This window comes from Peromyscus eremicus, chromosome 11 (assembly GCF_949786415.1).
Source record: "Peromyscus eremicus chromosome 11, PerEre_H2_v1, whole genome shotgun sequence".
Classification (NCBI taxonomy): Eukaryota; Metazoa; Chordata; class Mammalia; order Rodentia; family Cricetidae; genus Peromyscus; species Peromyscus eremicus.
This window is the reverse complement of record NC_081427.1, coordinates 15432307-15504395: the sequence shown is the minus strand read 5'-3', so window position 1 is coordinate 15504395 and position 72089 is coordinate 15432307. Positions and strand designations below refer to the sequence as shown.

The 72089-nt window shown below is 36.6% G+C and overlaps 1 long non-coding RNA gene across 2 annotated transcripts; it reads right to left on the bottom strand.

The window, feature by feature from the left end:
* Nucleotides 1-31190: 31190 nt before the first annotated feature.
* On the bottom strand, nt 31191-68646 carry LOC131921835 (uncharacterized). Of its 2 annotated transcripts, none has more exons than XR_009382112.1 (4): nt 68535-68646; nt 66906-66984; nt 54186-54275; nt 31191-31291 (listed from the first exon to the last, which is right to left on the bottom strand). It is a non-coding gene; the product is annotated as an uncharacterized LOC131921835 (long non-coding RNA). The 2 variants fall into 2 exon arrangements; XR_009382113.1 differs by lacking the exon at nt 31191-31291 and adding an exon at nt 48275-48465.
* Between the last annotated feature and the right edge of the window lie 3443 nt (nt 68647-72089).

Here is a 72089-nt window from a genome sequence, read left to right as displayed (position 1 = left end):
TCACTTATTGAAAAAAATTATCTTTCATGTTGTATTTTTGTGTTTTTGACCAACACATACACAAAATATTAGAAAAATAAAATTTTAAAATGTTGGTTTTCGCATATGCTTATTATCCCATCACTAACGTAAGCCCCAAGTATATGTTGATGCATCAAATATTGGGCGTACATGTGCTACAGCACAGCATGTACTGTGGGGCCACAGGACTACACAGAGTCACCTTTCTCTTAACATTGCTTTCTGTGTCCCAGGTCTCAAATTCAGGTTTTCTTGGAAATATTTTGACTCACTAAGTCATCTCACCTGTTTTTATATTTTAAAGATTCAAAAAAATGAGTAATTCCATATATTGTTGCATTTTAAGAATATTTTGCATACAAATTAACTAAAAGCAAAACTGAAATCCTAATTTTAAAATGCTTCCTCTATGAACATATCTAACATAGAGCACAGCTTCCAGGGAGTATGAATTTCCTTGAATTTCTTCTCTCATACAGTATATCCTAACTGCAGTTTCCCTCCACTTTTCCCAGTCTGTGTCCCCACCTCCTCCATTCCCCAAACCCACTATTTCCACATTTCCTTAAAAAAACCAGGCCTCGCAGGGATATCAACCAAACATGACATAACATATTACAACAAGCCTGGGCACAAACCCTCATATCAAGGCTGGACAAAGGTAACCCGGTAGGAAGATAAGTGTCTCAAGCACAGGCAAAAGAGACAGAGGTATCTCTAGTCCCATTATTAGGAGTTGCACAAGAACACCAAGTTGCACAACCATAACATATGTAGAGGGCTAAGCTCAGACCCATACACGGTTCATGATTGTCACTTCAGTCTCTGTGAGCTTCTGAGCTGTACTTAGTTGATTCTGTGGGCTGTGTTCTCTTGGTGGCCTCCACCCTTCTGGCTCAGAGTACCCTGAGCTCCACCTAGTGTTTTGGTATGGGTCTTTGCATCTGCTCCTATCAGTTGCTGGATGATGCCTCTCTGTTGAAAATTGGGCTAGGCATCAATTTAAGAGTATAGCAGAATAGTATTGGGCATCGTTACATTGACATTTTTTTTCCAGTTGTGTTTGGTTCTATCCTGGGTCTCTGAGCTGTTGAGCCTCTGATTTCTGGCCCTCCAGACAGGGCCAGACATGGGCTTATTCTCATTGTGTGGGCCTGAAGTTGGAACAGATATTGGTTGGTCATCCCACAAGTTCTGTGTCACCATTATCCCAGCACATTTATCATGTATGACAAATTGCAGGTCTAAGATTTTGGGTCTGGATTGATGTCATAGTCCCTAAGCCCTGCTTGGTTGTAGATGATGGCCAGTGTGGGGGATGTCTTTCTGTGTGCTGTGAATGTGTGTTGCCCTGATCTTGTTGATAAATAAAATGCTGATTGGCCAGTAACTAGGCAGGAATTATAGTATAGGCAGGATAAGCAGAGAGGAGAATTCTGGGAACAGGAAGGTTGAGTCAGGAGTCACCCGCCAGACACAGAGGAAGCAAGATGTGAAGGCAGAACTGAGAAAAGGTACCAAGCCATGTGGCTAAACATAAATAAGAAGTATGGGTTAATTTAAGTGTAAGAGCTAGTAAATAGTTAGCCTGAGCTAATGGCTGAACAGTTTTAATTAATATAAGCCTCTGTGTGTTTACTTGGGTCCAAGTGACCACAGGGCCATGGGAGTTGGGCAGGACCAGGAAAACTTCAGCTACAGGCCAGTTTGGGATTTGTATCTCCCATTGCTAGTAGCCTTCACTAAGGCTACTCTTGTGGATTCAAGGGGGTTTCCACTGTACTAGATTTCTGCATGGCCCTGATATCTATCACCCTGCACAAAACTCAAGTCAAAGTGGATCAAAGACCTCAACATGAATCCACATACACTGAACCTAACAGTAGAAAATGTGGGAAATAGCCTTGAACACATTGGCACAGGAGACAGCTTCTTTTTTTTTTTTTTTTTTTTTTTTTTTTTTTTTTTTTTTTTTTTTTTGAGACAGGGTTTCTCTGTGTAGCTTTGCGCCTTTCCTGGAACTCACTTGGTAGCCCAGGCTGGCCTCGAACTCACAAAGATCTGCCTGGCTCTGCCTCCCGAGTGCTGGGATTAAAGGCGTGCACCACCACCGCCCAGCTTCTTAAATAGAACACCAATCACACAGGCATTAAGAACAGTCAATAAATGAGACATCATAAAACTGAAAACTATTGTAAGGTAAAGGACACCATCAATAGGAAAATGATTTTTATCAACTCCATGTCCGACCAAGGGCTAATATCCAAAATATATAAAGAAATCAAGAAACTAGACATCAACAAACCAAATAATCCAGTCCAAAAATGAGATACTGAGCTGAACAGAGAATTCTCAACAAAGGAATCTCAAATGGCTAAGAAACACTTGAAGTGTTTCAACATCCTTAGCCATCGGGGAACTACAAACCAAAACTCTTTTGAGATTCCACCTTACACCTGGCAGAATGGCTAAGATAAAAAAACACAAGTGACAGCTCATTCTGGCAATGGTATGAAGCAAGGAAAACACTCTTCCTTGCTGATGGGAGTGCAAATTTTTACAGGGTAGGTCCTCAGAAAATTGGAAATTGGTCTATTTCAAGACCCAGCCATACAGCCTTTGGGGATATACCCAAAGGATACTTCATCATTCCACAAGGACACTTTCTCAGCTTTATTTGTAACAGCCAGAAACTGGAAACAACCTAGTTGTCCCTCAACCAAAGAATGGATAAAGAAAATGTAGTACATTTACACAATGGAGTATTACTCAGCTGTTAAAAAACAATGACATCATGAAATTTGCAGGCAAGTTGAAGGAACTAAGAAAAAGTCATCTGAGTGAGGTAACCCAGACCCAGAAAGACAAGTATGATATGACTCACCTAAGTGGAGCTGTTAATCACATGATAATCATGCTAAAAATAAACAGACCAAGAAAGTCTAAATTACAATGGGGGCTCAACTGGGGGATTTGTGGATCTCCTTGGGAAGGGAAAATAAAATAGATATCATGGGTGGAGGAGAGGGTGAGGGTGCTGGAACAGGAGGGTTCAGGCTGGGAGGGAGTACTGGCAAAGACAGCTAGAACTACTTGGATTTTTTTATGTGTGCTTTTTTTTAATGTGACTCTATTCTTTCTATTTTTAAAATATTTGTTTTCTTTTTATTTGTGTGTGTGTGTGTGTGTGTGTGTGTGTGTGTGTGTGTGTAGTTGTGCTCACAGAGGCTTTAAGAGCACTTCTGATCCTTCAGAGCATGAGTCTCAGATAGTTATGAACTGCAGGATGTGAATTCCAGAAAAAGAACCCAAATCCTCTGGAAGATAGGCAAGTGCTTCTAACTGCTGGGCCATCTTTCTATTACTTTCCATTTTCTTAATCGAAGTTTAGGCAGTAAAAGGTTTGAGCATTATCAAGTCATCTGAAGTAACAGAACAACTACATGTTTAAGGCTAGGTTTATAACTCCAAGAAAGTCTCAGAAACTGTGTATAAAGTGCCATTCCCACATTAGTATCTCTGGTTGAACATCCACTATCATCTTGTGGTTATTTATAAGCTGCTAGCTGCTGCTTTTTCTCTCCCTTTCATTTTCTCCATGTTACTTACTTTCTATCACAAGGCTATTTTAGAAATCGTGCCTTAAAATTACAGTCAGCTCTGACATTTCTTCTCTAATTTTTAGATTTTATCTTAATGGTGATGATGTGTCTCCCAATGTGGTACCAAGAATATTCATTCAAGTCATTTAGCAATTTGAAAATAAGTGGCACACTGGAAACTCAAAACCTTTTCATTCAGAAAAAATATCTGATTGGACATCTTCTTTCTTTCCCCTTTAATTCTTTCTTTCTTTCTTTCTTTCTTTCTTTCTTTCTTTCTTTCTTTCTTTCTTTCTTTCTTTCTTTCTTTCTGTCTTTCTTTCTTTCTTTCTTTTCCTTCCTTCCTTCCTTCCTTCCTTCCTTCCTTCCTTTCTTCTTTGATCTGTCTCTCTTTCTCACACCCCTCTTCCTCCTGTCTTTCTTCATTTTTTGCAATCACTTCTGTCTTGAAATATTACTTAGAATTGTAAATGTGGAGGCTCTAGTGCATTGAACTTTAGAAATGAGATAGACATCTAAATATAATTTTGTCTACATATACTAGGCCTAAAAACTATCATCCTTCTATGATTGTTTCCTTCATTACTTTATTTTTGCTTTCCTTCCCTGCGTTCATAAGATGCTTTTGTTGAACTTAATTAGGAATAGGGCATTCCACAGTAGAATAAAATACTTTATTATATTTTAGTGATTATCTTAAGGCTTTGTGAATCTTGTATTTTTAAATGTTACATATAGTCTTTTTCCATACTCTTATAAGTTATATTGGGAAAAGTGAAGAAAAGTTATGTTTATTCTAAGACAAATTAGGTGAGAAATGGAAAAATATGACTTATGATAATAAATTCCATCTGGATGGTTAAATTGTGCTGGATTCTGCAGTGAGGAGAACTTCCTAAGGTTGCAGGGCATTTCCTTTACATATGTCATTTTAATTCACACACTGATTTAGTTGTTATAATGGATCTGATCCAGCTGACAGAAACCATCCCTGAGGCCTCTGAGAGTAATATATTGTATGAGTGATACACGGAATTGGCTTTGAATAAAAAGATATTTATAATTCTGGCACATGAGTTTTTACATAGTGTATTGGCACAAAGAGTAAAACCAACCAGTAGCTTAAACTAACATTTTAAAAATTCCATATTAGAAAATGAAATTAGGAAATTGGTAGATATATGCTAACTCTCATCCTTGCACAGAGAAGCTCTCTCCTTGAGTCTTAGTGAAGAGGCACAATGACCAAGGCAATTTGTAAAAGAAAGTGCTTAACTGAAGGCTTACTTAAGTCTCAGAGGGTAAATTTATGACCATTGTGGTAAAGAGTATGACAGCAGACAGGCAGGCCTGGAATTGAAGCAGTAGCTGAAAGTTAACATCTTAACATCCTCTCTGAAAATTGGAAGGAGAGAGAAGGGAATAAACCTGGCATGGGCTTTCGAAACCTCACATTCTATTCCCATTGACACACCTTCTCCAATAAGGCCACACCTACTCATTGCAAAAGCAGTCCCTTCAACTATGAGTCAAGCTTTAAATGTGTGAGAAAATGTGTGTGTAGGGGAGGGGTTCAGTAGTTCTCATTCAAACTCCCACACTCTGCACTGAATACAGAGGCACATGGATACTCAAGGTGTGAAGAACAGGTTGTGATTGGGTGTTCAGGCTTATGCAGAAGATTTCCATCATCCTTTTAGGTGCTCAAGGAAAATCATGGAAGGGGTAGAAAGAAGGTAGGAGCCAGAAGATAAGAAGAATGTTCACGAAACACTGTCTTCTGGTAAAGCTCAGCTAATTCATTCTTGATCCCACAGCAGATGTGGCTACTGGCAATGGACTCACAGAAGGTAGGACCTGTCTACAGGCAATCATGGCTTACAGATCTCCTACTCCTCATAGTTGAACAATTGGCTAAGAAAAAGATTATGATTTAGGGGAAGACATTCTCTTCAGTTAAGTACCACTGATGAGCCTATCAAGTTCAAATGTGAACTTCGTAGTCTTTGTTCATACCCATGACCCTCGTTAAACTCTAGGGATAATAGAATAAAACAACAACAATAAAAACATTAATAGCATTAGCTTAGGCCCTTATAGAGAAGAGTGGACTTTAAAAGCAGTTGGGGGAAGCACAGAGAGAGTAGGGCAACATTAATAAGAATGAACTATAAACAAGTATAATCTTGTCAAGCAATATTTAATCATAAAAGTTATAAAAAGAAAGCACCATGTTTTAATGTACTAGGAATAAGAATGAATATCATGTTCATCACCACATGGAAATGCTGAATGTTAACTGTGTTTCCAGAGGGCAGAAACCACAAATAATACTTAAGTATAACTATAAAAAAATGCCTTCTTAATTAACTATGCAAATTGTTTATCACTGAATTCTTTTTTAATGTGTTGATAATTTTGACCTTAAAAAAGCCTTCATAGGATAAAAATAGATATATAGTTCTAGAAAGTAAGTTTCTACAGTAACAGAAAATATACAATGTAGGGTAGAAAACTTATAACATTACATTCATATTGAATGATATGTTTATAAATTCAGTGTCATGTTCAGTTGTATAAAATCTAGAATCACCATGGTCATATACTTCTGAGTATGCCTAGGAGACTTTCTAGATAGGTTAAATGAAGTCAAATGATCCACCACAAATGTGGGCCATAGCATCCCATGGGCTGTGTTGCTGAAATAAATCTAAAGCAGTAAGGACACCATTTGTCTATCCTTGATTCCTGACTGTAGAAGTCATGTGAACATGTTCCTCAGGTTGCTGCCAGAATGACATCCACACCAGGAGAGAATTTAGCTTTGAAGTGTGATGCAAAGTAAACTCTTCATTCCTTGAATTGCTTTGGTTAGGTATTTCTCACAATGGTTAGTAAAGTTACTACAGCAACCCTAAATTAAATATCCTGTTGGTATAATGATCAAATTTTATCTACCTTTTTTCAAATGAATATTAGTCTATAAATTTATTTATTTATTTATTGATAGTTTTGATGTCTACTGTAGTCCTAATATTTAGCTATGATTTAGACTGCTTATTCTATTACTAAGACATTAATTTTGTGTTACTATTAAATTCTATCAATAATTTTAGGTGTAGATCTCATCTACATCAATCTTTTGTATTGATGTATTTATCTCTCTGTGTGTGTGTGTGTGTGTGTGTGTGTGTGTGTGTGTGTGTGTGTTCACACGTATGTGACTGGTCACGGAGGCCAGACAGGTTGTAGGAACCCCTGGTGTTAAAGTTACAGGCAGTTGTAAGACACCAGGCAGGGGTGCTGGGAACTGAACTCCAATCCTCACAATGGCAGCAAGACTCACAGCCTCTCAGCTGTTTATCCAGTGTCACTGATCTCATGTCTCATGCCATTGTTAACTGAAGGTAACCTCTGAGGAGCACGTGTAGGGCTTCTATTTTCATCTCTGAAGTGCAGAGCATTTCCATAAACCAGACATTCAGAAAGCATGCATTTGCTTGTGTGGGAGTATTGTCTGACAGACTAATGGATAGATGACATATTTAAACAATTTCACTATATTAAAGGTGTTTGTCTAAAGTGTTTTGAGGTTACTTTATTCCCTACAGGAAATGACATTGTAGAAATTCACAGCTAATGTTCTTTCGTTAACTTGTCAATTTTATTTTTAGAAACTACAATTTTGAAAAGTCAGTTCTATACTCAATCTTTTTTTCCATGTTTTACACATTCTGTTTCCTTGGACTAAGACCATCTTGGAGGATATCATATCAATGTGCATAAATTAAAAATATAACTATTAATATTTCATTTCTCATTAAAGCAACCATTATTGCCAATTCAAGTTAAATACGACCCTTGGTTGGCCTTGATATGAAGATCATCTCTTGCTTTTGGTTTCCCTAATACATAAAATTTTTACTACATATCTTTGCTTCTCTTTTGTTTTTTAAACCATAATTTTCCTGACTGATTTGCTTTGTTTTCTTCTTAAATGTTGGGATGAACAGAGGTTGAGGTAATTGTCGCTATTACTGATTTGCTTCATTCTTCTTGCCTTCAGAAATTACATTTTTGTTCATATAAAACAACCATCTTTACATGGGTAGAAAAAATATTTTGCCAGGATAAGAAAAAAAGAGAGGCTCCTGCTCACATTGGATTATTGCTAAGTGTTCCATATGCCAATATCCTGTGTTCAGAAACTCAGTTTCATTCTCTAGAGACATTTCTTACAGAAACTCCTAGAAAAATAAAATCACCTAAATAGCTACAACATTAACATTTTAACTTCATTATTAAAATTCACTTATAAAGCAGAATTGATGGTATATCCAGAAAATGAACTTTTCTCTCATTTATCATAGATATTTACAAATCCCTTAAATAGCATTGCTCCTAAAAAGTCACAATCTTGTGCATACATATAACACATATGTGCATGCAGGCATCAATATGTTTTCATGTATTGTATTTTACCATTCATAAGGTTCCAATGCTTTTAAATCATGTGCTGTTTTTATGTATTATTAAGATAAACTAAAGTTTTATGAAGTACATAATAATAAGTAATTAATTCAAAACAAAATTCAATGATTAAGAACTATAATATGATAAGAAATCAAAGAAATAACTTTGAGCATGGATATCAAACCAAGGGAATAAACGTTTGTCTTCATCAACTCAGATATTAAAGGTGGGACTTTATGGAGGAATACATAGATCTGTGAGGATAAAATAAGGCCCAGAAATGTGGTAGAATTTTTTCAGGCAGGATTTTATGAACGTGAAATGAAGAACAGGAACAACAAAGGCTGATCCAAACAATAAACAATAGAGCAAGTCAATGTATTAAGAAGCTCTGGTTCATTCTCTGATAAGAGAGGATACACCACAACAATCCATGGACAGAATCTCTTTAAGAGAAAACCAGAACATAAATGAGAGATCTCTCATGCTAGATGAGAGTGAATTTAACACATTCTCCCAGTGAGAAAAATTATATAGCCCATTTAAAACTCAATACAACTCCAAACTTCAGTATAGCCTTTCCTGATTAGAAGGAAGTTTCCAGCTCTCTTACAGAAACTCCTAGAAAAATAAAAACACCTAAATACCTACAACATTAACATTTTAACTTCATTATTAAAACTCACTTATAAAGCAGTATTATAATCTCACTATAATCATTTTCGTTCATCTTAAGGAACTATTTATAGAGTTTCTACTATAAGGTACCTGTACTTTTTTTGCACCATTAGAAAACATGGAGGGGGATTTAAATAAGTAACTGCTATTGTGGGATCCACAAGTTAGATGTTGTGTTCTGACTGCTTAAGGGTATAATAGTTTTCTGATACCTAAATGAGTAAGCACAACAAACTGCTGAGGCGCATATTTCTGTTGAAACAGCAATGTTCTTAACCATCCTTTCTCACATCACTATTAACATCTTTCCTATCTGATCACTTTTGAAAAAATCTCCTTTAACATAAATGGAGAATAGAGATAAAACATTGCTAGTTACAAATTAATTTTCTGATATATCAGCTCATAAGAAAAATTCATTTTATGAACACTGAATGTTAAAAGTCTAATTAAAGAAAAATGTGATACTTTCCCTTAGCTAGTGCTTAAGCTATTAATTACTGATTGCTAGGAGTTACAGGTAAAATTTTTATAATGTAGAGTGTGGATTGTTTTTGGAACTTTGATATCACTCCAGTCAATATCTATATAACACTTTAACTCAGATTTCCACATGTGTCTGGAGGTGATTTTGTCATAAGCCAAAGCACAATATTGCCGGTAAATCTTTTGTAAAAAGGAGTATCAGATAACTTAGATTACCATAAAACATCACATACTAAAAATGGCCAAAAGTCAAGATTGTACATTGGCATAAGTATATACACAAATAATAATGTATCAGGACTACTAACTCATATGTAGATCTATAATATGTGAGCTTGATTAATAAAATAGCTGACACTACAAAACAGTAGAGAGTCTCATCAATGGATGTATAACTGTTGGAGCTGGGGAGAATTTTTCATAGAGCACCTATATGCCTACCATAGACAAGATGTTCACTCCTTAGGAGCTGCCTACTTAGATTTTCTTTTTTGTTTGTTTGCTTTTGTTTTTGTTTTTGTTTTGTTTGGACAGAAATCCTTATTGATCTGGTGCTTGCCAAGTAATAATGTTTCCTAGTTATCCAGTGAGCTTCAAGGATCCACCTACTGCTGTCTCTCCATAGAAGGGAATAAATACCATGGTTGAATACTGTGCTTTGAGTGATAACATTCCTCAAAGTCTGATGTGTTTGAATTCCTAGTCCACAGTTGGTGGCACTGTTGAAGAAGGTAATAGGAACATTAGAAGTGGGACTTTACTAGATGAAATGCAGCATTGTGTCCCATATGCAGAGTGCCTAGTCTTGTCCCATACAGGTTCTACAGCTGTCAATCTAAAGTTCTTGAGTTTCTACCAGCTTGGTTCAGTTGTCTCTGTAGATTCGCTTCATGATCTTGACTCCCCTTGCTCATAGAATCCCTCTTCCCTAGACTCAGACTGGACTGCCTGAGCTCAGCTTGATTGTGAATCTCTGCATCTGCTTCTGTCAGTTACTGGATGAAGGCTCCATGATGACATCTAGGGTATTCACCCATCTGATTGCCAGGGTAGGGCAGTTCAGGGACCCTCTCCACTATTGCTAGTAGTCTAATCTGGGGTGGTCCTTGTGTATTCCTGGGAATTTCTCTAGCACTAGGTTTCTCTCTTACCCCATAACATCTCCCTCTCTTAAGATATCTCCTCCAAAAAAAAAAAAAAAAAGATATCTCCTCCACTGTTGGTGTGAGTGCAAACTTGTATAGCCACTCTGGAAATCAGTGTGGTGGTTTCTCTGAAAATTGGGAATCAATCTTCCTCAAGACTCAGCTATACCACTCTTGGGCGTATACCCAAGGAATTCTCAATCATACCACAAGGACACATGCTCAACTATGTTCATAGCAGCAATATTCATAATAGCCAGAACCTGGAAACAACCTAGATGCCTCTCAACCGAAGAATGGATTAAGAAAATGTGGTGCATATACACAATTGAGTACTACTCAACAGTAAAAACTGACATCATGAAATTTGCAGGCAAATGGATAGAACTAGAAAATATCATCCTGACTGAGGTAACCCAGACTCAAAAGGACAAACATGGTATGTATTCACTCATAAGTGGATACTAGATGTAAAGCAAAGGGTAACCAGACTACAAAGCACAACTCCGGAGAAGCTTTCTAACAAGGAAAACTCAAAGAGGGATGAATGGATATCCCTGAGAAGGAGAAATAGATGAGATCTCCATGAGTAAACCGGGATGAGTGGTGGGAAATGGAGGGTAGGGCATGGGGGATGAGATCATAAGGGAATGGGATAGTTGAGCTGGAACAGGGATGGAGTGGGGAAGCAGTTAAAGAGATACCATGATAGAGGGAGACATCATGGGGATAGGGAGAAACTGGGTGCTAGGGAAGTTCACAGGAATCCACAAGGATGACCTCAACTTAGACTACAGCAATAGTGGAAAGGGTGCCAGAACTGGCCCTGTCATCATAGTGCCTTTCTCTAGTAACTGATAGAAGCAAATGCAGAGATCCACAGCGAAACACCAGGTGGAGCTCTAGCAGTCCAGATGAAGAGAGAAAAGAGGGATTCTATGAGCAGGGGGCATCAAGATCATGATGGGGAAACCTGCAGAGACCACCAAACCGAACTAGTGGGAACTCCAAAAATTTAGACCAACACCCGTGGAACCTCCACTGGACTGGACTAGGCCTTCTGCATAGCGAGACAGTTGTGTAGCTTGATCTGTTTAAGGCCCCCCCTGGAAGTAGGATCAAGATCCATCCCTGGTGCATGAGCTGATTTTTGGAGCCCACTACTTATGGTGGGACAACTCACATAGACTTGAAGCAGGAGGAGAGGTTTGGACCTGCCTCTACTGAGTGAACCAGTAGCTGTGGGCTCCCCGTAGGAGATCTTATGTTCTTATAGGAGGGACTGGGGGTGTGGTTTGGAGGGGGGAATCCTGGAGGGGTTGGAGGAGGGAAGAGAGGGATCTATGATTGGTATGTAAATGAATAAAAAAATTCTTAATAAAAAAGCATATCTCTTTCATTGCTTTTCCACTTTATCCCTACCCCAGCTCAACTATGGCCGTGGGCTCAGAATCTATCCCTGCTGAATGAGCTGGCTTTTTGGAGCCCATTACTTATGGTGGGACACTTTGCTCACCCTTGATGCAGCGGTGGAGGGGCTTGTTCCTGCCTCAACTGAATGTACCAGGCTCTGCTGACTCCCTATGGGAGGTCTTACCCTTTTGGAGGAGGAGATGAGGGGGTGGGTCAGGTGGGGGGAGGCTTGGGGGAAGCAGGAGAAGGAGATGGGAATCTGCAGTTGATAAGTAAAATGAATAAAACTTTTTAAATGATAAAAAATAAAAGAAATACAGCATTACGGTGGACTTTGGGGTTTAATAGACTCTCCCTGCTTCTTGTTCTTTTTCTTCCAGCTCTTGGCACCAAATCTTCCATGAATGTTTTCATGGCTTCCCAATGATGATATCATCTATACTTCAGGCATCATAGTTCCAAACAAACCCTTCTTCCTTCAGGTGCATTTTTGGGTTATTATATCCACCAGTCTGAATTTATATTTCATTATGCATTCTGGTGATCAAACTTTGATCTTTATGCAAGCAAGGGAAACGCTTTACTGTCTGGTCTTCACCCTTAAGCACAAGAGAGATTCTGTGAGCAATAAATCAAAGAAATGAAATTTATATATAATGTGAAAATTATTCATCTCTATTCATTAAATTATACTATTATGGAGAGACATTTTAAGGCAAAGTCAAAGAATATTTAGAATGCATATTGCTGAGTATGATTTATTACTCATTGAAACTATATGTAGCATATCTTCAATTCAGTCTAAAAATTAGAACTATATAATGTCCTCAAGACACTTTTGTTGTCACTACACAAGACAAGGACAACTACAATATCACATAGCAATGTGCGTGTGTGTGTGTGTGTGTGTGTGTGTGTGTGTGTGTGTGTATCTAGATCACTGTCATATGATAATACAATTATATATATATACATATATATATATATATATGTATATATATATATACATATTCCTAAAATTACTACCTGTATTGACTTCCAAAATAGGAAAACTTAGCTAATAAAAGGAATGTGATTCTTTCATATGTGCAACACTTTGTGTGGTAGTGTTATGTAGCCGTTTCCTATAAATTGAAAGATTTCCCCTCAGGTGGAGCCTTGTAAAATTCAGAAAGAAAATGAAATTTTCCAAGCTCAGAAAGCTGAAGATTTTCACAAGAGTCATGAATCTCAGGAGGTTGCAACACTCAGGATCCTCTTTCCTGAGTTTATTCAATCAGTAAACAGTTGTTGGGGGAGACCAGACTCTGCTGGGGAGCTGCCTGCACATCAAAGAGCTGTTTTCTAGAGATGAGGCTGTTATGAGTGAGCACCCACTTTCTGCTGATACTTTTATCTTGGAGTCACCCATAGCCCTGTGTGTAGTAACAATTATCTCATACACTACCCAACTGAAATAGAATCATTTTTGTGGTCTGAGGTGAATAAATGTTAGTTTATATCTCCTAATAATAATCTCCACAAGAATTATATCTTAATTAATTAATTATATCTTAATTAATTATATAATAGTCTCTGTAGAATTATATCTTACAGAGTAGAACTTCAGGCAACTTGTTATATGCAGTTTCTAATTTAGTGATAAAACATGCGACCTTACCAGTAATGAAATATATTGTCCAAATTCTTTTGATTGGTGATGAGCAAAGATTTTTTTCCATGGACAGCACATATCACACTATGCCAAAAGGATCCAAATATAGTATTAAACGAAATCATGCATTCTCATTCTCGTTACTATAAATGTGAAGAATATTTCTAAACAACATAACCGTAGCTCTAACTGGCACAGGCTATAGGAAGACATGGTTTTCCTTGTAAGGAATATGGCAAGAACTGAGCATATCTAGAAATTAGGATCTAAAATATAGGAACATTCTGGCAGAATATGTATAACTGTTCGTAGTTAATCCACAAATGGGAAAAATTTGCACACTGACTTTGTCCCTGGACCTTTTCTTGTGCCAAAGTAACAAAGACTATAATGACAAACTACAACATGACTGGAGAAAATAATAATATACACTTTGTAGTTTCTTAATGTATTTTGTGTATTAACTGTGGGTTCTGTAGAGAACTAAGGTGCACATCACCAACACTTGTAAAGAATTCATCAAGAAATAACAGCCATTTTAATAACTTGCATTAAATTGAGACAGTGGTCTCCCTCCCCTCTTCTATCACTTTCTCCCATTTTTAGAAATACACTAATACTTTTGTTATGGATTCGCATTACGCTGGTGTGTTTCTTTTTCTTTTCCATTGATTAAATACATAACAAAAGCTTCTTGGAGAAGGAGGTGATCATTTCACCGGTACAGGTCACCATGTTAAGGTTGTGACAACAGAGATAAAAGCAGTCCTTTACACCACATCCACAGCTGGGAACCAGGAGGAGTGTGAGTGAACACTCGCACTAAGTTCTGTGTCTACACTTGTACTTTCTAAGGTTTCAGGTAGGGAGTGGTCTACACAGCTCATTGCACTCAACTAAAATGATCTCCCACAAGAATGCCCACCTTCCCAGTGATTCGAGCTTCTCTCAAGTTGACACAAAACATTAAACATCATATCAGCAAGCTCAATCTATATTATTTTCCTTCTACATTGCCCAGAATTTGAGGTCTTATTAAAAACTTTTTGCTTATTTATTATGAGAGATTAGGCTTGTGGGTTGAGGTATCTATGGCTATGTATATCTGGTGGTCTAAAAATTAGAAATGTATTTGTCTGAAGAGTGCAAGGACAACTAAGGGATTAATGGTATCTATACTTAAAAAGAGAGAGTAATGATTTTTCTCCCACAATCTCAATTTTCCCAGGATGAGAAAGGAAATGACACCCACCAGGCAGTAAATACCCTAAGTAGGGCTTGTTCCTGATAATGGTTTTGTAGGTCATCTATGGCTTCCTCCTTGCCTTTGTCATCAAAGTGTATCTGAATGTCAGATAGTAGGGCTGAGTGAGGGTGGAAGTCAGATTATCATTTGACTGCTTTTATACCAAGGCTCTAGAGTGTTGTCCCATTTGAATATGAATCTCAAATTTAAAATCCTAAGGTAAATATATCTTTTACTTATTCATTACTAGAGATTAGGCATGTGGGTTTAGATAATCTACCACTGAGTCTGTTGGCCCAAGGAAATTAATGACTTCCCAAATTAAGTCAGAGCAGTGGGGGATATATTAGATCAGTGGTTCCATGCTCTCTACGCAAGGGGAATGCACTGGCAGCCCTCTGAAATGCAATACCCATCGCCATAACATACCAATTAGAATGTCATCTCTGGGGGCATGTCCTAGACACTATTTCCTAACCCATTCCCCAGTTTATTCAAAATTTCCCAAGACATTTCTTAAATCGAAAGAGAAATGTGTTGTCTTGCTTTAAACCACTGAATTAATACTGGGAAGAATGTTCCTTAATAGAGTTCTTTCTTCTGCTTTACATGTTTTCAGAGTATTTCTCTTTTATATCATTTGAAGGTTTTTTTGTTGTTGTTGTTGTTGTTGTTTTTAAATAGAGACTAGGGCAGAACGATATTCCATTCTATCCTTGGTTCTCTAATGAATCTGAGCATAAATGTCATGTCCAATCCTAGCTTTTTTTCATTTGTGTCAGCTTAGCAGAGATAAAATATGTATCAGTTAGGAAGAGGAAAAACACTTAAATGCTGAACTTGCATTTGCTATAAGGAGAACCAATTACTTTCCTGTCTATTCTACACACATAAAGGTATCTGATGCTCAGGCAAGTTTCAAATTACAGGCACGGGCAGGTCTCACTTGTAAGACTTAATCACTGGTGGCAGTGTCATTTCTGGGTGATAAACGTGCTTTGTCAGTTGATTTTTTTCCATAAGAGTGTCGAGACTGTCATTTACAGAATACTTACATTTCTCCAACTAACTCATGAAGCTATTATAATAACGTAAATAAAAATACTTCTATGCATTCTCAAGCACAATGTGGGAACCCGTTTTCAGGTTCTTCGTGGCTTTACCCAGCAGGTCTGCATAGAGAGGATGACTGGACCACGGGTCTGAGTGCAGGTCTCTAAAATGATCTGCACTTGGCTGTGCTGGGGGGAGGTCTTTTGCTCCACCTCTTGGCGTCTCTATAAATATACCCTGGGGCAGAGACAGTCAGGGCTCCTTGGAATAGGTTCCAGGCCCTCTTGAGGCTACCTTTTATTTTCTGTTTATCTCCACAATCTAAATCCTTCTATCTAATGTTTCCTGCTGCTCAAACTCAAGAAAACTCTGGGGAACTGTGGTGTTGATGGGTAAACACCCCACAGCACAATTAATTTTTTTCCAGAAGTAACTTTCTCTCAAGACTGCCTTATTTCCCCACAAGCTTGGCAAATGATTTCCATTCCCTGAACATTTTTTTTTCCTGAAGACCTTCATAGTTTTCTGTATAAACCTTCTTACTATAAATTGGAGTCTGGAATGCTGTTCACGTTGAAGGCTTGGACCTTATTGTGGTAGTGTTCTCAGGTGACTGGATGATGGTAGCTCTAATCTGGTCAACGCATTGATCCATTGATCCATTTATATCTGATCAAACTATTGGGAGGTGCAGAAACTGTAGTAGGTGAGGCCAACATGGAGAAAGTAGAGCAGTGGAGGCAGGCAGGCTCAAGGCCTAGCTTGTCCCTGATCTCTCTCTCTCTCTCTCTCTCTCTCTCTCTCTCTCTCTCTCTCTCTCTCTCTCTCTCTCTCACACACACACACACACACACACACACACACACACACCCCTTCCCTCCTCTCTCTTTCATTATAAATTCCTTCAGGAGTTTTGTTTCAGGATTTCAAATAAAACCCGCTTCTTAATCTAAATTCCCATGCCCAAAAATGCACACACAAACTCACACAAGCTCCTTTATGAAATAGAGACAAGGACCATCTATCTCACCAGCAGCTCTTTCCCTCATCTAAGTGTGTTTATACACCGTTCCATTTTAATTAAATGATGAGTATAATTACAAGACACTTTCATTGTTGAACAATCAATTCTATTAAAAAATTACAAGATACTTTGAAAGCAAAAAATAAAAACTTGGGCTGAATCATGTTTGACAATGTGTTTATCAAAATATTGAATACACAGTATTTTCTCTATAAATATTCTTTAATAAATAAATAATGTAACTACCATAAATATATCACTGAACTGCAAATATATATTTGAGACTTTTGTGGAGATGTGTAGAACTGATGTCAGGTAAAATGATACCCTCAATTTTTATAAAAATCTAGTGCACTTAAGTTTACCATGTCTAATTATCCACCTACAAATTTAGCATTTGCTGATTTCTACAAATTGAAAATAAAAAATATGAATTAAGATAAAAATTACTGCTCATGTGCATATTTTCTTATCTCATTTCACTTGTACTAGAGCAAATATGATAAACACTATGATAAATAGATTTAATTAATTGAAAGTGAAGTTTTCCTTATATTAATTAAGTCAATATAGTGCATACAGTTCCCTTATCATTGTGTCGTTCAAGGTTCTGGCTCCAAATGTTCTTAAGAATATGAACTGCTATGTAACCAGGTCAGTTCTGAAAGGGACAAGGTGCAAGCCACTATTGCAATGTTGTAGTTGATAGAGTGTCATTGACTCAGGATGGACGGATAGAGCAGAATAATCATTTTCTCAATAGGCAATTTACGGAAATGGCAGAGATTGCTTGTCAGTTCACTGAGGAAAAAAAGGCTAATTGAAAAGTGGATCTACAAAAGAAACATGGAAAAGGAAAAAGGATTTATTTAAAAATGTGACTGTCATATATACAAAGATCAGTTGCAGATGGAAGATATGAAAGCACAAAGGTCTGATTAGATAATCCTTGAAAATTTTTGAACAAGGTATAACAAGACGATTTTGAAGAAAATATCGATACATATATTGGCAATATAAAAAATATGAGTTATCAGATAATATAAAGTGATTGATTATTCTTGGACTATGAATTGTGAAGTTTTAAAAATGCAGCTTTCCTCTAAATATAAAATGATTAATTTGCTCTTAAGTTGTTTATTTAAAATGTAAATCTGTGAGATCAATTTATTTCTAAGTTCATGTCTACATTCTCAGTGTCCAGTACTGCAACTGACACTGAAAACATGCTAGATATTTACTATTGAAGGGCAATTTCAGATGATGAGATTTATGTTTGAGAAAATTCACCTGTAACTCATAGCAATTATAAAACAAATTTATTAAATTGATATCATTGAGAAAATAGCTAGCATTCAAACGAGCAAGGACTCTTCAATAAAATACATAATTAGATTAAGGAAATGTATTTTTAATTAAATCATCAAAGGATGTAATAGTGAGATTTATTGGAAGAATATACCCTGTTTATGATTGATAAATCTCAAACCTGTTTCAAATTAACTTACAATTCAAACCTACTCACTAAAAATAGAAGATGTACAAATCATAATAATTACATCTATAGTTTATTAAGTTATTTAAACACTAATTTTTGTATAAAACATTCAAAGAGAATGAATGGGAAATTTACATTCTATTACTTGGATAATGACTAAATGAGTGTTCTTTATGTATATATTAAACATTTTAAATTGTTATATTTATATAAAATTTAAAATCTCACTACATGTGTGAAACATACTACTTTGTAAATGTCCACTTTCATCTAAATGCCACAAACAATAGAATTTTATTTTACTTACAATGAAATAAGAAGAATACGATTTTTTTCTTTTCGTTTTAGTGCCTTTACATAGCAATTTAATGATGAGAAACTGGTTACTACATTTAAGTAATAAACATAAGTTAATTTAAATAAGGATGCTCAGATATTTGGTGCCTTGTATTTTGATTTCAGATCCAGAATGAATCATACTGGGTAACAGTTAGAACGCTCTGTGATCTTAACTGGCCTTGAATTATCTTTCACAGATGGTCAGGTTGTTAAGCAGATGGAAATTTCCTTGACCTTTAAAATCTTTGTTTTTCTCTTCATAATTACCTATGGCTTAAAATGGATCAAGTTCTGCATTTTATGTAATTGACTTTTATATTTCTAACCTGTGTCCACTGTGCAATATTACTTGTATGATGAAGATACACAGTTATAAATCAGAGTTTTATAAAATAAAATTTCTATTGCACAAAGAATTTTGCATTATTACAGCTTTCAATTAAAGATGTTCATTTCCTAGAACAACATGTGGATGGACAAGACGCTTTTTTTCTTATCAAATTGGACTTTGCATTTTCCTAGAACATGGTGTGTTCTAAGGGTACTATTGCAGAACTAAAATGTTAATCTGCCATAATGAAACAGAGGTTTGTGAATAAGGTTCTCTAATTTGATCTGACTGTTGAAAATAAGCACTGCGTTCCCCAGCCTTAGTGCTTCATGAGATCCTGTGGAATTAATTGGAACTGGTAGGCATGTTGTGCTTATAGACTAGCCATTGTACAGTGTTCACTGACTAATTTCATTCAAGTCCAGGAAATATATACCAACATATGTTGTTAATTTGATAATCTTCATCAACAGCAATGTTTGAAACTTTCTCTTATGTCTTAGGGTGTGCTATTCTCTTTAAACTTATGTTAGAAAATAGCATAAACTGTGTATTTATACACAATGGAAATTTAATTTTTATGGCTTAGGAAGTTGGAAAGTCAATGATCAAAAAGCATTAGCAGACTGATGATGAACACTCACTTCCTGGTTCTTTAGAGTACTTCTTTCTCTGTTGTCACAAGGTAAGGAAAGAACTGGTCTCTTCATCCAATTACTAGAGTATCATTTGAATAATGAGTGGTCAACCTTCACGATGTAGCCACTCAATACCACACCCTTCACTCTATAGTCTAAATTTCACACCTAAAATTCCTACAAAGACATTTATAGCAGACAAGAATTACAAGAAAAGGAGGATTATGAGAATCCTTTATATCTTTACTAAAAGAAACTAGTAAGACAGCAAATGCCTCCTGATCTAAGCACAAATATCTCACAGATATACAAATGTCTTTGTTACACAGATGTCTAGTTCATTTTTTAAGTAATAGTGACTCTACAATTCCCATAGTGTTCCCATAGACTAAAAGTACCATGGAGAAATGGTCCATCGCATACTAAGTTATGGTGAATATAGGGAATGATGCAAAACAAGCCAGATAGAGCATTACCAGTACACATGAAACAATTCATTTAGATTGCATTTCATACTTGCAGTGTTTAATTACATAATCTATCAATCATCTACCTATCATCTATCTATCAGCTATATCCTCAGGCATACATACAAATTGGATTGTTTTGTTTAGTTCTTTATTTTATGTATTCATGTTTTTCTTGACAGGCTTATGTAGCCCAGGAAGGCCTTGAACTGGCTATGTATGTGAGGCAAACCTTGAACTTCTGATGCTCCTACCTCTATTTACTCTGTGTAGAGATTACAGGGATGTGCCAAAATATCTGTTTTACGACAGTGGCAACTGAACCAAAGATTTCATGTTTTCTGTACAAGCATGATGCCAACAGAGCTATAGCCTCAACCTTTGTATAATCTTAAAATATATCATACTTATTAAGAAGGCATAGTAAAGACTAATTATAAGTACATTCATTCTCAGCATATGTATTCTAAATCATTACATGTTTGTTCACTCACTGTTTTATTATTTTCTTTTGTTCATTTACTCTAATACTGTATTCCACAAAAGTGCATGTTTTGGAGCATGATATAGACTTCAAACTCACCTTTTAAAACGTACTCTCTACTCATTTATTTGTATGGCTTTGAAAGTTAGCATACGACAATGACTTCCAAATTAAGATAAAATAAATTACATTCAATTATATGTGCATATTTTTCTAAACATTTCTTCCTTAGCATAAGCATCAAAATGCCTAATCAATATGCCTATTTTACTTCTTCAAAAATGCAAAAATCTTTTATCCAGAAGTTAACTCCCCTTAACCATGTTATAATATAAATTCTCATTCAAAATGATAAAACAATATCACAATCTCCTTAACATCAATCAAAATGATGGTTTGTCCCCTTCTCTCATTTCAAATGCAAATAATCAGAGGATGATTTTTCTCAAAGCCTCTTAGCCCCAATTTTATTTTAAATTAAATCTATCCCACCCAAGGTCCATGGCAACTGTCTTTGACCTGAAAGTCGCATTCCCTTTGCCTGATTCCAATACCAACTTCTCTGCAGGATGACCAAAGTCACTTACTGAATTGTGTATTTTCTGCAACAAATTTCCCAACTCCTGCTTTAAATTGAAATGTCTGGAAATCCCTCCTAGTCTGTCTGCACAGTGCTCCTTCACCAGCCTCCTTTATCAAAAACCCGTCTTCGTTCCTCTCATTTGTGATGTCCACTGGGACTTGTCTTCTTTCCTGTGTTTTACAACAGCAGACCGTGCCTCTAGGTCTCTGTCAGTGTCACGTTCCTGTCATGAAAAGCTGTGACTCAAAAGCTGTGACTGTCTACCTGTTCTTGCACGTTTAGTTAGCTCTTTTTCCAGCCCATATTCCATTTTACCCCTTTATCTGAGATTAAGAGATTAACTCATTTGGATCATTGCTTATTTGGGTATTGTATTTTTTCTATCAGAGAATCCTTCCATAGATACCAGGGATTTTACCACTCAGAATATTATTTCATTTCTTCAGCATCCTCACTAATCTTGTAAAGAAATGCACTTGGAAATATTTATTTTTATGAATGGAATATAAGCCAATATTTCTTAGTATTTAAAAATCATCATTCATCTCTTTCACAGAGGAATGTTTTAACTTAGAGTTATCTGAATATCTTTTTGACATTGCTTATTTATTAAATTTTTATCTTCATGTTATATCAAAACTGTTATTTCAGTATAGTATTTGCACAAATATAATTTTTGTATTTATGAGACTAATGCTTGATTTGTATCTTATTGTGTAAACATTTTAACAATAAAATTATGAGAACAATACTTATTGATAATTGTCTTTTATTTATTATTTTCTGTGTATGTGCCCAGAATGATTTTTCTTTATTTCAAGTGACTTTTGCCTAAGTGAGTAAACCAAGCTAAAAAAAAATGTATCATTACCAACAGATTACAGAATATTCACACAACAATTATAAAATATAAACTTATTTATGTAATTGTAAAAACTACTTTATTAATTTGCCCTTTGCTCTTTATACATAAAAATAAGACAAAGATATAAATATACTGCCTCTTAAAAAACAAAAAGCTAGTGTAGTGTTTTTGTTTAGTTTATATTTATTGTGTTTAGGGTGACTATACCATTTTATGTATTTGTACTTTCACATTTGAATCCCCTAAATTGAGGACTGTGAAAAGAGTATTGATTATGAGGTTTGTTTTTATATGACTAGAGGCTTCTTATTATTCACTCATCATAAAATTGTTTAGATAAAGCTTGCATGAAATAAAATAAAATGAAACACTAAGTATAGGATAACACTGTATTTGGATGTGAAAAAAAATATATTTTTTGAAAAAAAATATACTTACCAAATCTTTCAAGTGTGACTGTGTAAAAGTGTATGTAAGCTTTTCGTGTAGCTAAACGGTGGCCACACACATTATAACATCCTAGTGAGAAATTGGATTTACTGAATATGATCCTCTACTCTTACTGGATATGAAGCTGAGACTCTGCTTGTAATTATCTGTTGCAGTTAGTTCATCTTCGATTCCTCTACTATTATATGTGTAGTGCAACCTGCGCAAATGGCTAAATCGATTCTACAGGAACGGGCCTGGACTTTCTTCTGCTCAGTAGTCCTCAAAGCCATGTGTTATAAAAAATATACATTTATACGTTCAGAAAGTACGTTTCATTTTGGTACATAAGAATGGCTATGAAAAAGAGTACACCTGAATAAACTAATAAAACTAAAAATATATTCATGTTACTAACTCTCCATTTGGCTTGTTTTATTTTTAACCCATGAAGTTTTATATTGCAATTAAAAAAATTAAGTTTATTGTCTTGGCCATGCTTTTCACATAAAAAAAATCTTAAGATAGGTGAAAGCCAACTGAACCATCTGTTATAGAAACTGAACAAGGGTGGATAATCCCTTGTCTTTGGCAACACAAAACCTGAACCCATTGGTCATGCCTTCTTTCCCTCCCAATATCGAGACACTAAACCTTGAGTAAATGAAGCAAAAACATCATGACATTTAGAGTTTGGATAACAGAATCAACAATAAGGGGTATAATGTCCAATTCAGCAAGACACAAGCACATACTTAGGCATGGCTCCAACTGGAGAAGGCACTGGACATCTTGATAGCTAGCGAGGATGTTAAGGTGCTACTCTTGGCATTTCTGTGCCTATATTTTTATTTAATATTTCTCATGCTACATTTTCAGCAGTATTTGTCAGTTTTAAAGACAATACATTTCACTTTTAACTAAGATAACAAGGATAATAACAATACCCACAAGTAGTGTTATGACAACTTTATAATTATATCAGAATAATAGTAATGGAAATAGAAAATGTAAAACTCTAATTGATTTTAATTGGCAAAAATCTGGCACTCCTTGATAGGCAGTTTGCAAGAACTAACGGACATCAACGGAAATAATATTCTAATTGTGGTCATTCCTTTGAGATCAATAACTTCCAAGTCATTATAGCCCATGAACCTTAGGCATGGAGAACACTAGAAGATATTTTAACAATTACTTTTTCCAATGCTATTTCTAATGCAGTACAGAACAGCTAAAGGGCTACTTAACAAAACAAAGAAAAGAAAAAAGAAAAAAGACATTTGTTTTGGCTCATGTTTCTATAGTTGAGGGCTGGCAACTTGTGATGGTATTCTTGATGGTTTCTCAAGGCGGTATAGTACAGTAAAGGAAAACAAAGCATCTGAGAGAATTAAAAAAACAAAAGCAAACAAAACCCCCCACTAATTTCAATATCCCATCCATTATAAAGGTATCACAGTACTCCTTCATGTCATTAAAATGTTAACTGTAGCAAACTAATGTAACAGGTGTTCTCAAACTGCCAGTCCTGAAATCATAACACAGACTCTTAGTATTAGTTATGATTGCTCAGCCTTATCTTAATCTTATGCTTGTCCTACTAGCTCTCAAACCTTAATTTAACCTGCTTCTCTTCATCTAAATTTTTACCTGTCTTTCATTCTGCATGTACTACTTTCATACTCCCTCCCTATCTGTTTGGCTGGTAACTGCCTGGCTGGCCCCTGGCACCTCCCTTTCTTTCTCCCTCATTCTCTCTTTCCTCCCTAGCCTAGATTCCTCCTCCTACTGTGGTACAATATTTTCTTCGTGTTCCGACAAATAAATCTTGCTTGGATTTCAGAGGGCAGAGCTAGTCTCTAGTTAACCATAAAGGCCAGGCAGTGGTGGCACACACCTTTAATCCCAGCACTTGAAAGGAGGAAGCAGGAAGATCAGGAGTTCAATGCCACCCTGGACTACATGAGACTGAATCAGTCTAAAAGAGGAACAGAGCCAAGCACCTTTGATCCCAGTTCTTGTGATTTCATGCCCTTGATCCCAGATCCCAGCACTTAGGAGGCTAGTGTCTTTAATCGAAGCACAATCAGAAAGTAGAGACAGGAATACAAGGCAGGTGGAGACAGAATGTTGGCCTTGTTTAGTCTGAGGAGTTGTAGAGACAGAATCCCTCATTCAGTCTGAGGATTCATACAGGCAGGATCCCCCTTTTGGACTGAGATTTTGTAGACATAAGAAATCTCTAGTGGCTTACTGCTCTGCTTCTCTGATCCCCAGGAAAGTTTTATTTGTCAGAATACAGACAAAATATCATACAACATCCTACTTATTCTCTCTGCCTACCAGCCCTGCCTATCCCTGTTCTGCCATGCTATTATCTGTTCAGCTTTAGGTTAGACCAATCAGGTGCCTTAGGCAGGCAAGGTAAAACAGCAACACATCTTCACATAATTAACCAAATGTAGCAAAAACAAATGCAATACATATTTACACAGTTAAATTAATATTCTGCAACATAAACAAATGTAACACATCTTCACATAGTTAAAGTTAAAGTTATATCCCACAATTAAACTACTGAACCCATTCATGAGGAAATGGAAAAAATTAATCAACTTTAATGGTTGTGTTTGGTGGTTTTGTGTGTCAACTTGACACAAACTGTAGAGTCATCAGAGGAAGGAGCCTCAGCTAAGGAAAAGCTTCCTCAAGATCCAGATGTAAGGCATTTTCTCATTTAGTGATCAATGGGGAAGGGCCCAACCCACAGTGGGTGGTGCCATCCCTAAGCTGCTAGTCCTGGGTTCTTTAAGAAGGTAGACTAAGCAAGCCAGGGGAAGCAAGCCAGCATGCAGCTCCCCTCCATGACCTCTGCATCAACTCCTGTATCTGGCATCCTGCCCTGTTTGAGTTCCTGTCCTAACTTCCTTCAGTGATGAACAGCAATGCTGAAGTATAAGCCAAATCAATCTTTTCCTCCTCATCTTGCTTTTTGATCATGGTGTTTCATCACAACAACAGAAATCCTAAGACAAACTGGAACGAGTGAATTGGGGTATTGTTGTGACATACCTGACTATACTTTGGGAAAGATTGTAGAGGACTTTGGAACCTTGGACTAGAAGAGTCATTGAGTGTTGTGAGACCTCAGTGAGATGTTCTGTGGGAATGTTGAAGAGAAGAATATTGAGAGAAGTACAGAAGATGGACACCTGGCTTGTGAAATTTCAGAGGGAAGTTTAAAGGTTCTATTAGGACCATTTGTTTTTTGTTTTTTTTTTTTTTCCGAATTAAGATCCTGTGGTTCTGGTTAGCTGTAGCTGAAGAATCAGCTGTGATCAACAAGACAGCTGAACTACCGAAGTGAAACCTTTACATCACTGGAAAAATTTATGCCAGTCAGCTGGAGCTAAAAAATTAGGAGTGATTAAGAAGAGATCAGCATTACTGAGGTGAATCTTCTGGGAAATATTTCCCGAGGGCACATAGAAGCTGTGTTCCAGAGGCAACCAAGGTTGTACCTCATGCTTGTGGCTGGGCTTGGTAATGTGTGAGCATCACCAAGGTGGTAATGACTTTGAAAGCATGAAGGAATCATGGGGAGCAGCTGAGGCTTAGCACCATAGAGAGAGTGTATGAGAGGCTCTCTGTGAAAGTGCATCCAGTTGCAGCAGAAGACCCCAGAGTTTTGGAGATGCCAGGACCACGGGATGACCACCAAGAGCAGCAGCAGCAGTAGAGTGGAGCCAGCTAGAGCCTAGAAGATAAGCTCCATATACTGCAGAAGACAGAGCCAGAGAAGTGACCCAAGTCCTTTGGAGGGAGTCTGGAAGATGGTGAATGTATCCCAGATATTAGATGTTTTGGAATTTTGTTTTGCTTTGATTTGATTCTGACTGCGCCCTAATGTTTTCCCTCTTGAAGTTAGAAAGTATTTTATTGGAGCCCACAGTTGAGAGAAACTGAATTTTAAAAGGCTTGGGATTTTTAAAGACACTAGGTATTTCAAAGAAACTGAAATTTTAATGTATTTGAATTTGTAAAGACTGTGGGACTTTTAAAGTTATTTAGGATCAGGGCAATAATTAAGAATGGAAGGGTTGTGGCTCAATAGTGATGTGTTTGTGTGTCAAGTTGACAAGAGCTCAATTGTACTTGGTGGTTTGTATGTCAACTTGACACAAGCTAGAGTTATCAGAGGAAGGAGCCTCAGCTAAGGAAATGCCTTGATGAGATCCAGCAGTAAAGCATTTTCTCAATTTGTGATTAATGAGAGAGGGTCCAGCACACAGTGGGTGGTGCCATCCCTGGGCTGCTGGTCCTCGGTTCTATAAGAAGTTGGACTAAGCAAGCCATAAAAAACAAGCCTGTTAGCAGCACCCCCCCCCCATGGCCTCTACATCAACTCCCGCCTCCAGGATCCTGCCCTGTTTGAGTTCATGTCCTGACTTCCTTAAGTGATGAGCAGCCATGTGGAAAGTTTAAGCCAAATGAACCCTTGCCTCCCAACTTGCTTTTTGGTCATGGTGTTTTGTCATAGCCTAAGAAACCTAAACTTAACTAAGACAAGGCCATGTCTAATCTCATCTCTAGTTGTTCTCTTTTGTTACTTTTGAGAGGTACCCTATGTTTTACACGCTGTGTTGTATGATAATTTGTTTTTGTTCTGACCAATAAAGCTTGCCTGGAGATCAGAGGGCAGAGCTAGCCACTAATTAACCATAGAGGGGTGGTGGTAGTGCACATCTTTGATCCCAGCACTTGGGAGGCTCACACTTTTAATCCCAGCACTGGGGAGGTGGAGACAGGAATATAAAGTGGGTAGAGGTAGAATCTCGGCCCTCATGTGGTCAAAGGATCTGGAGAGGTCAAAGAAGCCACTAGTGGCTGATCCTTTGTTTCTTTGATCTTTCAGCTCTTTCACCAATATCTGATTCCTGGTTTTATTTGATAAGACTAATTAGGATCACCCTTCATGGCTGTCCTTTAATTAGGGGATTATGTGATCCTCCTGCCTCAGCTTTATAAGCAGCTAGGACTGTAAAAATGCACCACTGAGTCTAATCCCACCTCTTGAGGTTTCACAATGGTAATTAAATTATAACACAAGTTTGGGAAGCAACAAAACATACCCAAGCTATTTCCCAACTGGGGCATGATTTGGAAGTGGTCAACAGTCTTATTCCATGGTGTTTCTGGTTTGTTTCTCTTTCCTGAGACAAATTAATGCTGGGATCCTGAAGATGTGATATGATACAACAAAATGGGATTTTATAAACCAGTAAGTAGCGAACACAGTATGTAATTAATTTTATAAACCAGTAAGTAGCGAACACAGTATGTAATTAATCAGGCTAACATACTTTTGATCCCTGAACTGTTTATATCACTCTGCTGTAAGTACTGACACATATTGATACTCTATTAAGCAGATCTGTGAGTCTACTTTATGAAAGGCATCTGAAGAATCATGGTTAAAAATATAAGATACTTCAGTGGCATTACTTGCTAATGTACCTGGGAGATAAAGATTATACACTCTAAAATTCTGTGAGCCTCAACAATAAAGTCTGAAATGATTTTTCAGTTAGTAAACTAAATTAAAACATGGTGCCATGTTTTACACTCTCAAAGCCCTATCTGAAAAATAAGGAAAAAAGAATAATTAGGATCCAGAGACGCAGGAATACCCTTATACTGCTACGAATGCAAGTAAGCTGCTGTATCTCTTCCTGCCTACAACAGCTAGTGCTGCAGGCCACAGGAAAGTACTGTAAGAACTCAGCTGGCTATGGCAAAGTCACTACCTGAAGGGATCAAGTAATTCCTTCAGAGAAAGCCAAATTCCAAGGAGCTTTGGGTGTTACTTGGCTTGTTATATATCAGCTATCTTCTGTTATGAAAATCATGTGTGCGTTCATAGTTTTCCTAATTGATTTTTCCCTAAAAAGGGCTAACAGTGTGGACTGATCACTCTCTGGACATACACATTCAAGGTATTTGGAGAACAGCCTCAGGAAAGGCTTCCTTCCTCCAGATCATCTGTTTCTCCCCTTTGAGCATTGGAATCAGATATCCCCCTTAGCCACTTTCAAGAACTAACAGAAATCACAGTCCACATGCTAGTCTCCTGATTTAAGGTAACTTCCACAAGGAGGCACCGCCTAGGTCAGGTGGACCTTAAATAATAGCTTTATACAATGTAGTTTTGATCCTTTCTTATAGCCTTACTAACTTTATAGACCCCTAACTTCTTACCTAACCACTTCTTGGAATGTAGACTGAGCACACAGATCCCCTTTTGTATATACTAACCAGTCATTAGAACTCAGTTGACCTCCTCTTTTACCACTCCCATTTTGGATTGTAAAAGAAAGTCTGACAATCACTGCCTGAGGAAACTCTTACCTGCCTTTATGATCTTGCAGGAATTCAGGCCTGTTGACCTGGCTGGAGGGGAGGATTGTGATTGTTTGGGTATATAACTGTAATCCTAGAGACTGAATGAGGAATTAAAGTGAATGGGAATTAAAGTGAATGGACTAAAGAGCTCGGTGTGCTGAGATTCTATTTTCCTGAAAATAGTCCTCACCATCCGTAGTTTCTCTCCCGAGCCCCTGAGATGTATAATATTAAGGGTAGTCCCTCTAATATTATACATGAAGCTAGATGCAATTTAACTTGTGTCATAGGAGGCAAATGGGATGTGGTGGAGAACTCTGGTGAATACATTTCTTTGGGGGAATAGCTGGTTTTTTTTGGTGCTTTTCATAAACAGAAGGGAAAATCATTTATTTTTAGACACTGCTTTTGCCTGTTTGTATAGGAATAGCCCCCATAGGCTCAAATATTTGAATGCTTGGTCATTAGGTAGCCACATTATCTGATAGGAATTAGGAAGTGTGGCCTTGTTGGAGGAAGTGTGTCACTGCATGTAGGTTTTAAGGTTTGAAATTCTAAAGTCAGGACCACTGTGTCTTTCTCTCTTTATGCTGCCTGCCAGTCTGGATGTAGAACTGTTAGCTTCTTCTCCAGCACCCTGTCTGCCTATATGCTACCATGCTTCCCACCGCAATGATAGTGGACTAAACCTCTGGATATAAGCAAACCCCAGTTAGATGCTTTCTTTTATGAATGTTGCCATGGTCCTGGTGTCTCTTCATAACAATAAAACAGTGACTAAGCACTACTTTGGGGTTGATCATGATCTCTGGCCATAAAAAACAAATCGAACAGAGAAACACGTCACAAAACCTTTATCTGTTCATTAGGAACTCTAGTTAGCTGCCATGCAAAATCAAAAATTCAAGTATGCCTTGAACAACTTCATCACTTTTCACTTGCCAGTTATCTAGTGGCCATTTGACACATCCCCAGTGGACTCATGAGCAGAGTCCACAGTGCGAAGGACCCCAGCATTAGAGAAGTCCCTCTGCTCACTGACTCTATGATGGATCCCTCTGCAGTTGGCTTCCCTTTATCCTGGCAATGGGAACACAAACTATACACGGTATGTCAATGACATGAAGATTAAATTTAAATATTTATTGGAAAGACAAGACATACACATAAAGCACCAGGATTCCAGATATTGGCTGCATTGGTATTTCACCTTTGGACATGCTCAAAATCCAGACCATTTGAGATATCAAAATTTGGAGCTATTTGAATTAGAAGTCAGTGATGAATCATAACTGCAAAGATGAATTTACAACTGACAGCTCGTGACCTAACTTTGAAACAAAGTAAAGAAGTAAAAACAAGTTAAAGGCTGAATCTTACTTACACAGGTGGAAGGAATTACAGAGTAGTCACACTCAACTCTAGGTAATTGAGGACATTTCAAATTGGGTTATTGTTCTCTTTGGGAAGGAAGTTTGATTTCATATTTTAAAAGAACAACTTCTCATTTTTTAAGTTATTCCAGGATATAATTACTTGTGTGTGAAACTGTGTAACCATAATGGTTAGGGAATGGTTATTCATAAGGCTAGAATGGTTAAAAGAGATTGTCGCATTCACATTTGGAGTTATCATTAGTGCTGTGACCTGAGTCAAAGTACTTTACTCCTTTGTGACATTTTTCTTTCCGTGTCACAGAAAAGAACAGTGCTTAGTAAATTAGTGTCAATTTTGTAAATGAAAATTGCTAAGATATCTCTCATACACAATACATCCTTAGTATTTTGTCTGCCCTTTGCATACTTCCCTATATGTGCCATAGTGTTCTTTTTCCTCGTAGTGAGCAATCTATGGAATTTATTTGGTATCTTCTATTAGAATGACTTGATTTATAATTTTAAAGTTTATTTTAAAGTGTTAAAATATATGATACAATAGAGCTTGTGTTTGAAGAAATTTGTCATGTTTCACTCATTGCATTATAAATGTAAAAGTACCTTTATTTTCAATCATCACCTTTAACTCTAGATTTTATTTCAATATCAGAGAACCATGGACTTACGTTGACACCCCTGTTGCAAATGAACACAAGGAGAATTCCCTAAAACTTCCTTATCTTCCCTTCAAGTTCAGTACCATGTGGTATGTTGACTGTCTAGGTTTTTCTATATAACCAACAGAAATTATATCAGGTGCATCCAATTTTGACATAACTTAAGCCTACTCTTTATGCCTGTGAAATCTTTGAGGCATCTTGTCTCTCAGAACTTTTTCCTCTCCCATGATAGTCCTTGACCTGTAGATGAAGAAGCTGTGATGTAGATGCATCCAGTGGGGCGGGATACTCAACAATCTGTTAACCTCTTGAATTGCTGTGTCCAATGTTGATTGATAGTTTTGCTTCATCTTATATTTTATTTTGTCATGTTCAGTTATCTCTTAGAAGAGTGTTCATTTCTAATGAGAGAGACAGAAGGGGAGTGGATCAGGAAGGAGGGGAGACTGGGAGGAGTAGAAGGAAGGAAACTATATTCAGGAATCACTGCGTGAAAATCTTACACAGTGAGAAAATAATCTATTATTAGTAAAAGAAAATGTAACTAGTGTAAAATGTAACTAATAATGGGTATCATCCCTGGAAAACGCTAATATGTCCTCTCTTGGCAGTCATCAGGTACTAGTCAATTTCCTGTGTCTATGAGGTCATAGACCTTAGAAAATAATCTACTAATACCATGTTACTAGCACAGGTGCTGAAAGCAACAATAAGTGAGAACTCATGACATTGTGTGCTTCTGTAAGGCAAAGAATACCTTCAATTGGACAAAGTGGCAGCCTACATAAGAGGAAAAGATTTTTACCAATGCCACATCCAATAGAGGACTGATATCCAAAATATATGAATAACTCAATACACTAGATATCAGAAAACCAAATTATACTACTAAAAATGGGTTACAGATGTAAACAGACAACTCTCAAGAGAGGAAACTCAAGTGGCTGCTTATACTTCTACAAGTGTTCCTTTTAAAATTGGAAAAAATAACTTTTATACTGGTGTTTGAGGTGTGCTTTTTTTTTCATAGACTTCTCTGATACAAGCACCAACTTATATATGCCTACACTACGATAGATTTACTTATTTCTCATCAGTGTTTCAAACTTAAATTTGTCTTATGTCTAGTGAAATGATATTATATATCAATATATTGATGTACTGGACAAAAGGAACCATTGCATTTATACATAATATCTTGCATACCATTTTATTTTAGCAAGTTAATAGAAACAAGATTTAGAATTATACATATAATATTCTTTTGTTACACACTTTGGTAACTAAATGATATTTCTAGAAGCCTTAATCTGTAGATTTTAGACTATATGCTAAATTTTCTACAAAAAAATGTATACTACGTAATCAAGGGTGCTATAAACAATGTTTAGCAAAACATCAGAGAGATAGCAAAATAGGAACTGATTAAAAAAAAGAAAAAGAAAACAATAGCAAGGCAGAAATATTCTTGCTTTTGTTTTGAAGCACATGGAAAACCTTTTTACTCTAAACAGTTCAAAGGAAACTAAGATCCACAAGGCATTCTTGATTACTCATTCAAATTCATGTGACTTTTAAAACTAGGCCCATGCTTATAATTGGAATGGGATCAAGTTCCCTGCAACAATTGATAGTTTATTTTTATTCTAAGATGTACTCCTGGGCTTATGCTTGTAGAGTTATATAAAAATAAGGGAAATGAATTTTACAAAATGGATTTATTAATCAAAGGTGAGACATTCCATTTATTGCAAACTAAATTTATTTATCTGTTAGTTACCCAATGAAAACATTTGTCTCTTAATTTTACCTTGTTTTTGTTTGTTCAAAAACATGAAGGAATAAATAGAAAGTTGAAAATGGCATAATAAATATTTGTAGATGAATTTCTAAACCATTTTATTTTTTATTTTATTTTTTCATTTTTCTTTATTAAGAAATTTTCTACTCACTCCACATACCATCCACAGATCCCCCTCTTCCCTGCTCCCACCCCCCAGCCCTCTTTCCCAAGCTACCACGCATCCCCACATCCCCCAAATCCAGGTCTCCCATGGGGGGAGTCAGCAGAGCCCAGCACACTGAGCCTAGGCAGGTCCAAGCTCCTTTCTACTGCACCAAGGCTGTGCAAGGCATCACACCACAGGCACTGGATTCCCAGAAGCCTGCCCATAGACCAGGGACAAATCCCAATCCCCCTGCCTGAGTGCCCCCCAAACAGTTCGAGCCAAACAACCGTCTTCCATATCCAGAGGGCCTAGTCCAGTCCCATGGGGGCTCCACAGCCACCAGTCCACAGTTCATGGGCTTTCACAAGTGTGGCTGGTCATCTCTGCATGTCCTCCCATCATGATCTCAATGTCCCTCACCTGCAGAATCCCTTCTCACTCTCATCAACTGGACTCCCAGAGCTCAGCCTGGTGCCTGACCATGGATCTCTGCATCTGCCTCCATCAGTCACTGGACAAAGGCTCTATTATGACAGCTAGGCTATTTGCTAGACCGGTCTCCAGAGTAGATCAGTCCAGGCACCCTTTTCTAGTTCCATCTATTTGCCTGCAAATTTCATGATATCGTTGTTTTTTTTACTGCTGAGTAGTACTCCATTATGTATATGTGCCACATTTTCTTTATCCATCCTTCAGTTGAGGGGCATCTAGGTCATTTCAGGTTCTGGCTATTACGAATAATGCTGATATGAACATAGTTGAGTTCAGTAAGGTGGCAGAATACAAGATTAACTCAAAAAAATCAGTACCCCTCCTATATACAAATGATAAATGGGCTGAGAAAGAAATCAAAGAAACATCACCCTTTACAATATCCACAAATAATATAAAATACCTTGTGGTAACTCTAACTAAGCAAGTGAAAGACCTGTATGATAATAACTTTAAGTATCTGAAGAAAGAAATCAAAGAAGATATCAGAAAATGGAAAGATCTCCTATGCTCATGGATAGGTAGAATCAACATAGACAAAATGACAATCTTACCAAAAGCAATCTACAGATTCAATGCAATCCCCATCAAAATGCTAACACAATTCTTCACAGACTTGGAAAGAACAATACTTAACTTTATATGTTAAAACAAAAAAACCTAGGATAGCTAAAAGAATCCTGTATAATAAAGCAACCTCTGGAGGTATCATGATCCCTGAGCTCAAGCCCTACTATAGAGCAATAGTAATAAAAACAGCTTGGTACTGGCATAAAAACCAATACGTGGACAAATGGAATCGAATTGAAGACCCTGACATGAATCCGCACACCAATGAACATATGATTTTCGACAAAGATGCCAAAATTGTACCATGGAAAAAAGAAAGCATCTTCAACAAATGGTGCTGGCATAACTGGATATCAACATGCAGAAGATTGCAAATAGATCCATATCTGTCACCATACACAAAACTCAAGTCCAAGTGGATCAAAGACCTCAACATAAATCCAGTTACACTGAACTTGATAGAAGAGAAAGTAGGAAGTAGTCTGGAACGAATTGGCACAGGAGACCACTTCCTAAATATAACACCAGAAGCACAGACACTGAGAGTGACAATTAATAAATGGGACCTCCTGAAACTGAGAAGCTTTTGAAGAGCAAAGGACACAGTCAATAAAACAAAATGACAGCCTACAGAATGGGAAACGATCTTCACCAACCCCACATCTGACAGAGGGCTGATCTCCAAAATATATAAAGAGCTCAAAAGGCTAGACTTCAAAATACTGAACAATCCATTTTAAAAATGTGCTACAGAGCTTAACAGAGACTTCTCAACAAAAGAATCTAAACAGTTTTATTAATAAAAAACCTTGGATCCAGAATATAGAGGTGAAAACCTGAGAGATCATGGAAATAGGGAAAGCTACAGCTAACTTCACCTCACCAAGTTGGCAACTTCCAAATGTGAGATACTTCCTGTCTACCCATACCTATATGCCTTACAGTTCTGCCATCTGATTTGTTCCCTGTCCAACTACATCACTTCTTCTTCCTGCTCAGCTCTGTCACTTCTGTCTGTACAGACCTCCAAACCTCCATGGTTAACTAGTGTTGGAATTTAAGGCATGTGCCACCACACCTGGTTTTGTTTCCAGTGTGGCCTTGAACACACAGAGATCCAGACAGATTCCTGCCTGCCAAGTGATAGGATTAAAGGCGTGTGCTACAGTTGGCTGGCTTCTTTGTTTACTTATAATGCATATTCTTTTTTTCTTTCTTTCTTTCTTTCTTTCTTTCTTTCTTTCTTTCTTTCTTTCTTTCTTTTTTTCTTTCTTTTTTTTTTTTTTTTTTGGCTTTTCAAGACAGGTTTTCTCTGTGTAGCTTTGCGCCTGTCCTGAAACTCACTCTGTAGCCCAGGCTGGCCTCGAACTCACACAGATCTGCCTCCTGAATACTGGGATTAAAGGTGTGTGTCACCACTGCCCTGCTTAATGGCTGTTTTTTTTTTTTTTTTTGCTCTGATCTCCAGGCAAGCTTCATTTATTAAAGCACAAATAATAAAATATCACCACTGATGTTCCCCAATTTCTCTCTTCCTTCTAGTCTCTTATATTTTAAAAATAGAAATTGGTGTACTAAAACAGCATTATTGAATATGTTTTCAAACATAGGTGCTATTGTTTTACTTACTACTTCGTTAGCCATCTACCCAGTCTCTGGCTGATATTTTTAAGACAAAATACAATATTTCAAAATATTTTTCTTGCAATTTTACCATAGGCAACTGCATGAAAGACTAAAGACTAAATATTTATAATTTTCTTATGTAACAAGTGTATTGGTGACTTTAAAAACAGTGTAACTATGGAATGCTACTTTTAATTTTTTTTAAAAATATTTAACATTTATTGTTTGAGAATTTTACATATGCATATAATGACTAAGTGGCATCCCCCCACTACCACTACTTCATGTGCTCTTTTATAAATTAATTATTTTCACTTACTGCTGTCATCGCATACAGAGGAGGAGGCCATTTGCTAAAGCTTGGGTAACCTATCAGGGTTCTATCCATGAAGAAAATTGCCTCTCTCTGTCGTCCTCCAACACTGATCAATTACTGTAGGATGACTCATCCCTAACGGGCTTGAGGGCCAGAAGGCCCAAAAAGTAAAAAAGATACTTTCTGAGAGCCAGCCTGGGTCTGCCAAGGGTCTTAGCAACAGCAGCTGAAACATGATCCAGAGATTACCTGGACCAATGAGAGGCAGCTATGTCACACCAGCAGATGCATATTCATCAGACCTCCCCCAGGGTGGGGTGGAGGGTATATAAGGCTTGCCTCTTCCTGAATAAACAGATCTTGTTTGGACATACTCCCGGAGTCTGTGTGGTTTGACTCTGCGCCTACTTGGCCCCCGCCCCCAAAGGGAACAACAGCAAGGACCCTGCTACAAATTACCAATACCTCCACACCTAAGGGAGAGACTCTGTAAGTGTCCCCTGTAGCATGAATCTTAAAAAGTCTTATTAATAAGAACAAACCTGGAGCCAGGTATTGGGGTGAATTCTGGAAGATCAGAGAAGAAAAACAAGCCACAGCCAACTCACCTTGCCAATTCCTCAGCTGATCCTCTTTCCTCAGACTGGAAGCCTCTGAGTCCTCATCCAAATGGGTCTCAGCTGAACTGCTGCTCAAAAGCCTAAAAGCTTAATGATCTCTAGTTCCTGGTCCTCAGGCCTTAAATACCTTTCTGCTTCCTGCTATCACTTCCTAGGATTAAAGGCTCTTGTTACCACACCTGGCTGTTTCCAGGCTTTGAACTCACAAAAATCTAGACAATCTCTGCCTCTGGAATGCTAGGATTAAAGCCGTGTACTTCCACTGCCTAACCTCTATGTTTAATATTATGGCTGTTCTGTTCTCTGACCTTTAGATAAGTTTATTGGGGTGTACAATATATCAACTACAGTCCCCCATCACCTGTATCATTCTAGGAATTCGGTATCTTGATCTTGTCTGTGTCTTGTGGATGAAGTCACATCCCATGTGGGTTCATGTGTGCAATGGCACCTTCATTTCCAGCAAACACTATTTTGTTGCAGATGTCCACTATCCCTGGCTCTTTCTATTTCGGCCTCCCTTTCCATGATGATCCATTAGCCTTGTGGGTGGAAATGTGATGTAGATGTCCCATTTAGAGTATCTAGCATTCCACAATCTCTTAATTTCTGAATATTCACCAGGTGTAAATTTCTGCATTAATCATCACCTATGCAAAAAGAAATTTCTTTGATGGTGGATGAGAGACATAATAATAAGTGGGCACAAAGGTAAAAAAATTAGGGGCAGTTTATTATTATATATGTTTAGCAGAGTAACAGTATTAGATTTTCCCCTAGGGCATATGACAGTCAACAACCAGTGTTTGGCTCAGTTAATGATAATAAATTTAAGTTCCTTATTGTGGAGAAGGCTTTACATAAATTCTCTGAATGTCTACAGAGCGGGAGGTACCAGCTGGATCAGGAGCAGAGTGGGAGAACAGGGAGGGAGATACCATGATGAATGAAGACCCCAGGGGAATAGGAAGAAGCAGAATGCTAAAGAGGTCCCCAGAAATCCACGAAGGTATCTCCACTGCAGACTACTGACAATGGTTGAGAGAGTGCCTGAGCTGACCTACTCTGGTGATCAGATGGCCAAACACCTTGGCTATCATGATAGAACTCTCATCCAGTGTCTAATGGAAGCAGATGCAGAGATCCACCACTGAGCCCCAGGTGGAGCTCCGGGAGTCCAATCGGTGAGAGAGAGGAGGGATTATATGAGCAAGATTTATTGAGACCATGATTGGAAAAAGCACAAGGACAAATAGCCAAACTAGTGGAAACACATGAACTGTGAAACAATGGCTGAGGAGCCCCGATGGAACTGGACCAGGCCCTCTGGATAAGTGGGACAGTTGATGAGCTTGAACTGTTTGGGAGGCCCCCAGGCAGTGGAGCCTGGACCTGTTCTTGGTGCATGGGCTAGCTTTTTGCAGCCTGGGGCCTATGCTGGGACATTTTGTTCAGCCTTGGTGTAGGGAGGAGGGGACTGGACCTGCCTTGGTTGAGTCTGCCAGGTTGGGCTGACTCCCTAGGGGAGACCTTGTCTTGGAGGAGGTGGGAATGGAGGGTGGATTGGGGGGAAGGGCTGGGGGTGGGAGAAGGGAGGACAGGGGAATCTGTGGCTGATATGTGAAATTAAGTTAATTATAAAATAATATATACATACATATATATAATTGAGAATAAGCATTTAGAAAAGAAAGGTAGGCACACCTGTACCCCCATAGTGTAGAAGGTTGATGCAGAGGATCAAGATTTCCATGTCTAAATGATCTACTTAGTCACAGGTTGGGACTGGAATAGTAGATTTTGCTTTCCATGAGCAATGGACTTAAAAACATACCAACCTCACTTATAACTATTATTTTCTGCTAGGGGAAGCTAATTTTTGAGACATTATTTAATGTGAAAGAATTGAAATTAATCTAAATTTCATAGGATTGATGGTACAAATTTAATTATCTACTGGAATATGCCCTTGATGACATTTAATTTTATATATTCAGACAAAAAAGTTCTCAAAAACAATATACAAAAAGAAAAACTCCCCAACAAACATCTTAATTACTTTAGATTCAATTTATATAGTTTTTTTCATTAGTATTTCATTTACTTATTCCATTGCTGCAAAAAATTGTATGGAATTAAAATAAATTGAGTGATTTTTTTTTTTTTAGTAGTTACAATCTCACAATTTTACATTCATTCTTGTTTATTGAGTATCTTGTTGGTTTCCAGGAATAAGAGAAATGTAACTTCTGAAACTTTATTTTGAATTTTAAAAGAAGTATTAATATTCTTCTTCTTAAGTTTGCTATAGTTTGTAGACAGGCCTATTTTTAGAGAGATTCCTACCAATTACCTTTCTTGTATTTCAGAATAAGCAATTTAGGAGTAAATGTATTCTAAACGGCATCTTCAGAGGGCATACCTGAAATTACTGTTGATAGAATGTGCCCTGTGCAATTATTTTATTAACTTAGAAAACTGCTGTGCTTTACAAAAGAAGCACAAGATTTTTAAAAATCCAACTTTAAACATAGGAGACTAGCTTTGCCGGGATCCTAGGATGATCATTATACTGCTTCCTGTGCATAGTGTACAGGTTTTATATTGTAGTTCTCACACCTTCTGACTTATTTTTTTAATCAATTTTCAGGTTTAAAAATATTTGTATTAGCCTGGCAGTGGTGGCACATGCCTTTAATCCCAGCACTTGGGAGGCAGAGGCAGGTGGATCTCTGTGAGTGTCAAGGATAGGCTCCAAAGCTACAGAGAAACAGTGTCTCGAAACACAAACAACAACAACAACAAAATTTGTATTAACATTGCAATAGTCTTATACAATTTGGTTTTATCTTCACAAGTAATTGCTTTTCTGTTTATGGTATTTTCACTGTTGAATCTGGAACTTAAAGTGAGTGAGCATTTGTGCTTATTTTTCCTTCAAAGTACAAAAAATAATATATATCAATTATATTTGAATTAAGCATCTACATTAATTCAAATGACTCAAATAAATGTTATAGATAATTTGTTGTTTACTACTCTTACATGTGAACCCATTTGCATGTCATTAGTGAATTTAAAATTATACACACACACACACACACACACACACACACACACACACACACACACCCCTACATGTATATCCTTGTATTTTATAGTTTGGGAACAACTTTTTAAACTGTTCTATATGATTTAATTAAAAATTCAGCTATGTATCTAGGGAGAGACAGTAAACTGAAATAATTTACTACTTTGTGAATACAATCACTTGAAAAACAATTCTGATATTTGGATTTGGCCATATTAGTAACAAGCGTACTACATATTTCAGATGAATTTTCTCATCTGGCTCTTACATTTTTCTGCCTTCTTTTCTAATATGTTCTCTCAGTCTTTTACTGTTGGAATTAATATTGATCAATATCCTACGTAGGGCTGAGTACTCAGTCACTTATTCTTAGATCTTTGCTAAGTTCTGTGTCTTTCCATTGATTATTGTCTACTACCAAAAGAGTCCTCCTCAACAAAGCTTGTGATGAATCCAGATCTAGACACACAATATTTAGAAAGTAAATTGACATTATGACCATTTAGTAAAATGACAATACTAAGTTTAACATCAGGACCTGTGACCTCTCCAGCCATGAGCTCTATTGACAATACCAGACAAAAAGTCTACACCTGTGGATCAGCCCTCAACTCCAATAAAAAAAATCTCTAAGATAACCCTGCAATTGCCATGTCACTATTATAAAAGTAACCACAACATGTCTGGCAGCTGGGAACTGCAGCATCCAGTGTTCAGTGCTGGGCAAGACAATTGATTTATTTTCTCTCTCAGGGTCTTCATAGGACCTTTTTGTACCATGAAAGCTTGCTGGTTGAGAGAACGTGTTCTTGTTTGGTTTGAGATATATTGTTCTATGTCCTATGGTCAAATTGTGTTGTGTCTTTATTAATAAGGTCTTACCATATATTATGGTGGGTAGCCAAGGGCAATACCAACATGGAACAATGGTGCTATCATGACCAATACATAGTAGTGAGGTAGTCTATGCTTTGTACTGAAGTTGCCATTTAGTAACCCATGTCTATAATATCATAATTTTTACATTGAAGTTACAAATGAGGAAAGAAGAGATTTCTGTTAATTTGAAGTATATTAAAGGTAAGTTGGTTCAAGCATATAGTCTTTGAAATCTCTCAGTACTGTATCCGTTTCATCCTTTGAGTAAGACCTTTGCCCCAATCCACTCTAGGTGGTTCTTTTTCTCTTTACCTCTAATCAAACTAGCTTTTAAGAATATCAGCTGTGCTTTCATGTCCCTATTTTTAGCATTAATTGTACAGAGAATAACATGACTTGAATTTATATCTCTGGGCTTCATTAATAATGATATGGTATGATTTTATAAACATGATGATATATTACTAATTTTCTAACAATCTCAGCTGTAATCTTTAAATCACCTTCAAACGTTTTGTAACTTTATTGGTAAACATTTATCTAATAACAGTCATTGAATTTTTGTCTAATTAGGTAAATTAGACAAATTACCTCATAATTTCCTCAAAGGTCATTTGTGTGAAAATAATGCTCTTTTATTCTTTATAATTGGACCAATTCATTTATAGTTTTCATCCCTGGGATTGCAAAAAGAGTAAAGAAGCAGTAAACTTACTCAAAATCACCCATGTTCATCCTGAGAAGTATTTCTAAGTATCATCTCTTTTCTCTTTGTACCACACAGGGGATCATCTTTGTAGTTGCATGAATCTGCAGTTAAAACATACTGAAAATATGGCATAAATGTGTAAGTGGTGCTGTGCTTTGCAATCCATTCCTGTATTCTGTGTAGAATAAAGAAGATGAAGAATATATTGGACACCAGACTGGACAACATAAAGAGTTTCAGGTCAGCAGAGCTAAGTAATAAGACACTGTCTTAACAAAATATAAAAACCAAAAAAAAAGTGCATTCTACATATCTTTTTCCTATTGCTATGTGACTGAATCCTTCAATTCAGACCTCAGAGTCCTTACTCATAGAAGATAGCTGTTTCATCCCAACTCTAATCCCTGACACAGACACTGAATTTCTTAGCATTTGCATTTCTCATTGTAGTCCTCTACCAGGAATTTCTTCTCCACTGTGCTTAAACCAAGAAAGCAACAAACCCAGGACATAGCCCCAAGTGTGCAATGCTACCACATGCTCCTCAAAGAGGGGTTGGTGTCAGTTAAAAATTTGTATCAACCATACTAATTTCTAATTATTTAGATCAGGTTTTTTTCTAACATATAACAGCATTTTTTTCTACATATATTGTCATGATGATACCAAAAAATCCATTTGCATTTCTTGCCTCCAAAGTCCATAAAAACTTCCCATTAGACAGAAGCCTTAACAGGAATCTGGACACCTCACATGCTGCCTTAGTTACTTCTATATTGCTGTCCTATAACACCATGATTAAGGTAACTGCATGGAAAAGAGCTTTTTTGTGGCTTATACTTTCAGTAGGCTAGAGTCATTGACCATCATGGAAGGGAACATGCCGGCAGGTAGATTGTCATAGCACAGGAGCAGTATCTGAGAGCTTAAATCCTATGACATAACCATGAAGCTTAGAGAGCTCATTGGTGTGGAATTTGAAACCTCAAAATTTGCTCTCAGTGATGAACTTCCTCCTACAAGAACACACCTAATAATCCTTCCCAAAGAGTTCCACCACCTGGTGACCAAATATTCAATCACATGTTTGTTTTAGTAAAACAAACATGTGGTTGAATATTTAATTGCTATGATAAGACACCATAATCAAGACAACTTAGAGTAGAGTTTACTTGATACTTAAATTTTCAGATGGTTAAAATCTATGAACCAAAATAACAGGAAACACAGTAACAGGCAAATAAGAATACCATTGGAGCAATATCTGAGAGCTTTCATCTTTAGACAAAATCATGAAGTAGAGAGAGAACTGAGAATAATGTGGGCTTTTGAAACCTCAAAGATGCATCCAGCGACATTACTCCTTCAAGTCCAGACATCTTCATCCTTCCCAAACAATTCTACAAACTGGGTCCAAGTGTTCAAATAGATGAGCAAATAGGGACCATTTTCATTCAAACCATTATGGATATTTTCTTTCTCTTTTCCTTTTTTTGCTATAAAGTCACACAACTGTAGCTAGTAGTTTTTCATCATTTCCAAATGCATAAAATACCATTTCATCAGGTAATAATATGCTTATTGTCAATGAAAAAACAATACATCTTAATAATATTTCTGTTACATCTTCAGTTAAAATCATATTTTTAAAACCTTGATAGATTTACATTACTGTTATATTTCTTTGGATGCATAATCCTCAACAGGTGTGATTTAATTTTCAACAAATTAACTGATCAACACACCACAAATGGATTTCATGTGTCTGATTTCATGGGTATTTGAAATATCCATATACATAACCTACACACATGCACACACACACACACACACACACACACACACACACACACACACCTATATATGTAATTTTTTATAGCCTGTTATTTGAATATAATGAAGATGTCAAGTCTGATTCTGAATGTAAAATAATCCCTTAGGATGCAATTAGTACTTGGAAGTATTTATCTACAGTCTCTTCTAATTATGCACACATTTTATTTAGTTATGGTCATTCTAGGGCAAAAAAGAATCCCATGGGGAAGATTTATTTAAGGTGTTTAAAAAAATAATTTCCATCATGGTAAAGTCTTGATAAGTTAGTTCAAGAATGTGCTAATGAAGAAGATATGTCTGTATTTGTCTCAAAAACAACCTACATTCATTTTTACATACCCAAAATGGAAAAAAGAGATCAACATGTAACATATTATGCTGTTCTATTTAAATTTAACTCATTGGTTATGTCTTAATATGTGTTTGTAGCATTATTTTGAAATGTAAAACTATATACATGACATATTCACTTGATTATTTTAACATTGTTTATAAAGATAACTATTTTATGCCATTAAGTGCTTGCTACCAAGGCTGAAATTCTGATTTCATTCTCTGGGACATACTAAGCAGAAAGAGAACCAGTTCTTGCTAATTGTCCTTTGACTGCCACATTCACGCAGTGAAACCCTTGCTGTGGTAAGAGAATGCAGACATGTGAAACACAGAAACAAAGGTAATATAACAATAAAGCTAATAAAATAATGTCAATTTTATTATGTAAAATATTTTTATTATGTGCTAATTACTTCTGTTCAATACATACTCTAGTAAGTCCTAAAGTTGACAATCGATACAACTTATTATTTTGAAAAGATTCTCTTAAAACAGATTAGCCAATTTTGGTTAGAATATTCTGTCAAATAATTCTGTAATGATCTACCAAATGATAAATATTGTGGGAGTGTTAACTTAAATTTTGAAAAAAAAAACTATGATATTTTGCCACAGTCAGTAATAAAATACTGAATAACTTAACAATAAAATAATGTAATTGCAATTAAATATGAAAATCAAAAATTAAATTGTAATGTTAAATAGAGGTGACATTATTTCATTGAGAATCAAAGAAAATCGTGTAGTCACTGTAATCTTAATGTATCCTTTTAGTCAATATTAAGTCATTAAGTCATGTAATAAAATAGTAAAACATATTTTGATAAAATTTCTGTTACATGATTTTATACAATAAACATTTTTACTTATAAAAATAAATATAATTCTTCTACAAGTTCTATTTTACCTGACAACTGTAGTGAGAACCAATAATATTGTTTAGTGATCACTTTCACTGATTTATTCTCTTAAATGTAACACTTTTTTTTATTATCTATGACATTCTCTAGCTTTTCCTTTGGTTATTTTCTGCTTCTCCTTGATTGCAAAAATAGATATTTTTTAACTTTCTTTTTTTTTTTTACTTTGTGTCTTTCACATCATGCATCTGCATCCCATTTATTTCCCAGTATCTTCATATCTGTCCTCTGCGCTTGAAACCTCCCCCAACAAAAAAATAAAATAAAATTAAGAGAAAAAAAATGAACAAAAAGAAAGAAAAGTCAATCTCATCATGGAAGCTACTGTATGACATGGTGAATCACATAGTAAACCCTCTTGTCCATGCACCTTTACTTGCAAGGGTTCACAGTCTTTGGTCTGGTTTGAGGCCTCTGGTTTCTGCTATACTGTAGATGCTGGACCCTCGCTGGAACTCCTCTTGGTTATCCTGTTGTTGCCATGTGTCCTGGAGGTCCTGCAGCTTTGGGTCTGCAAGACCAATCCCATCACTTGTTCTAGCAGATCATAGATGGGGAGGATGTTCGGGTGGGCCCACTCACAACCCTGATTCTGGGCCTGGGTAGTTGGAGTATTAGTCAGCCCACTAGCTCTCCCTTATCCTCACCACCAGGATGAGCTCTCTTGCATTGCCCTGGCTAGTTCACCCCCTGCAGCAAGGAGCAAGGGGCGGGGCCAGTTCCCCTGCTTTTGCATCCTTAGGGTTGCTCATCTCACACCTTCATCTTCAGGGCCAGCTCTACTGTGTTGCTCAGGCATGGCTTAGGGGCCACTCTCCTGAGTGCCGCAGCTGATGTGGGCCAGGAAGGAGAGCTCGTCCACTCTTATATCCTCATGCCCAGTTCTCCCACCTCTCTCAGGCATTGATGGATGGGGGTGGGGTAGAGGAAGGGGTTGTGGGGAAGGCATCTCTTTCCTATCCATACTGCCACATGATAGATGAGTAATGGGGACGGCTCTCCCATCTCCCATACTCACAACTTCAGAGCTTGGCTCAGGCACACCTCCACCAACGCAATCGGCTCTATTGTGCTGCCCAGATGAGGTGCAGGGCTTACTCTTCCAAGTGTTTCAGCTGGCGGGGGTGGGGGCAGCTCTCTGCCTCCTATGATGTCAGGGACAGCTCTCCCATATGTCTCAGGCATTGATCGAGGGAGATTGGGGGAGGTCATCTCTCCAGCCCATGCTGCCACATGACCGATGAGGGGCGGAGCCAGGTCTCCCGTGTTCACATTCCCAGGGCTGGCTTACCTGTGCCCCTTCAACAGGGTGAGCTCAACTATGCTGTCCAGACAAGGGGCAGGGCCTGCTTCCCAAATATTGCATCTGGTTAAGGGGTCAGCCTCCTCGATAGCTGAAGGCAGTAGAGGTATCTTTCCCTTGTTCACACTATCACACTGCAGAGGAGGGAGGTGGTACCAACTATGACCCTCTTATGCTCTGAAGACTGGCTCACCCCCACCCCTGTCTACAGGATCAACTCCACTGTGCTTCCTAGGTGAAGATCAACTCTACTGTCTGCCTAGGTGAGATGAAGTGTCCTTTCTCTCGATTGCTACAACTTGTAAGGGTTTGTGTCAAGTCCCCCACCTGTTGCAGGTGGTGAGGGGCAAGGGAAGGCATCTTTCCCATACCACACAGCAGACAGGACCTGCTCTCCCCTTTTCCCACAACCCTCATGGTCAACTTGCCCTTGCCCCTGCATCTCTATTGTGCTGCCCAAGTGAGGTGCAGGACCTTCTGTTCTGAGTGCTTCAGCCTGTGAGGAGCAGAACCAGTTCCCCCTTGTCTTGTAGCCAGTGAGGGGACAGGGCCAGCTCAGTAAAGCCCGGTCTTCTCGGCCTTTGGTGGTATTAGGAGCCGTAGACATCAAAACAGACTGCTGTTGCATCAGAGCCACTGACCCAGATATGCAGCCCAGGCCCAGATATAGCACCACCCAGGTCCCCCCCATTCCTCACGACTTTCAATTGTATCTTCTCCCCTCTTCCTCACATTGAAAAGCTGTTGTCTTCTTTCTATCCACATTGGAAAATGGCAGTTTCTTGGAGAGCAATGCCAAGTAGGAGAAGGAAAGAAGCTTTCATTTTCCGTTCTTTCTGTACTACAAACACTACTCGAGAATGTTGCTGGATTATAAAAGTATAAAAGAGATATATACAGGTAAAAGGCAAGGTATTTAAGTCCTCAAATTTAACTCTATAAAACTGAAAATGAAATCATATTGTCAAAAGTAATATCCATGTATTTTATGAACAAAGTATACAAAACACAATTTTCCCTTTCTCTTTCAGCATATTATAGAAATAAACAAATACATAAAGTAAAACAAGAGAAAAACTTCAGCCAGAAAACTTAGACTTATATATTAGGATTTTGAAATTAAATTGTGTCTAGCAAATTAGTAAAGACTTAAATTCTACTTAAGAAAAATACTCATATTAATCATTGCATTCAATTATGTAATCAGCAAAACCAAACCAATGAGTGAATATGATTGCCTTATATTCATCTATAAGCATTCTGGTAGTACATGAATATACCTTTATAAAAAATAGTTTGCAAATGAAATTCAGGACACTGACACAAGGACATTATGGGGGCTAGCTGCAGCTGTATATTTTATAGTTACAAAGAGAAGGTAGAATTTAATTGTGGCAGCTTTATTTCATAGCAAACGTATCTAATGTCTTAATATATACTCTTTTCCAAGGCTGATATTCAGGTTCACAACTATGATTTAAATGGAGATTTTAAAAGAATAAATATTCATATCAATTGAATAAATAAATCACCACAAAGTGTTCAGTGGAATATACTTAGATAGCTGTTCACAACAGTGAAGTAGTTTTAGGTCTTGAAAATGATTAACTGTCCAAATAGATAGTACCTACAAACTAAGTCATATAACATCATTCATTGCACTGCATGTGGAATATGCATATACATATTTAAATGATTTGTTTTTAGGATTGTTAAATATTGAAAGGGCTCAGATGAGCTTCTGTATAGGCAAGCAGTAGAATCACCAGTAGTTGGAGCACATGTGCCCTTAACCAAGGCTCCAACCTCTCCAACATACACATACACATATTTCTATATGTAAAATCTGTATAGGCCTTTAATTTTTTAACTTAAGTTTGAGGACAACATATTTTGATCATATTATTTTCCCTTCCCCAAGTTCTGTCATATCTCCACTGCCTATCAACCCAATTTCCTGTCCTTTATGTACTAAAAACAAAACAAAAAGCACAAACACACAGACACACACACACACACACACACACACACACACACACTCTTCCACACACAGTTTTGGAGGCCATTTTGTATTGATCAACTACTGCAGAGCATGAGGACTGCCTAAGAGTATGAGTGATACATCTAGTGTCACTCCTTTGAAGAAAACTGATTTTCACTTGCTCCACACATATTAATTGCAAATAGCCTCTTAATCAGAGGTTGGAATTTGTGCCACTTCTTCTCAGAGCTTGGAGTTTGTCTGACTCGGAGTTCCGTTGGCCTTGGGCACACTGTCATGGTCTATAGATCTTCATGTGTGTATCCATCCAGTTGTGTATGAAGATGCTATTTCCTTGGAGTCACTCACTACCTCAGTCTCTTTTAATCTTTCTGCCTCCTTTTCTACGTAGTTCCCTGAGCCTTAATGGGAAAGGTATGGCAGACATCCCACTTGGGGATGAGTGCTCCAAAGTCTCTCATACTTTGTACTTTGTCCATTTGTGAGTGTTAATTTCCACCTACTGGAAGAATAGTTTTCTCTGATGAGTATAGAGAGATGCATTAAACCTGTGTCATCCAATATAGATTAAAAGAGATTGATAGCCATAATTTTTATGAACTAGTCAGTGTAGTTTTCAAATGAAAGCAATTGCAATAGTAGTTTTCATTTTTTGTAAGTTATGAAATGTTTTAAAATGCACTTTTATTTATTGTTTGAGAATTTCAACTTGTTTTGAGCAAACCATACCTTATTCCATCCTCTCCATCCCTTTATATACTGCCACAGCTTCTCCCTCTTGAGCTTGGCTCAGGGATCATCACGACAGAGGGTACATATTGGAAGAGTTATCAGTTGCAAAGGACTGCTATGAAAGTTGTTTTCAGACATAACAGCCCTTCATTGCACATAAGGACTCACAGTGGCCGTGGCTACACACAGTAGACCTGTCATTCCAAGTAATATTCAGAAATTAATGGGGAGTAGTGGACAAAATTTTTATTTTGTACCTAATAAAGTATTAGCACTTTAATGTACTTTACTTTTTACAACAAGTTTTGCACATATAAATGAGACTTCATATTACAGGGGGGAATAAACTTAACTTCCTATAAAGAAAGGCCAAGTATCTAGCATTGACTAGTGAATTCTGTCAAAAATTAAGCAAAATCAGCACCAATGCCTCATGAATATTTTAAGACACACAAAAGAAGTAGTTTTCAAGCTGTGCATTTTGACCGTTGGAAAACACATATTTCTGATGGTCTTAGATACTGCTCTGTAGCAAAATTACAATTATAAAACAGCAACAAAAATAATTTTATGGTTGGGGGTTCACCAGAACATGAGGAACTATATTAAAGGGTCACAACATTATGAATGCTGAGAAACACTGTACTGAAGGAAGGCAATTTTCAACAGTTTTTAGGGGAGGTGGGATTCTTGTTCTACAAGAAAATTGTAATGAGAACACTGAAGGACAGCATTAAGAAAAATAATATTTAGAAAAATAGTCCTGGATACGCAAAGATTTAAGTTAGCAAACCGTGTTCAGCGTCATATAAAGGAAATTTCTGTAAACCTGTCAGAAGCTTGTCATTTGAAAAGTGGGAACCTCAACTAAGAATATGCCCCCAACAGACTGGCCTGCAGGCAAACCTGGAGTTCATTTTCTTCCTAGTGATTGAAGAGAGAGGGCCTAGCTCATTGTCTATGGAGTCACCCATGGGCTGGTAATCCTGGGGCTATAGGAAAGCAAGCTGAGAAAGCCACATAAAGCAAGACTGTCAGCAACACACCTCCTGCCTTGATTTGTGACCTGATTTTCCTCACTGACAGAGTATGACCTTAGCGTTGTAAATTGAAATAAATCCTTCCTGTCCAAGTTGCTTTTGGTCATGTTTATCATAGCTGTAGAAACCCTATGACAAGGATGTTCCTGTACAGTATATGGCAACTGATTTTAACTGAGAAATTCTCAGGCTGTGCTCCAAAGTGGCTCTCACATCTATTTGTATTCCCAGCAGTAAAAGTATATGACTGTCCTAATTCATGAAAATAAAAAAAATAAAGAACAAAGAAATTTCAGATTATGGCTTGCTTAGTGGGGTTCATTCTTTGGATGCAAATTACTTTAACAATCAAACCAATGAAAGCCATTGTGTCTATAAACTAAAGAAGAACACCCATAAACACGAACAAAAAAAGCTTCAACAAAATATTAGGAAGTCATATCCTGTAATGTATAGTAAAATTATATTCCCATAAAGGAACAAAAGGCAATAAATACACTTGAATTTAACAAAATATATTTAAGAAAATTCAATGTGTAATAGCACTAAACCCATATAACACTTGGTATAAATTTAACAAAAAGTCTAAGATATACACACCAGAAACTTTGAGACAGCACTCAAAGAAATTAAGAAGATTTAAGTTGATGAAAAACTCTCCTGTGTTCATGGACTGATGAGCTTAATGTGGTGAAAATCCCAATTTACTCCAAGCAAGCAAATTGATTTGGCAAGTTGCCATCCACATCATACATATCTTTTTGTAGAAATGAGAATGACAGAATGTGCAAAACAATCTTGAAATATTGTAGCATTCATATTCTTCCCAATTTTCAAACGTGTGAGGAAGCCAAATTGACAAACGTGTGATATTGTCATAAGCATAGACATAAGGTTATTGAAAATGTCCAGAAATAAACCCACATAAAGAATAATTAATTTTTGTCAAAGATACCAAAAGAATCAAACATCAAATGAGTACTTTTTTTCCTAAAAATTCATGAAGAACTGGATATGCAATGCAATCCCATGACTATGCATTGGATCTTTAAGTGATACGTAGCTATTAAATATGGACTACTAACCTAAATTAAAGAGTTAAGCTATATGACTATTAGAAACAAAATATCAACTCTTTGTGATTAAGACTTAGAAACTGCATTCTTACCAATACCATTAAAACAATTAACAAAGTAAAATGAGGATTTGTTGTCCTTTTTTTGTATTTGTGTATTTTTTGTCCAGTATTGCCTTTCGTAAAGCCAAGGATGACCACAGAATAAAAGAACATACCTGTAAATGATATGTGTAAGTAGGACCTTGTATATCCCATATCTTTGTTGTCAAGATGACATTTTTCCCAACTTACCATCGAGAACCCAGTGCAACACAAATGCATTCCCACTCAAGTGGTGCTGAATGAAGAAAGATATCACCAAACTGTCTAAATTTACATGGAGAAGCTGGGTGCTCAGAATAGCCATCACAGTATTGGGAACAAAAACCAGAGAAATAGCAACTGATTTCCACATTTATTATAAATCTACTGCACAAAAAATATGTGGGCAGACTGGAAAACAGCCAAACAAGGAAACCAGACACCACATTTACAAATGGAGTCAAAAGATCTGTGACAAAGGTGGAAAGGAAATCTAAGCCAGAAAAAAGAATCCTTTCAACAGTGAAGACAGAGCAACTGATCATTCAGAGAAAAGCAAAAGGAATCTAGGTGCAGCCTTCAAAACCTTTCCCCAAACGGAACAAAAAAATGATCGACAGACCGGAAGATATAAAGGGAAATTGTATAACTCCTTACAGATATAACTGCAGAGAGTCTAGATATCATCTTTGTCGATAACCTTTAAAACAAAATACCAGAGACATGATGTTCCAGAGAGTGACTGACAAATTAGACTCAAGTTTCACACACGTAAAGGACAGTTTACAATGAAAGGTGAGCCAAATTTAGTGGGGAATGTAATATCTGGTAAAAAGCCAATTGCCTCTTTCTTTTTTAAAGTTTAATTTAATTATTATTTTGATATTATTGAAAATAGATATTTTTCTCACATAACACATCCATATTGCAGTTTTTCCCTCCCTCTACTCATTCCAGTTCCTCTCCACCTCTCCTACTATCCAGATCCATCCCTCTCAACCTCACCTCAAATGATCCTATTTGTACATATTCAAATGTTTGACTGATGCCTTGTTTTGGCTTTCAAGATCATTTTTATCCATAACAGAGAGTTTGAAGCCAGACTGGGTGGTGATATGAGAATGCCTCAAACAATAAAAAAATAAATAAATAAACAAGACAAAGCAAACAGCAGAGGAGATGCTGATTAGGAGAGAGGAAAGTGGAGCTGCCAAGCCATCAAACTGAAATGGATTTAGTTTAATCAGATCATCTGGTTCTATTATGTTTATATAAAAAGCTGAATTCTCAGTTATTAACTAAATGAAATAGAAAGAGACACTTTGTGTGTTTGCTCAATTTGTTTACAATATTTCTTAGGCCTTAAGTGACAACATTTGTTTCTTAGCTTTAAATTTGTTTTCATCTAGACATTGAGGAAAGCATTTAGCAACTGGAAATTGGTATCTGAGCAGAGCTTTGGGAAAATAAAGTATTAACAGGAATCTAAATGGGCAGAGATACAAAATTTGATTAAAAGAGGAATAGAGGTATGAAGAGAAATAAATTCAGGATAGTATTAATTTGGATATTTTTGGTTTATGTTAAATAGCCTAGCAGAAAATAAATTAGTAAAAATATAAACTGGAAAGAAAACTGGGGATAGAGAATAAGGATCTAAGAGATGACAAGAAAAGAGGAAAAGGAGTTTTTGGCAGGGGGAGAAGTGGGAAGAAGTAGAGGAAGAGAATGAATGATACCTAGAGGAATGTATGGGAATGTATCTATAATTTGCCAATCAGGGATGCTTGACAGCTGTCTAAAATACCACTTAGTGACACTTCTACACGTGTAAACCATAAGAAACATACATCCTCAGACATTAGACATTACTGCTTTGTGATAGTTGTACTTATCTCTGACAAACTGTGTGGTCTTGATTGTTAAGTAGAAGTTATTTCACTAATACCTGGATCATATACTATTTCGAATTAACTGGGAAGCTTAATATGAGTTAAATTTATTGTTAATTTATATGTTTTAATAGTAACACATCAAGTGAATCTTGCTAGAAGTTAATTTCAAATAACAGTAAAATAAGACAGTAAAATAAGATTTCTATTGAATGTTCTCTAAACAAATGCAATCCCACTTTGTTAAATCAATCACTAAGATGCTAAAAATCCTAGTAAAGTCCTTGATAAAACAATTTGCTTTTATTTTACAGAACCTTATTATCTTAGGATAACAATGTGTGTACGTCAGAGGAGGCGTAATGATGTCGAGCCTAAACACAATATTATCCTACAGAGCAGCTAGCTGGTTAATAGAAACATTTCTAGGAGTTACAGCCGTACAGTATTTTCCCTTAGGCCATAAATAATGCATTCCTTTGGTGTTTAATCCAATGCTGACAAGAAGAGTAATGAGTTGACATCCATATGGAGAATATTAACTATATTTCTAGCTATTGTTGCATCTAGATCTTTAGGGCTTTATTTATAGATGGCAATAAAATGAACAAAGAAATTAATATATTGAATCTTAAGCTATAAACAAAATCATGTGTGGTAAAGGCATCAAAATATTTTATCTGTGCAAATGAGGCCTGGTCTGATTAATAGGCCTGGTCTGAAAGAAGTAGGGTTTAATTATGGAGAAGGTAGCCATAATTTCCTGTTCGTGAATTTATCACATTGCAAGTAATTGAGATCCTGATGTTGAGTATTATTTAGGCAAGAAAGCATGGCACAGTGTTTAAAGTCTCAGTGTAAAAAAAAATATGTGTTCTGTTCTGAGCTGAGCTCTGCTGTTCTGTTTTCTGATCACCCATTTTGTAAGAATATTAGTTTTTTTTTTGGTTTTTTTTTTGTTTTTTTTGTTTTTTTTGTTTTTTTTTTGTTTTTTTGTTTTTTTGAGACAGGGTTTCTCTGTGTAGCTTTGCGCCTTTCCTGGATCTCACTTGGTAGACCAGGTTGGCCTCGAACTCACAAAGATCCACCTGGCTCTGCCTCCCGAGTGCTGGGATTAAAGGCGTGCGCCACCACCGCCCGGCGAATATTAGTTATTTTTATATTTCATAGGAGGAACCCTTAGTGTCCTGCTTTGGTAGTGCTGTTCTAAAAATAAAATTATACATCTTTCTAGAGGAATCCTCTGTCTTAAACCATTTTAGATTTAATAGTGTTTCCTCTTTCCATTTGCATCAGGTCTCAAGCTAACAAATGATCTTTTGCACTCTTGACCTTCACAAGCCTTTCAGGATTGTCATAGGTGAGAAAAACTTATTCAGTCCTTACAAACGAATAGTTTAAAGCATTCATAAGTAAATGAGCATAGAGGTTTGATCAATATCGTATGCTTTATAAGCACAAGAGAAAAGTTTCACTATTGCCAAAAACTCATTGCAAAGTTTATTCTGTTACTGAGGTAGACATTCCAGTAGAGGCAGTTATCCCCCTGCAGTCTGAATTGCATTTTAGTTTCAGGGTAACATTTGGCTACAATCGTACTTCATGGCTTATGAGATATTGTGACACTATGTAAGGATCTGGGATAGTCTTCACAACTTTATTCAGTTTCTCACAGAAATGCTAGTTCAATCTCCTGCAGAGATAAATCTATGTGGACTGTGCTATGGCAGAAAGTGAACTTAGTTTTGGTACTGCACTTGTAAGATAGCTTTGACACCATGACCAAGACAAATTATAGGAAAAACAATTTACTCATGGCTTACCATTTGAGAGGGTGAGTACAAGACTACCAGGGCCAGGAGAGTGGCAGCAGGCAGGCAGGCGTGGTGCTGGAGGAGTAGCTGAAAGCTTACCTATCAACAAACAGGAAAGAGAGAGAGAGAGAAACACTGGGAACCCATGTGCTTTTGAAAACTCAAAGCCCACCTTTGGTGACATATCTTCTTCAGGAAGAACATACCCCTAATCATTACCAAACAGTTCCACAAACTATGGACCAAGCATTCTAATATGTAAGCCCATAAGATTTTTTCTCATTCAAATCACAGCATGCCACTCTCTCACCCCCGGATGCGTATGGCCATGTTGTAATGCAAAATGTATTTAGTTGGAATCAAAAGTCCCCATAGTCTTTCACAGTCTCATCATAATTTACAAGCCCAAAGTCTCTTCTGAGACTCAAGGGGAATTCTTAATTGTAATTTCCAGAAAAATTAAAATGAGAAAACAACTTATATATTTTCAACATACAATGGCACAGGATATCTATTACCATTTCAAAAGAGAGGAATAGGAACCATAATGAGGAAATACTGTATGAACACAAGACTGAAACCCAGCAGGACAGTCTCCAAATCCTGTTGCTCTGTGTCCAATATAAAAGGGCTGAGTCAGCTCTTCCCTTAAAGCTTTTTTGTCTGCAAAACACTTCTCTTCCTTAGGTTGGTCACCCTTCCTGTCTTCAGTTCTCCCATGCAGGTATAACATGGATCTGGAAAATCCAGCATTCTGGGGCAGTCAATGTTCCACTTTCACAGTTTCACACAATGCCCACATCCCCCGCCTCCCCAACCTCCATGCATGGACTGACTAACTTGACTCTAACTTTTGCTTGTGCTAACGATGGTTTTCTGCCTCCCTCCTGAGTTACATTTGAACAAGCTTTACTTTGTTATTGCTCTTTAAGAACCAATAATTTCTTATATCTTTCAGCACAAACTTTGGCTCCAACATTAAATTTTCTGGCATTCTTTTTCTCCTTAAACTGTTTTATAATTCTTTTGCCCTGTTTCTCTCTCTCTTTTTCTTTCTTTCTTTCTTTCTTTCTTTCTTTCTTTCTTTCTTTCTTTCTTTCTTCCTTCCTTCCTTCCTTCCTTCCTTCCTTCCTTCCTTTCTTTCTTTCTTTCTTTCTTTCTTTCTTTTTTTTCTTTCTTTCTTTCATTGCAAACTTCTAACAACGGTGCAGTCGAGTTTATATTAAGCAATCTTGAAATATTCTGTGCCAATGAAATTACTCCAAACCTCTTCAGTTTAGTATCTGGTAGATTCTTACGACAAAGTTAAAAAGTAGCCAAATTCGTTGCCAAATTATCACAAGAATGATTTTTAGCCTTAGTTGACAATATTATTCCAATCAGAAAATTCTTGAACTGGGCCTCAGTAGTACAAATTGCTCTCAGCACTACTGATTTCCAAGCTCCTAGTTAGATGGCCCACTAAGCCCTGCTTATAGTATTCAACCACTTTCTTAATCTAAAATCCAAAAGTCTTCCACATTCCTCCAGAGACCCTGTGTGATCTGGCTCGACACAGCAGTAGCTCACTTGCTGATACCAACTTCTCTCTTAGTTACATTTCTACTGCTACGAAGGGACAACATGAGCAACTCAACTTATAGAAGAAACCGTTTACTGGGGGTTTCAGTTTCAAAAGATGAAACCATGGCCATCATGACAGAGAGTGTTGCAGCAGGCAGGCAGGTAGCACTGGAGCAATTACTAAAAAGCTTATTTCCTGATCCGCAAACAGGAAACAGGTTGGATGGGAAAGTCAATCTAAAGGTTTATGAAGCTAATTTAAAAAAATGAAAAGAGAGAGAAAGACAGAGTAAGAGACAGAAAGACAGAGACAGAGAGGAGAATGAACGGGCTATTGGAACCTCAAAGATGACACCTAGTTACATACCTCCTAATCCTTCTCAAACAGCTCCACCAGCAAGGGATCAATCATTCAAATGAATTAAATAATGAGGAATATTTTCATTCAAAGCACTCTAGGCTCTTAACAAGGAGTTATAAATAAAACAGATAGATAAAAGAATGACTTAAGAAATATCTCAGAAAATAGTTAGCACTCTTAGTAATTGGGGAAACACAAATTCACACTACTAAGATTTCACCTTACCCTAGTCAAAATGGCTGAAATTAAGAAAATAACTCATAAAGGGTGGTGTGGATTGGAGATTGGTAAAGGTGCAAACTACTGCAGTCACTATGGTACTCAAAGTAAAGAATTCTCAAAAAGCTAAGAACTAATCTAACATGATCCACTTATCACACCCCATGGCATATGCACAAAGAACTTGATGTCCTACTGTAGGGATACTTGCTCACTTTGCTCATTGCCAGTCTAGTAACAAAAGCTAGGAAATTAAAAAAGCCTAAAAGTGCTTTAATTGATGAATGGATAAAAATAAAATTAAATTAAAAATGTACACTTCATGTACAAATTCTCAAAGTTGGTGGGTAACATTGGTATTATCCTGTGTCATTATTCTATGTGACCTTTACATATGATATTATCTCTACGTGAAACCAATGGTCAAATAGATCACTTTGCTGGAAGAAATTGGAAAATATCAAAGTATGCAAAACAAGGCAGATATTACATAACAACCATAATATATATTTGGAACAATGAAAAGAAGAAAAAAAGACCTAAATTAGAACTATGAGTGACTGTGATAGGGGTCAGAAGGAAAATAAAATTATCTGAATATAGAAAACAGTAGATTAATCATAGATGTGTGGATAGTCATGATTCATATATTAAATGTGCATATATGCAAATATCATTGTGAATATGTACAATTAGAATGTGCTTTTTAAAAGCATAATATCAGACTGTTTTGCATTTCACTTCCCATTTGTAACTTGAATAGGCATTAAATGAAACAAGAATAAGTTAATGAGAAAATCAATTAAAAAGGGAATTACATTTACATGAGGTTTAATTTCAGATTTCATCTTATGAAGCAATAATTAACAACTACTATAGAATATATCATGAACAAATGCCACTTTGAAGTCAATGAAAGTTAACTATCCATCTAGCTTTTTGGGACATTCTGCTGGATTTTTCTTTCTCTTACGTGTGTGTGTGTGTGTGTGTGTGTGTGTGTGTGTGTGTGTGTGTGTATGTTTTTGTGTGTGTATCTGTGTGTGTATATATCTGTATGTCTGTGTATGTGTGCCTGAGAAGCAAATGATTTTGTGAGGTGTAATCATTGTGTGGAAGAAAAAGTAACGGAAATAATAAAATCATGCCATTATAATCTATATATTTTATCCAGTAAAAAATGCAGGCAAAGGTAAGATTGCCTTAACACTGCTAGTTGCGGAGTCTTACCTCACTCTCACACAAATATAGCCCAATCTTACACATTCAAGGTTTAAAGGAATTCCTTGCTTATTCTTCTTTCCCTCTCTACATGACCATTTTCCCATCCGTTATCCAGAGTTTCAGGACTGCTTCCTCCCTAATTAAAATTCTGTTCATAAATACCGTCAGGATTTTTAAGAAGATATAATCTTTTAACTTTTGCCTTCATGTATATTTGATTCCACTTTAACAGGAGTACTTGCTCTCCTTGGGGTTTAAAGACTTAATTCACTTAATAGGAATCAATCTGTGATTTGGGAAAGTGGGAAAACAAAGGAGAAAATTAGTCCATCAATGACAGAATCCGAAAGGAAGTTATGCCAAGGGGTAAAGTAATTAGTGCCATTGTGTTGTCAGACTTCCCAGTATTAGGCTCACACATAAGAAAGGGTTTTGAAATTAAGGAGTCCTTCTGGAACAAATTCTGACAGAACATACAGATTGGACTACCTTTTAAGATATTAATAGAAAGTGTGGAATGAGCATAAAATAAGAACAAAATCTTATTTGGTTCATTTCATGACTTAGAGAAACTTTCCAGATGATTATTGTTTGTTTAGCTATGGAAAGTATACAACAGCTATTTATTGAAGTACTACAAAATAATTGGTCCTTTTCCAACGCTGTCATTAAATTCAACCACAGTTCAAAGGGTACAAATAGAGTCTATGTATTAAGGAAGACTAACATATTCTTAGATGAGGGAATATCTCTGGTCTTTCCTTGTTTATTTTCTGCTATCTTACTTAATACGGACCAATATAATAATAAGTGGAAAACTCCCAAAAAAATTTACACATTGTAGATTGTGTACCATGGTGATATCCAGACTTGCCTCATTCTTTCTGCTCAGATAGGACGGAATAATCCCTTGTTGTCCTTTCTATGCTAAGAACTCAACCACTTATCAGACAATTATTAGGCACCTTGGTTACCAGTTTTACTGTCATTACTTTACATGGATTATGTACAAGATCCCTTTGGAGTCAGGTATACTGAGAATGTGAAAAATAATCTTCCCCAGGGAAGAGCACACCAAATCATTGTCTAATACAAAATAGTCAGCCTTAAAAATGTACATACATGAAACACTACACACATACTCATACTGCATAAGTTGTATCTTGTATTTAGAATATATATGTAAACATACATTTACATACATATGTGTGTATGTGTGTGTGTGTATGTATGTATGTATGTATGTAGAAATGATAAAATAACCATGAAATTGAACTATAGCAAAGGGAGTATATGGGAAGGTTTGGAGGAAGGAAAGAAAAGGAGGAAATGATATAATTATAATCTGAAAAAATACACATATTTGTAAGTCTCAAAACTGTTAGTAGTATTGCTTGCTAGCCAGATATGTCAAAAAGGGCCAAGGCTTATGACTCGTACATGGAATTTGAGAATGTGGAAGACCAATGCAAGCAGACTGCAGTCAGTTCTAGACCAACACGTACTGCAGAAATCCAGTAATAACAGCTTCCCCAACAACAACAACAAATAAAAAGCCAGAAAAAAATACTTCCCTTGAGTACAAAGTTAAATGTAAACTATTATATCATGACAGATACAGAGATTATGTTCCAATGATATTTACAACCATGAGCTGTTTTAACTGTCTCACTCTAGCAATGCTGTGATTAAACTGTCTGTGTAATCTACTAATAAGACCCTATTCTAGGTATGTAAGTACATTTGGAAACAGCACGGGGTACTTAGTACTACGCAACGTTGATAGGCTCACTCAGTGTCTCTGAACTTACTTCTTACAGCTCGTGGACCTAGAGATGTTGTTCTGGAGTGGTCAGAACTAAGTGCCTCAGTCAACATTTCAAGCAGAATCTCTGTGCTCCAGTTGTTGCAGCGATGTGTCTGACCATGCAGATCAGTCCACTGTGGGTACTTCATACCAGTACAGCCACAGAGAAGATGAACTCATAAACACAGAGACTACGTACAAAATGACATCCTCATCCTTTACCATGTCCAAAAATGACTTCTTTCAATTACCATTTTATTCTGAAAAAGTATTTCAAATTTGCCTCTTCACTAAAAGCCGAACATGTAAGAGGATTGTTGTGTGTGTCACCTTCCTGATTTCTTCCTGAAAGAATGTAAACATTTTAACTTTTCATGGGACTCTAGAGAGAAGACTGATGAGTATCATACATTAACCACTTTAGCTGAAACATCTTCATGCTTATCAGCTTAATTATACATTTCTTGGAAAAGGTCTATCTTATATGCAACACATGAGCCAATTCCCACTTAATCCAGTTTATCTGACTAAGGAAAATTAAACAAGGTTCAATATAAATAATACGTTGTCACATACATTAAATCATAGTAAGGAGTTGCATGGTATTGTATGACCAGTGACCAGTGAAAAGGTTTTCAGATAAAACACAAGTAGTGTATTGATCTCAGCAGTTCACAAATGCTTAAAAATAAGTAATCAACTGCATATGTTTGATATAGAGAATAGATCAATCGATAAGAAATTTACATGTTCAAATGATTTAAGAAGATGGTTGGAGTTGTGCTAGAGGTGAGGAAGGTTGGGATTTCTTTGAACATTTGTACTTGAAGAAGAAATGGTTCAGAAAATTTAGTTAAGATTTGGGTTGGGATGTAAAAAAATGAATAATATTTCTTGACTTAATGTTCATATAAGGCTACATTTAGTTGTGGAAAATACTAAGGAGAATAAGATACAAGTTCAATAGGTTGTAATCTGAAGGTAATGATGTGAGCTATGTTTATCTACAGTGTTGTTATTCTATGGGAAACAATGTATGTTTAAACAAATAAATGAACATTTTTATCTTCATAGAATTACTCAAGGTAGCTTCATTGCTAACCATAAGACATGAAGCATTATCATGTAAGCATTTAGATATGTTTATATATTTAATTATATAAAGGTAAATTTAAGATTGAATTTCTTGATCTGTATAGATAGCTTGGTCGTTAACAGCGATTGCTGGTCTTGCAGAAGATCTGGATTTGTTTCTCAGCACCTGCATAGTGGCTCACAACTATTTGTATTTCCAGTTCCATGGAATCTGGCACATTCTTCTGGCCTCAGGTGATACTAGGCTAGTCATGCATTTTGTTCATAGAATATGTGAAGAAGAAGTACATATATAAATGAATATAACTAAATATTTAAAACAATATATTCCATGAAACAATTAGCATTATCAATTTTATAAATTCACTATCAAATTGACTTTTTAAATATTTGAATATGTAGGACAGAAAAGTAAAAGTCTTATACAGTCAGGTAAATTATTTTAATAGAAGAAGCAAGCTAAGCTCTCATTCTTTGTTTTTCTTGATCTTTTTCTATACTATTTTGCAACCTGAATTGCTACAGTTACTTTGTTAAATCATCTATCTTGCATCAAAAGGAGTATATTCTTAAGCAAAGTGAATTCTCTTGTACTTTTCTGAATATTGAAGTCTTACATTACCATTTATTCATGAATAAACGTAAAATAGCATACATCTGACACATTCATAGCAGGTCATATTGAAAAAAAATTACATATAAAGGGGAAGGATCATAAGAAGTAGTGAAGGAATGGAGAAGTATCAGAGAAGTATAAAGGGAGAGTACATTTTGTTATATCGGTCTTTAATGTTGTCTTAACAATTATATTTCATCATGACTCTATGAGCACTGATTATACCCCAGGATGCAGTTAAACATTTCACAGAGTAATGTAAGAAAAGATGAAAAAAATCTCCCTGTAAAATTAAAATCAGAAATATCAGTGGAAATGGTTTCTTCTTGCAAATCCCTTGCTTTGTACACCCTGATTTCATTTTGTTTTAAATTATAGTAGCCGTTGAGAATCCAGTAACATTCATGCTCAGCCTCTCAATTATCCTTGATTTTAAATATCACTAACCCCAGTTTCTCCTTCTTTTATGTTGCACATTATAATATTTCTACTCTCTATAAATTCGGTATGTAGAAAGTTATACATATACTTATGTTTCTCTGATACCATCTACATTTCTTTTTCCTGAGTAAAGCAAAAAATAAATTTGCTTCCTGTTTATTTCAACAATGACTACTTTTTGAGATTGTTTAAAATACCAATGGAGGCAAAAGAAGATTCATTTCATTGTAATTATTTTTGTTCTTTTCACACTGATTACTTTTGGAAAACTCTGGGACAGAGGGGATTACGTGACTTTATAGTGGATTTCATTTTTAATAGATTATAATTTATGTGTTTCAATATTATATTTCATGCTTCATAATATGTCATGCTCACAGATAACTGTTAAATGTTTTTGACAAGCAGAGCTTCTCAAAGGTGACTGTGGAGAAGAATCTGTCGTGCCTGGACAATGAGCCAAGTGATGCTTAGAACAGCTCCTTTCTCCAGCTAAAGAGGCTAGCCTCGATTGCATTTTCTATGAGGGTAGTGGCCTTTTCTCATCTCAAGGTAGTGCACCTAAATCTAATTCACCACAGGCTCCAATATCCAGAGAAGGAGGACAGCTGCTACCTAAATTTAACTTCAAATTTCCTTGCTAACATAATATCCAGGCTGACAAACGTGTTCTCTTTTTGATGACAAGAAGGAAAGCACCGTGAGGAAATGCATGCTGCTCTCCAGCAGAGTGCCATGGCTGGCTTTACGTGACTCTCATCACACTGAGAGGGGGTGACACAGCCTCCCCACCTTTCTTCGCACGGTTCTTTAACATGTATGCTTCTCCAAAAGAAGTTTTTTTTTTTTCTTTGTAAGACAGTATGTACAAAACCAATATCACATCCCAGCATGGAAAATAGAGGTGGGCATACAATCCTATTTCAAGATGTGGAGCTATTGAAAATTATTAACTGCAGGAAAGTTGAGAACCAGTTTCCTTCTCCAAGAGTGACCACTGGTAAACCAACCTCTCTCCAATGGAAGATCCCACATTGAAGAATATTTGACAAATAGGTCTTGAAGGAGGTTTGTTTTTTTTTTTTGTTGTTGTTGTTTTGGTTTGTTTGTTGTGGCACAAAATTGAGTGGAAGGAAAAAGGATGGATTGAGGAAGATTTAGAGATGAGTATGCGCATCAAAATATATTCTATGAAACTCTCAAATAATAATATTTTTAAAAGTTTAATTTTCCTTAATGTGTACTATTAAAAAATTTTCTTCTTTCATTTTTCATCTCTTTATTTTTCATTGGTGAAAATAACAAGGATTTTCCTTATAAACGTTAGAAGCATGTTTTAAATATGTCAACTGATTTAGTAAAAATGCATGAACATTGATGGTAAGGAGATAAGTCAATGACTTAAGTTCTTGCTGAACATGTGTGAAGGTCTGAGTTTAGAAATAATGTAAAGCCAGACAAGCAGCACAAGTCTATAGTCCCATTGTTCCTCAGTCAGTAGTGAGGGGGGCTAACACGGGTTACCGTGACAACGAAGTTTCTGTATTGCCCCTAGCTTAAATGCAATGGATACAGTCAACCACAGACTTAGACCTGTTTCCCGAGATTTTGTCTGTGTTGTGATCTGATGTACAATGGAGTGGGGCATTGGTTCAGAGGCAGGGTTCACATTCAACTGGTAAGAATGGATCATGGAGGTTCCTGGCCGACTCCTGAGGAGAGAAAGGGAGGCCCTCAGAAGAGGAAGAGGCAGGCCCGGGAGTTGCATGGCTCTGTTGAGCAGGGAAGTGAACAGTGGTGTGTTGTGGTTGCTTGAGGCTCTCTCAGGTTTATATCCTTAATATGTATCCCCGAATTTTATTTTTTTTAACAAACAATGAAAGAAAGCCCAATACAGACCTCTAATCCTGCAGCAAAAATAAGTCTTCCCTTGCTTAAAAGTTGTTCATCTGATGTATTTTGCCATATAGGAGGAATCAGGAGCAGTTAAGAATAGACATTACTGAATGATAACCTTTCTCTTCTCTAGATGTGTTTCAGTGCCACATTTTGCATCTACATAAAAAGAATATGGCAAGACTTCCTTTGAAGAAGAACTTATTTTGTTATGAATATTTATCATCTGTAAAAGTAGCAGAGTATTACAGCTGTTAACAAAAACAAACGACATTCACACAGAAGGAAAGTAGCAAAATATCTCTTCCCTGGGCTTGGTTCCATGAGTCATATTATGATGCTTGTCCACAGGCATGTTAATGATGTTTTTAGAAGAGTACCTTTCTTCTCTAAGGCTAAGGCCCACATAGTCACTGTGGAATCTGTTCGTAGGCAAAGGTTACTTGTTCAGTTAACAATGAAATTAAATGCAGTTTTGTACTTGTACCAAATGAACATTCGCAGATAACTGCTGTTTGTGCTATTCATGTTTGGAAGTAGCATAAAGTATTTTATCATTTATGTTTCTGTTACAAAATTATATACAAGATCATATGGAGAGCATTGTTTGAACTCTTTTAAATGTGTCTTAAATAAAAGGACATACAATAATAATAAAAAGGCATCATTGGGTCTGGGTACTATTTCAGCCATTAGAGCACTTGTTGTTCTTGCAAGGGACCTGGGTTCAACTCCAGAAACCACCATGATGGCACACAACTGTCTGTAATTTCATTTCCAAGAAATCTGATTCCCTCTTCCAGCTTCTGCAGGTATCAAGTATGCACATGGGACATTTATGAGCATTCTGGCAAATCACTCATACACAGGAAATAAAAATAAACATTCTTTTAAAAAAAGACATAACTTACCTAGTATATTCCTGATATTTTCATACCTTTAATTATTTCTTAATTGGGTGGACAGGGGGAAAAACACAATTTGTCTTCATGTTCTTTTATTTTTCTGACTTTGACTCAGAAGGTTGAGAGGGACTTAGTTAATAACAAACTGTGATGAATTTTAGAGCTTCTAATCTTGTTGTGTCACTTCCAATTAAAATTAAATCCCATGTTCAACTGTTTTGGATTGTCTCAATAATTAAGTATAATGAAGTCGTTGAATGTTTAACATATTTATACAAGTGCCATTTGTGTCCAATAAAGTGGAATGGGTAAATATGACCTACAGTCTTCGATATTTATTTAGTGAAGTATCTCATTAATCACTAATTGTTGGGAAGGAAGAGCACAAAAAACATGTAATAGTAAATATTGTCTGGAGTAGTTTGAATAAGAGTGGTCCCCACAGGCTTGTAGATTTGAATACTTTCTCTCCAGTTGCTGTAAGTGTTTGAAAAAGTTTAAGAGATATGGTCTGATTAGAAGGGGTCACTAGGGGGTGTGCTTTCAGGTTTCAAAAGCCCACTCCATTTCCAGTCAGCGCTCTCTCTCTCTGTCTCTCTCTGTCTCTGTCTGTCTGTCTGTCTGTCTCTCTCGTCTCTCTCTGTCTCTCTCTGTCTCTCTCTCTGTCTCTCTCTCTCCCTCTCCCCCCCCCCCCCCCTCTCTCTCTCTCTCTCTCCCCCTCCCATTGCCCCTGTTTGTGGATAAGATGTGAGCTCTCAGCTGCTGCTCCAGCGTCATGCCTGTGTTCCTGCCTGTTTCCAACCTCCCTGCCATAATGACATTGAACTTTAACCCTCTGGAACTAAGAACCCCAATTAAATGTTTTCATTTATACACTTTCTTGGTAATGATGTTTTGTTTCAGCAATAAAAAAGTACCTAAGACACTGAAGATGATTTGGGCATTCAATGTGAAATTGATATTGCAGCTTCCATTAGGGGAATCATGTTCAATGAGTGCCTATCAATGCTTCCTTGAGGACAGAACTTTGATCTTTTTGCAGAAGTCCACACAAGATAATATATCGAGAACATGTGGTTCCTTCTTCTACAGTTTAATTATAGCAATTATAAATGTAAATGATACTAACCTTAAACAGGTACTTCAGTAAATGCATGACCTGTGAAGCCAAACTGAACCCAGTGACCATAAAAATATGTACTTTGTGTCAGGATTTGTAATCACATTGTTTAATTTGCTACTTATCACTGAGAATTACATTCACTTTTCTTTTATGCAAGGTTCTACAACCTTAGCTAAAGCATAGCTAGTCAAGTTTGGAAACTTTGGACTGTGTTTTATATCATATTATTTTGGAAAATTACAATATCTGATTACATTCAGGTTACAAATCCCATATACTGCAAAATTGTTTTCCTCTTAGATGTTGCTAAGTTATGAAACTTATTGTAGCAACATATATGTATCAGAGTCTAACAAGGGTTGTAAATTTATACAAAGAGCCATTTATTTTGGAATTAAATTGAATATTTGGTAGAAGAATTGGGAGTTATAAAAGTCTAGAAAAGGAATTTATAGGAAGTTTTAAACTTCACAAAACAGTCCCTTAGAAGTACTGGTGCATATGGAAAACACACACACACACACACACACACACACATATATATGTACATATACATACATGTATATATGTGTGTGTGTATATGTACATATACATGCGTATATATGTGTGTGTATGTATATATGCATATATGTATATAAAATGTTAGACCCTAGTACTAACATTTAGAAATCAAGCATGCTGTCTACAAAGTGCTTACACAATGCAATTTAAAGTTATTCATGTTAGATTTGAAATAATCTCCACGATTCATTTAATGGTAGGATTTGAATAGTTAGATAACATATCCATTTCTTTTTCCAATTTTATAAATTTGTCCTAGCACGGTATTAAGTTAGAATATTGCCTGTTGAATAAATTAAAATACTTAAAATTTCTAGGATTCATTTTATGGTAATGTACAATGAGAATAATAAGGTCCAATTTTTAATATTGATGTAAGCATTAAAAATCAATAAGAGGATTATTACAAAAGTGCCCACTAAAAATTGTTGAATAACTTATAATCTCATAATGATTGCTTTTTAAGAAATTCACTCAGTGTGTATTTAATGAATACTATGCCACAGCATTTTTCTAAACACCGAAAAGTTAAGAATGTAAAGTCACACAATTCATGATATTATAATCATAGAGAGACATTAAAAATAGTGTGGGGTATTGCCTAGAGAAATTAAGCTTCAAACGCTTCCTTATAAACCAGTAACATATTAAACTTTGGCAAATTACTTATCAGGTCTGAATTTTGTGTCTTCTTTTTGTTTGTTGAATTCTGGGAAAATACTTTTTCACTCTTCTTGTTACAAGAATCATACTACTCAAAGGAAATATTCAAAAGCATTATCTTTTGCTCTGTGGAAGAAAATGTAAATCTCTTATTAAAATGGACTTAATGGCACTCAACATATTCCATATTTAAATTCTAAGGAAAGTAGCTGGTTACAAGACAACTCCAGTTCATTGCCTGCACCACTCACATACCGTTTCTTTGAAGTGCAGACACACAGGCTGCTTCTCAAATGCTCTGCTCAAGCACTGCAGCCAGCTTAACAGCCTGAAACTAAAATAAAGAGAAGCCAAAGAACATTCTAGGGAATAGATAGCTCTATTTTATCAACACAAAGTAAGCAAGCAAACTATACCCATCAAATTTTACCACCCCAAGGAAGAAGTCTCCATACCTCAATTAATTTTAATGGAAAAGGTGACTACTTGAGACAAAAGATTGCACAAAACTTTGTGTGCAAGTGATGACATTTCACAACACCTTCATAAATACCTCTCGAAGAAGAGTCCATGTATCATTTGAAAGTATATGTCAGTGTAGTTTCATCTAAACCAAATGGCATTTTCAAAAACTTTTATATCTTTATTTAATGGTTTCTTCCAGCACTGTAAGTATTAATAGATTATCAGATTGAAAGATGTTTGCTCTGACCTTCACATAGATCCATTTCTCCAGAGGTTTAATGTCTCTTACCAAGTAAGAGAAGAACATTAGGTGATTTCTCACTTCTCTATGATTCTATACTGCCTTTGTGACAGACAAATGATAAATCAGTTGGTATATAAAACTCTAAATAGTGAAAACAGAATGCTTCCTGTATTTGTTTGACATCTTAGTTCATAATCCTCTGTGAGAACACATAGATATCTTAGTTCTACATGCAGGTCCTCAGAGAAATTTGTTCATTTGTTATTAAATTAGTGGAGAAAAAAGAAATATAATTGAACACATATGAGTATATATAGAATGTATATATTCAAATTTACACAAACAGCTCATACTCTGGCTCAGATTTTTAACATGGAAAATATTATAAAATTATAAAAGTAGGAGAGAAGGGGGTAGATATGCTGAGAATTTTTTAAATGAAATTCTAATAACTGTCTGAACAGGAGATGAACAAGGACAAAACCAGTAGACAGGCCAAAGTAGTCAGGGGAAAGATTATGATGTCTGTACACTACATAAAGAACTACTGGCAACTAAGGAATGGTGAGCTAGAACAGGGAGAATAGTCTTCTGCAGGGTATCAATTGGCTAGCTAATACCAAATGGTGAGTCCTGGAATCATACATAGAAGGAACATTATACATATACATATGTACACATAAACATATATGCATATAGTGACAATTAATGAAAATAGAGGTCATGGAAGTGGAAGAGAGCAAGGAGGGACGGGGGAGGGATTCGGAGGAGGAAAATGAAGGGGCAAGTGATGCAATTCTACTATAATATCAAAAAATAAAAGAAGCTCTAGCCCAGTAGAGTATGAAAAATGTGACTAAGTAAATGTGCACCCAATCCCAGGATCCAAGATGTAGACAAGATCAAGAGGTAAAGATATAAGAAAAAAATCTGCCAGAAAAAAAGTTGTCAAGAAATTTAAATTAATATAAGAATAGACAAGAAAGAAAACATAAAATTCAAGGAGAGCAGCAGGTTTGGCAGAGTAAGAAAGTTTAACAGGAAGAAAAGTCAGTGGTGGAGGAATGTTTGTCAGAAGAAGGGACGGTGTTTACTGGAGGAAGGACTACGGTGCAGTAGAGGAGAGCAGCTGGGGAACAGGGCTTCTTGGGGCAGAATTATGCTCTGTAACTTACTGTAGTTTCCAACAGTCTCAACGGCTTGTCTTCCTTATCAAGGCATCAATAGTAATTTGTGCCTTCAGTGTCTTCACAGGTCCACCATACCTAAAACATCACTATGTACAAGATAAAAGGGAAAGGATTTGTTTGCATGTTTATGTGTTTGTTGCTAAGGACACTATTCTAGTACTATTTCTGTTGCTGTGAAAAAAACAATGTGACCAGAAAACACTGGGGAAGAAAAAGCTCATTTGGCTTACAAGACCAGGCAGGGTACAGTCCATTACTGAGAACGAGTCAAGGAGTTTTAGGTTGAGTGGTGAGTAAATGTTCTTCATAGGGTGAGTTATCTATATAAAAATAAAAGCACGGTCATTTGGATTTGAAAGAGTGCTGGCTGAATCCCTGACGTTTTAGTGCAGTACATAGAAAGCAGTGGGAGGCTATGTTTTTATTTAGCATATTTTGGTTGTTTCTGTAACTAAACTATTATCTGGGCAATCTCAAACAGTGTGAACTTTTCTATCTCTGAGTCATGATTATAACTTCATGTTTTTAAGTCCCTGTTTTCTTCCATTCTTCCTACTTTCAGGAAAATGGAGAATATGGGACAACTTTTAAATTTCAATCACAGGGCATATTAGACATGACACCCTTTATCAATTTTCTCTTGGAAGAGACCAATAAACTTCCATATTTAAGCCAGGCTATCTCCAAACTCTTTAATACTTATATTAACTCCTAACACACAAGCAACAGAACCTAGGAGGATTTGCTTTTAAAGTGTTAAGAAAACTTCTCAACACCAATAGAAGGGAATTTGATAATACATATCAACAGCCGTAAACATTTTCTTCAAACCATTCTCCCTTTAGGAAGCAGTATTGAAATAAAATTAACAAACAAAAGTCTCACACAACTGAAGCAATGTGTGTGATAGGAAAAAAGAAAATCCAGTGTCTGCTCAACCACAGAATATCTAAGTTGTGCCTTACCACCTGTGTGAAGGTGCAAGGGACAACTGTCATCTCTGCATAAACAGCTCTGCTTCCCTTTAGTAGGAAGGCCTTCCACTGGGGATTTGACCTTCCCCCACTGAGCTCTGTTTCTCCTGTGTTAGCATATATTTGGTCCTTAAATGATCCTCAGGAGCATTGTTGGGAAAGTGCTGCTTAATTAAAGTACAAAACAAACATATTCGGTTTCTTTTATTCTTCTCTTATACGTTACATCCCCAAGGCAGTTTCCCCTCCTTCTGCTCCTCTCAGTTTCTTCCCCCACCTCTCCATTCCCCTAAATCCACTCCTCTTCTTTTTTTTGCCTTCAAAAAAAAAAATCCTCCCAGGCTTTTCCACAGAACATAGTCTAACAATTACAGTAAATCTAGGCACAAGCTCTCATAATCAAGGCATTCTATAAATTCTAGCTTTGCTTTCTTCTTTTTGGGAAATATGTTCTTCCCTCATATAACCCATGCAGACCATAGTTTCCCCTCCCTCCACTCCACCGAGTCCACCCTGCCCTCAACTTTTCCTCTCCCCCAGACCCATCCCCCCTTCATTTTCCTACCAAAAAAAGCAGTCCTTCAAGAGACAACAGCCAAACAGGACAAAAAAGATACAGTAAGACAAAGCAAAAGCCTTCATAGAGAGACTGTACAAGGCAACCCAACAGGAGGAAAAGAGTCCCAAAAGCACTCAAAAGATTCAGAGACACACAAGCTTCCACTGTTAGGAGTCTTACACAAACACCAAGCTAACAGCTGTAACATATATGCAGAGGACCTAATGCAGACCCATGCAGGTCCTGTGCTTGCTTCCTCAGTCTCTGTGAGCCCATATACACCGAGTTTAGTGGATTCAATGGGCCATGTTCTCTCTCCTTCTCTTCTCTGGGGTTCCCAGATCTCCTAGGGAATGGTCAAAGCCCCCTTCCACATCTCCTAGGGGATGGAATTAGACTCTCTGCATAATGTCTGGATGGCCGTGGTTATCTGGGTAACTCTACAAGCTATCACTCCTGATGTATTTCAGGCTCATTGTCTCTCACTTAAGTACTTAACAAACTGACTACTGCTGTGGAACAATCCTTTTCTACACTATGAATATGTATTACTCTCATTTACTAATAAAAAGCTGATTGGCTGATATCTGGGCAGGAAGAGATTGAGCCCAAGATCCAGACTTTGAGAATTCTGGGAAGAGGAAGGAGAAGTCAGCCACTTGGCTAAACATAGATAAGAATTATGGGTTAATTTAAGTGTAAGAGCAAGTTAGTAACAAGCCTGAGCTATCAGCTGAGCATTTATAAGTAATATCCTTAGGAATAATTATTTGGGAAGCGGCTGCCGAGTATTTGGGAACAGGTGGTCAGGATAGGAAATGTCCATTTACAGAATACACACTGCAGTAAATAGAGTTGATTTGCCAGGTGGTCTTTTTATTGCACCTGATTTACAAGATCAATCTTTTTTTTTGTTTTTATGGCCACTTTATTCTTTTTAATTTTTTTGTGTTATTATAATTACATCATTGCCTGCTTCCCTTTCCTCCCTCTAAACCCTCCCTCCCATATACGCTCCTTGTGCTCTTTCAAATCATGGATTTTTCCCATTAATTATTGTTAGAAGCATATATATATATATATATATATATATATATATATATATATATATATACACACACATGTCTGTGAGTGTGTGTGTGTGTGTGTGTGTGTGTAGTGTATGTGTGTGTGTATGTGTGTGTATACATACGTATTTGTAAATACGACCTGCTCAGTCTATATAATGTTACTTCTATGTAAGTTTTCAAAACTGATGATCTTTTAATATTGGATAACCAATTGGTATGCTCTTCCCTGGGTAAGACTTGTTCTCCCCAACTCAGCATTTCTAAGTTGTCTACTGTTTTCTGTGGAGTTCTATTGCCATGTCATTATTCAGCTCATGTTCAGTCATTTGGGTTGGTGAGACTTTATGGGTGAATCTTTTGATATTGCTAGGAGACACCATCTCACTGGGAACTTTCTGTGAAAACTGTATATTTCAAAATGTGATGTTGTAGAAAGATAAATATGCATCAAAGAGAGAAACACATATTTTTATGTTGTACTTTTGTTTCAAATGAATTTCTAATTAAAAAAAAAAAACATTGATGGTATTAGCCCTCAAGTCAATTTATCAGAGATTGAAAAAGAACTATTTCTCTTTAAAGGCAGATTCAAGGGTTAGAGTAGTGGCTCGGTACTTAAGAATACATACTACTTTTGAGGAGGATTCAAGTTTCCCAGCACACACGCTGGGTTGCTTACAACTATCTTTAACTGCAGCTCCAGAGGATCAGATGGCCTCCTCTAGCCTCTGCAAAAACCTAAACACACCTGAACAAATCCAACTACCCAGAAACATAAAATCATACATTTAAATGAAAACAAAAAGATAGATATTTTAAAAACAGGTTTAAGTTACTTGGGGAAATGTAATTACCATGGAATGTATTAAAATGTACAGGTTTAGTTACATCCAATGGAGACAAATTAAATTTTAGGACCAGAGAGAATTCCTGTTGT